Source organism: Helianthus annuus, chromosome 10 (assembly GCF_002127325.2).
Source record: "Helianthus annuus cultivar XRQ/B chromosome 10, HanXRQr2.0-SUNRISE, whole genome shotgun sequence".
NCBI classification, from domain to species: domain Eukaryota; kingdom Viridiplantae; phylum Streptophyta; class Magnoliopsida; order Asterales; family Asteraceae; genus Helianthus; species Helianthus annuus.
The window spans coordinates 156,007,168-156,079,256 of record NC_035442.2 but is presented as its reverse complement, the minus strand read 5'-3'; the positions used below and the strand labels follow the sequence as shown (position 1 = coordinate 156,079,256).

At 35.1% G+C, this 72,089-nt stretch overlaps 1 protein-coding gene across 7 annotated transcripts; it reads right to left on the bottom strand.

The window, feature by feature from the left end:
- Window positions 1-43,049: 43,049 nt before the first annotated feature.
- On the bottom strand, window positions 43,050-49,376 carry LOC110886117. 7 transcript variants are annotated; one of them, XR_004869820.1, is made up of 12 exons: window positions 49,008-49,374; window positions 48,609-48,869; window positions 48,313-48,390; window positions 47,467-47,576; window positions 47,095-47,171; window positions 46,959-47,003; window positions 46,081-46,271; window positions 45,853-45,974; window positions 45,359-45,465; window positions 44,536-44,633; window positions 43,212-44,378; window positions 43,119-43,133 (listed from the first exon to the last, which is right to left on the bottom strand). XR_004869820.1 is itself a non-coding variant. In XM_035978717.1 (7 exons), the coding sequence occupies exons 3-6, from the start codon at window positions 46,993-46,995 to the stop codon at window positions 45,429-45,431; spliced, it is 387 nt and encodes a 128-aa protein (XP_035834610.1). In that variant the 5' UTR covers window positions 46,996-47,003; window positions 47,095-47,171; window positions 47,467-47,576; the 3' UTR covers window positions 44,166-44,633; window positions 45,359-45,428. The 7 variants fall into 7 exon arrangements, 1 of the variants encoding a protein (XP_035834610.1); XR_002562631.2 differs by having other exon boundaries at window positions 43,212-44,633; XR_002562630.2 differs by having other exon boundaries at window positions 43,050-43,133; window positions 43,212-44,633; window positions 47,467-48,401; window positions 49,008-49,376.
- Between the last annotated feature and the right edge of the window lie 22,713 nt (window positions 49,377-72,089).

Sequence of the window (72,089 nt, the reverse complement as noted above, 5' to 3'; positions counted from 1 at the left end):
GAACTTTCACCAACTTCAGAAGTTGATTTATCAAATTTTTCTTTTGATTGTTTTGATTTACCAACACATTTCCTTCTCATTTCAGAGTTAGAAGAAACTTCCTGTTTTGTATAATTTGATTCATGGCAATTCCAAGCAATGTGTCCAGCTTTTTTGCACTTGAAACAAGTTCTTCTGTCAACTCTCGAAGCAAATTTCTTCACATTCTTCTTCACTTCAGCAAGAAACTCCTGGTTTGATTGTTTCCAGAACGGTTTCTTCTGTTCTTCTTCAGAACTTCCTCCTGCAACAAATATTGTTTTTGGTTTATAATTTTTCTCATTTTTATAATTTTCTGAAGAACTAAAACCTAAACCTTTCTTTTTGAAATTACTGTTATGATTTGGTTTCTTTTGAAAACTATAACCACAACCGTAACCCATTTTTCTGTTTACTCTTTGTTGAATTCTTGAAGAAGTGTATTTGTTAGATTTTCCATCAAGATTTAAATATTTTATTTCAGAAATATCAATTTCTGTTAATTTGAAAACCTGTTTGATCATTTCCGTTTTGACACTTCTAATCGGAAATTCCTCATCAGAATATAATTTGTCTGAAGCATTCAAAGTATAAGCTACTTTGATTGAACCATCATTCAAATTAGATTTTGATAACAAGAATTCCTTATTGTAAACCCTTTTAACTGGTGAACTCGGACTCTTTTATGACGAACTCGGACTTTCAGATTTAGACTCCGACTTTGACTCTTCATCCATATCCAACACCTGATCGACCACTTTCTTTAATAACTCAGACTCATGATCAGTGTCAGACGCTATGAATGTGACATCAATATTGTCTGGTAATTCATCAATGATTTCAGACTTTAGCTTGAGGTTGAGAGCCTTATTAACACGTTCCTCATTTGGATTTCTGGGAGAATAACTTTCATAGATCGGGGGCGGACATCTGTTATACTTGACACTTTGTTTCTTACCAGTATCAGTATCTTCAGTCTTTTTCTCCTTGAATGCCTCAAGACCTGCAACAGTAGGATAAACACGATCAATTAAATAATCACATGTTGTATAGCTCAACAATAATCGTTTAATCCTTTCACTCTCGATCTTCTCAAGCTCCAAATCCTGCTTCAGTTTAGCACAGTCTTCAATATACTCATTGATGACCTTCTGCTTCATCATTAATGTTGAGCTCATTTTTTCCATTGAATCTTCGATTTCTGAATTCGTCTTTTTCAGTCTATCGACTGTTTTGTTCAGCATATCGTATGACTCTTTCACATACTTCAAATCAGACAACAGATTCTCTTTCAACTCTTCCAGCTCACTAATCTTCTTGTCTTTCTCCTCACGGTGTTTGCAAGACTCTAAACACTTCAAACATGATTTTTCAACTTCAACCACTTTTTCAATTATCTTTTCAACCTCGACAATCTTTTCAACTTCAACGAGTTTCTCAACTTCAACAATTTTTTCTATTTCGACAATTTTCTCTACTTCGACAACTTTTTCGACTTCAACTATTTTCTCCATTATTTTCTCAGTTGCTGGTTCAACATTTGCTTCTCCAGCTTCTGTCTTTGCCTTTTCATCAGCAAGTAATTTTGCTGCTTCCAGCTCTCTCCTCAATCTGGCAATCTTCTTCTGATTCAGCATCTCAACTTTATCTGCAAAAAAGAAATTAAAACTGTCAGGATCTATGCCTTTTCTAGCTTTGTTAAGATATTCTTCCTCATCATCGGTATCAACATCACTTCCTAGATCTGGAAAAATCGGGATTTTTTTCTGACTAGTCTCATCTTCACCCAGAATTCTAGCAACAAGACCTGAACCTGGTGGAATATATTTATCCCAGCTGAAACCTTCTGCAACAAATTCATCATCTTGATCAATTATACCAAACAAAGCTCTTTTCTCTTCAATGGGACGTGCATGAGCGGTTTGTGGTTGTTTAATAATTTGTGGTTGTTGATCAATCTGATGAAAAATTGACTTTTGATAATAATCATTTTTTCCATCTTGTCTTCCAGTTACTTCTTTGTTTTTGCATTCTCGTTTAAAATGTCCCTTTCCTTTGCAACGAAAACAGGTAACCTTTGATTTGTCAAAACCTAACGGAGAAGTAGCCATTCCTCGAAACTCATCTCTACCAGTAATTTGCTGAAACTTTTCTGCCCTCCTACAAGCACTAGCCAAACACCACTTCACATCCATCAACTCAAGCTCCACAGCATCAATTTGGTCATAATCTTCTTTTGTAAGCATCGGATTTCCAATCTTGCCAGCAATCAAACTTTCATAAGATTCCAACATAGCAACGAGTGATGCCATGTGTTGCTTGGCTATTTCTGGAGACAAATTCTGACCATTTTGAATGTTCAAAGTAACATTGCATAGAAGATTCGCTGAGTTTTGTTTTTGAGAACTTGATGTTGTATGATTTGGATCAAAACTTGAAAAAGAAGACGAAGATCCACCACTTTGAGTTACATTACTACTCTTTGTTCCAGATGAACTGTCAGCACTGAAACCAGTTCGGATCTTTGGGCTGAGACTGGGAGTAGCCTCAAATTTGTTTCCCCTATAATACACACTGACATCTTGTTGAGCATTCGGATTTATCATAATAGCGGTTTTCTGAATATCCAACTCATGCTCCACAATTCTCTGAATAAATTGTGCCAAATTCATATCCTGAGACTTCCTCATGTGTTTCAAAATCATCAAATAAGTTCCCCACTTATTTTGTGGTAACGCTTCGGTTAATTTATCAACCCGTTCATCATCATCTTTCTTAATGTCCAATCTTCCCATTTCCAATACCAGATGACAATATCTATCAATAGTCTGCTTTGTTGTTTCATGGTCGAAAGCTGTAAACATATCAAACGATTTCTTCAATAACGCCTTTTTGTTTTTGATCATATCTGCGCTTCCTTTGAATTTCTGAATCAATGCTTCCCAAATTGACCTAGCTGTACCATTATGTTGGAGCAAAACGAAGATATCTTCTTTAATCGCTTGTTGAAGAATAATGATCATCATTTTCTCACTTGTAAATTTCAATTTGTCACTCTCTGAATAATCACAAATAGCTTTTTCAATCCCACGTTCATTCTTTGGTTTCTCATAATCTTTCAACAATGAACACCATGCGTCAAATTTGTAGGCTTGCACCCAATTCTCAAATCGATTTTTCCAACCTTGAAAATCCTCAATGTACATGAGTTTTGGCGGTTTCTGATAAGTTCCTGTCTCATTCTCATTGTACAAAGTTTCAGCAGCAGTAACTGGTGCAATCGGTGTCGCAAACGCATTGTAGAACTCCTCGTCCATGATTCGGCAAAAATTCACAAAAACTATAAGTTCAAACGAAATTCCAATTCAAGCGGAAATACTCTTCAAACGAGATTACCTGTTCAAGCGAGATTACCTGCAAAACAACTTCAAACGAGTTTAAACTTCACACGGAATTACAACTTTCAACCAGAATTAGTAATTCCACGCGGAATTACTTCACACGATATTACCCTTTGAAGCGGAATTAGTGATTTCGTTTGAAAACTTCAAACGAAATTACAGATTCAAGCGGAATTAAGTAATTTCGTGTGAACCGGCTCAAACGGAATTACACAACAGAAGTGAAATTAGAAATTTCAAGCGGAATTATGTAATTTCGTTTGAAAATAAACTGTGATTCCAAGCGGAATTAGGCTGACGTCATCTCGTTCGTTCTGAATTTGAAGCGGAATTACTGTTTTTATCAAATTTTGATTGAAATAAGGTCCAATTTTCTCAAGGATTCATTAAAACACTGTTTCGAATGTTATATGCAAAATTCAAACTGTTCTGACCGTGAAAACTAGTTCAATTTTAAAAAGAAGGTGTAGAAGTCAGAAATAAAGGCTGTTTTGGCAAGAACTCTTCTTCCTGAGCTCTGATACCACATGTAGGATCGGTTCGTGACCCAAAGGAGTCAATCAGAAGAGCTCTAATCCGTTTCAGAGGCGGAAACAGAGAAGCGGACTTGAAAAACAGCAGAAATCACTTTAAATTGCCTTGTATATTGATTTAACACAGTTTACAATCAAACGGCACGTCGCAGCACTTCGGTACCGGAATCACAGACTATTACAACTGATTTCGCTTGAAGACCTATTTATAAACGTTTAATTCCGCACGAAGTCTCAAACTGAATTAGATTCCAAACGGAATCTAATTCCGCATGGAATTACTCTGAGTCACTTTCAAGCGGAATTAAGCAGTTTCAAGCGAAATTACATAAACACCTATTTCTTGAACTACGTGCCCTGATCTAACATATTTAGAACAAGACTCGATACAAGACGAAGTCGACAGACGCATGCACCAACAGTTAACCTATAATCAAACCACCATAAACATTAGTTATGATAGTTATGATAGTTATGTAATGCATTATATCAAGTTCTCTAAGCTGAATAAACAAAACACAACAAATTTTCCAGATTTATACCCGTCGCGTGCGGCGACGGGATTAGCTCAGCTTGTCGCGTGCCGCGACGATGATTCCATTTAGCCATCGCGTGATGCAAAGCCCCCATTTCGACAGAAGGTTTCTTGTTTTGAGCCGCATCTTGCCCAGCTATAGCATTTTCTCTTGTTATATCTTAAAACTTGCATAACTTTTAATATACTCATGCGTATTACACAAATCTCGTTTCTATACGACCGTAACACGTAAGACCTATGTGATTAACACTCGGGTTTGCAACAAATCCTGCTTTATAAGCTAACGGCTTACAAATCACTTATACAATTATTCGACCCGTTTCACTTTAACACTATTTCATATTTTTTATGACAAGGATTAATCCTTTGCCACTTTTACCCGTTCCGGGCTTATAAAACTAGCCTATTTCGCTCCCATTACATGGTTTGCATACGCGTTTATGTCATGCTTGATATCTTCGATTCAAGCATACGTTCTTCTATCAAAATTCAATAAAATCTAGTTTTCTAAGTTTTGACCCAAATCCAAGGTTCATCGATCAAATTTTGGCGTATCTGATTCTCGGCTTACGCATTCAATTTACCGGTTTGTTACGTAACATTTAAGTCACTTAAAACCGCTATCTTCTAACTATTCAATTTTGACCCGTTTGGTTGTCGAGTGAATTCCATCACTTCATTGACTTACCAAACGCAACCATTTTCGCTATATCAAACATTAAACATATCTACGACTAAGCTTGTCTACATAAAAGTAATGAAACAACAAGTCGCGTACTTTAAAGCTTATCCTTCAAGCGCGCGTCCGTTAAAACTTGACCGCTTGAAGATTCACCCGCTTTGCCTATAGAGTTCAATCAACATCTTGTTTAGAACTCGTACTATCTTATATCACACGTAATTCGTCAATATAGCCAATTATGCGTTTCTTTCATAATTTCAACATATCAACATTCGTTTAGGCATTTTAACGAGCACCTTGCGGGCAATATCTTTATACATCTTTTATCTAGTACATGACTAACTTTTAACCAAGTTTTAATCATCAAAATTAAGCCCTTATGTCTAGTATTCATGAACAATATCAAGAACTTGAATCATAACATCAGTTTTCACAATTTTAACACTCAAATTCATGTGTTCATCATATTGTTATAAAAAACCCACTTCACACATATGTGGGTGATTATCAAATCCCTAGTTTTCAACACTAATTTATGAAGTTTTCATCTAGGGTTTGTTTCTAGATATGGATTCAACACAATATCACTCATACATTCTACATTCATTCCAGATTTGCCATTATGAGTGTTCATCACAATTTCAAGGTATCACCAAAAGACGAAATTTGACATATATTGTGATCCTCTAACTTGGATGATCACTAAATTCAGCTTGGTTTTGATTTAGATCCGTTTTTCTTCTTGAATTTTGTTGAATTTCGTGAATTAGGGTTCAAGGAAGAGAACCCCTTTTGTGCTCTGTGTAATCTTCGACCAGCACTAGAGGTGTACAAATCGGTTAATCGGTTATTAAAAAACCGGTTTAAAAAAAAACCGTTTTTTTTCACCCAAAATAAAAACCGTTTTTTTATAACCGGTTCTGGTTACTAACCGGTTTTTGAGGTCCAAAACAATAACCGGTATAACCGGTTGGGACCGGTTTTTAACCGGTTTTTCCCAAAAAAACCGGTTTTTTACCGGTTTTAACCGGTTTTTTAATAACCGGTTCGGTTAATAACCGGTTTTTGAAGTCAAGAATAGTAACCGATATAAAAACCGGCGGTTAAAAAAACCGGTTAAAAAAAACCGGTTATAAAAAAACCGGTTAAAAAAAAACCAGTTTCGGTTTTTTTCCGGTTTCGGTTCTAAAACCAGTTTTTTTGTACACCTCTAACCAGCACACACACATGTGTTTGTTTTGGTTTTGATTTATTTTTAATTAAAACATTCTTTCATAAATTGCCCTTTTAGTCCCTCAAGGTTTCAAGTTTATAAAAGATCAACTACTTCAAGTTTTCCTTATTGATTACTAGATATCATTAACTAGGTTAGTTAATCCTAGTCACACTATTTTTTGGTTATGACCGACATCAATAACATATATTATTCATATAAAATTTCTAATATTTTTAGGGTGTTACAAGTATGCCCAAATAGATCCTGCATATGGTTATAGTGTGGGCATCATAGTACACACATTGCAGCTCTCACAACCCTTAATAGGCGAGTATTAGAAGTATTCACAAATGGCAAATTGTTCGTGAGTACTGGTAGTACTTGCAGTTGTTAAAGTAATCACTATAGTGTAGTTGACTATTTCATATGTAAACCTTGCTCAAGTTTGACTTGATTCTCTAGGGGGTTCAGCGAAAATCATAACTACAAATTCATAATATACTTAGCTATACCGATATGTGAGTTAAAAAAACCCCGCTTTACGTTAAGATTTTAGTGGTGTGCATACTCATTAAAGTTTTCCAAGTAAAGTGTTTTATATTAAATATTATAAAGTAATAATAAAGTTTTAAAAAAAGGTTCATTTGAGAAGAAAATTAAATTAAGAAAAAAAAGAACAAAGGGTACAAATGTAAAACATTAAATAGTTTTTCTCTCAACTCATTTATTATTATCTTTGACTAATTAATTAGTCATAAACACTATCATACTCCACACTTAAACTTTTGCATACAAACATCAAAATTTATCTTTCACCTTTTGAAAATTATCCTACACATATTGAAATTTATCCTACACAGCTCGTAATTCATTCTACACACCTCGTAATTTATACTACACTTGAAATTATATATATATATATATATATATATATATATATATATATATAGTGGAGGGTTCAAATGAAAAGAAATTTCTTGTAAGAATAAAAAAGAAGAAATTTTAACCAATAAGAATGCTTCATTTTACTTCATTTAATTTTTGTATTTAATATTAGTGTAAGGGCATATTGGTAAACTTAGATAGATCATTAATTGGTAGTCTTCCTCATAAATAACTAACTACATTAAATTTGTAACTTATTTTCAAAAAAATATATTTTTTTCAAAGAAGAAAAAAATTAAATTATAGTGTAGGATAAATTACGAGGTGTGTAGGATGGTTTACGAGCTATGTAGGATAAATTTCAATAGTTGTAGGATAAATTTCAAAACGTGTAGGGTGAACTTTGATGTGTGTAGGCAAGATTTTTAGTGTGGAGGATAATAGTCTTTATGACTAATTAATTAATCAAAGATAATAATAAATGAGATAAAAGAAAAACTATTTAATGTTTTACAATTATACCCTTTGTTCTTTTTCTTCTCAATTTAATTTTCTTCTCAAATGAACCTCCCCCTATATATATATATATATATATATATATATATATATATATAGGGTAGGGCTATATAGAAAACCCTATATATATAAAAAAACCCTAGAAAATCCAACCTCCCGACATTTTTTTTTTGAAAAAAATAACACATGTAATATACATGTTTTTAAGAGTTTTGGGCCAAAAAAAATCAAAAAAGCGCCGAAGAGATGATTTAAAAAAAAAATTCAGCAATTTCTGTCTTTTGTGCCTAACACATGTTAGGCAACCGGACATTGCTGAAATTTGTTTATTTTTTTTTTAAAAATCCCTTCGCCGCTTTTTTGTTTTTTTTTTTTTTTGCCCAAAACACTTTAAAACATGTATATTACATGTGTTATTTTTTTCAAAAAAAAAATGTCGGGAGGTTGGGTAAAAATATAGGGTAATGCTAGACAAAAAACCCTAAAAATTTTAGAAAACTCTGGAAACTCAAATCTCCCCCCATTTTTACCCAACCTCCCGACATTTTTTTTTTTGAAAAAAATAACCATTGTAATATACATGTTTTAAAGTGTTTTGGGCCAAAAAAAAAAAACAAAAAAGCGCCGAAGGGATGTTTTTAAAAAAAATAAACAAATTTCAGCAATGTCCGGTTGCCTAACATGTGTTAGGCACAAAAGACAGAAACTTGCTGATTTTTTTTTTAAATCATTCCTTCGGCGCTTTTTTGATTTTTTTGGCCCAAAACTCTTAAAAACATGTATATTACAGGTGTTATTTTTTTCAAAAAAAAAATGTCGGGAGGTTGGGTTTTCTAGGGTTTTCTATATATATAGGGTTTTCTATATAGCCCTCCCCTATATATATATTTGAAAAATATGTTTTTTTAAAAATAAGTTACAAATTTAATGTAGTTAGCTATTAAAAAGGAAAACTACCAATTAATGATCCATCTAAGTTTACCAATATACCCTTACACTAATATTAAATACAAAAATTAAATGAAGTAAAATGAAGCATTCTTATTGGTTGAAATTTCTTATTTTTTATTCTTACAAAAAAATTCTTCTCATTTAAACTTTCCACTAAAGTTTTAAAGTGCTAAATGGTAAAGTATACACCCATGGCTTTATAGCCTAGTGGTATCTTGGGGGTGGGATAAGGCTTTAAGACCAATAGGTCTTGGGTTCGATTCCCACAAGGGGGGTTTTCCCATATTTATTGGGTTTCCTCTTGAATTGGTGTATAGGCATTATGCCTAGTGGAGATGGATATGATCCGGTGGTTCCGCTGGTGGCACGATGATACTCCAGTGGTCCGTCAGTGATCTAAATTTGCCGTTAAAAAAATGGTAAAGTATACAATTCTCACAGTATGCATATTGCATGGTTAAAGGCTACATGAGACTTATCGCATCTAAAGTTAACGTTGGTGTCTGAAGTTAAAACCAAAGTTTCAAACAATGTCTAAATTTATAAATACGTATAGGATCTACTATTTATATTAAAGTGTTACAATGTATGATAAAGTATTGTGTTTCTTACCTAGTGTAAAGTTATGTGATGTACGGTATGTCTTAAATACTTAAAATGTTTAATATTTGCTAAAGTTTGTAGTTACCTTGTTAAACTAAAACTTAGTTAGCCTAGCTAACTTTTAGTATGCACATCCATCAAGTTAATTTGACATGTTGATCGTTGGCTGATGGTGAAGGCTCCCGCTCGACGAATGTCATCCCAGTTATGTTAATATTTTCTTAGAGACATTTGTTTACTTTTGTGACTAAGTTTGTTTATGTTTAAGTTTCGGATGTGTAATGAAATTTTATTGTTTAAAGACTATTTGTCATAAGTAAATCTAATAATGGAGAACCCCGGGTTTGAGGCGTTTCATTTTTATTTGTCTAAACGTCCTTTAATTGCATAAATCGTTCCACGACTTTTTTATCCACATTCCTTGACACGATTGTAAAAAGTCACCTTTCACATCTAAGGTGGTAGTTATTTATTTAGTTTCATTTTTACTGCTAAATTTTTATTACAAATATTTGTTGCATTTTATGACTACCTAACGCCAGTACATAATCGAGATCTAAGTGACAATTTATAAATGTTTAAGGGGCAGTCCACTTGTGAAAATGGAAATTTTTATCGTCTAAGTCATCTATGTATATTGTTTGATTTTGTATAATTTGATTCAAATTGTGCTCTCAAAAGAAATTACGATGAATCATGAAAAAAGCTATTTGCACACTTTTTTTTTCAACCTATTTTGTTAAATTTGTGAAGTTTTTATATAATGGTATAATAGGGTGTTAAAATGCCTAGATTTATGACTTTCTCTAGATATAACCTAAACCCACAAAATCACTATGGGTGGTTGAGAGAATAAATCATCATAATTGAGCCTTTATTGATTTGCATGTTATACACTACTAGAAAAGTAGCCATTTTGCTACCAAATTTTCCTACGGAAAAAAAGTGTCACAAATTCTTACAAAATTGTGACGCATTTATGACAACAAAAAAATCCAAAATTTTGTAACAAATTTGCTACACAATAGTGACAAAAACAAAAAAATACAATAATTTTGTCACAATTTCGTTACAAATTTGTTGGATTTGTTTTGGAAATTATTGACTAATTACTTAGTTTATCACTATTAAATACTTATTACTACTTTATAACGCATTTCCTACAAAAACCTATTAACTCATGTCATTCCGTAGGAAATGCGTTACAATTCTTGACACATTTATGATAATCAACCTTCAATCCATTAGTTAGTTTTAAACCATTCAATGCCCAACTTTATTAAATTTATTAAAGAGTCCAATCCATCAAAGCCTTGCATCCATCTTAGCACATCTTAATATACACTCTCAAAACCCCAAAACCCATGATCAAATTGATAAAAAGATATTAATGTCATATATTTTTATAGTGGTATATATTTTTATACACCCAAAAGTTAAAAAAAACCTAATTTGTTAAAACGTTTGTTAGCCCACCAACATCATCTGTACGTTTTATCATTAATCATTAATTAACTAACAACAAAAAATAAACTTTTTATTAATTATTAAATATGCTATTACCATTATCATCAATTGATTTATGCAGGTCATCAATTGTATGAAAGATTCAACCAATTGTGGTTTCTTAATCATATTAAATTGTTAAGTATTATTTTTATATATTTTAAGTATATTACTATTATCATTATGGTAAATTGGTAATAAAAAATATAGTTGCATCTATACCAAACAGTATTATCTCAAACGGTACGTAGCAAAGCGCATATCATCTGTGCCCTAATTTTGAATCCATACGTATGAAACAGAGTCTATCCGTCTGCGATTGAACAACAACCAAATTCCGTCCGGCGATTGGAGCTATAAATCGATTGAATCCATCTCGATTGGAGCTAGAAGTCAATTGAATCTGTTTCGATTGGAATCATGCGATTGAAAACCTAGATTTGAACACCGAATCTCATAAGGTACGTAATGAGTTTAAACTCTATTTTTCGGATTTTATATAGATTTGAACATTCATACAGGAGGAGCTGAAATGAATCTGATTTTGTAAATTTGATCTAAACCTAGGGTTTCAGGTTAGTTATTGATTATTATTTGTAAATTTGATTACTGAATTGTTTAATTAGGTTAGTCTGTTTGGGATTGAGTCACGGAAGTTACGAAACCCTAGGTATCATTATCTCATCTCTCACTTATTAACCCTATGTTATATTCTATCAGTGTTCGTAAGTGTTTTGGTTTTGAAGTGCTATTGATTTAATCTAGGTTGTGAAGTTGTTATAGTTCGATGATCTGTTTGTGCCTTGTTGAAGAAACGAATTGATTTGTATGCTCATATTCTATTTCAGAGCATACTAGTTGGAGTGTATTAATCTGTTATCTGAAGTCTTAATTCTGTTGATTTTTTGTGAAATGTTAACTGTATGTGACGTTTGTGTTGTAATTTTGAATTAGTCTGTTGTTTATCGCATTTGAAATTGAATAATTAGTGTATATTTGTATGTTGAAAAGTTAAATCCTTCTGTAAAGTTGTAATCAGTTTGTATGATGTTCAATCATATACATCAGTTTAGTGGCACAGAGATTGATGATTTATTTTAAGTATTAGGTTATATGAAAATGATGTATTAAGTTATATGAAAATGATGTAATTGATATCCTTGTTACTTATATCTGGTATTGATTGTGTTGCAGGCGATGTGCTAAGTTTGTGTTCGGGTCTAGAGGTACAATGCGCTCTATATTACTTAGTAATACTACTGCGGTTAGCCTAGTCCGATCTTACAGGTTTGTGACTGAAAGTTAGTATTGTTTGTTTGGTAAATAGCATGAGCGACTTTGTTCTTGTGATAGATTCTTTTTATGGCATAGTGGATTCTAGTGACTTACGATACAAGTAGGTACAAGTCGCAAAACGGTTTAACTTTTTGTTTGTTCGTCACAGACTTAAACGCCATTAAACCTTCACATATCTTCTTCAAGAATGGTTGAAACAGAGCAGTGGGTGTGAACAGAGTGTTCATAGGTGCTGGATGCAATCAAATCGTTAACAATGTTTCTTGGGGCGCGTGTAGTTTAATCTCGTTCGGATCTTAAAACTCCGTTTCCGTTTTTAGTTCTCAGGTTGTTCTGTTATTGTATTTTTATAATTTTTTTCATAACCCTAATAAAGCCCTAATTGTGTTTTTATTAATTTTTACAGACTGTGAAGATAATGACTACACTACCAGGTCATAAGGCATCAGTTAATTGTACGCATTGGCTTCCAAGTAGCAAGTTTGCATTTAAAGGTACAATTTTTATAAGGTATCTACAGGTTGTAAATTGTAATTTAAGTTCATAATGTTTAAGAAATACAACTGGAGTAAGGGTTCATGTTTTAAATGTTTTTTTGGAATGGAATAAAACAGTAGTGCCATCTGAGTGTTTTAATTTATCTGTTTAAAAAGAATTTGAAAGAGTACAAATGTACAATCTGACTTTGAGGATCGAATGATTCGATTTCAGTGTTTAAATCGATAGTAGCACCAAACTGCCCAATCTGAAGCACTGTCGTCAGCCGGTCAAGTTTGGTGGTTAACAGTTCAGTATGGCGGTTTGATGGTCCTGCTTGGAACTTCGAACCGGCTGTATTGTATATATTTTATTTACATTTTTTTGTAATATTTAGTTATGTATACGTATTACAATCATGAGCCATCTTTATTGTTTTAAATATTTTAATACAAACTAATGATTTTGAATAAAAAAATAGAAAATCGTTTAAACGGCCAAACCACCAAAATTGAATTGTTAAACTGGTAAAACCAACAGGTTTGGTTAGTTGTTTTTTAAACAGTAGTTTGCAGTTCGGCCCGTAGGTCTCGTCAAAACTGGCTGAACCAGAACACCCTTAATTGCTGATAGTAACTTCTTACGAGAATCAAGTTGCATACCCCAAGTACATCAATAAAGTGATGCAGATGTTAGTTTTGCAGCTAAACACATTCTTAAACATTTTTACGTTTTTGTAGCCACTGGTCGGGAGAGGCACTATTTACTTTCTAGAGATGCTGACGGAGTCATTCTATGGGAGTTCTTTAGCCGAAAAGAAGGTATTTGCTTGAATATTTTTTGGGATAGGCTGCTTACTTATAAATGAACAATCTTTGAAGTGGGTTTGGTTATGGCTTGCTTTATTTATGGGTTTGGTGATTTACCTAAAGGAAGTCAAACCCCCGCCCAGCCCGATCCACCCATTTTGCCAGGTCTAGGCGCGAACACCACAATACCATGGGCACTAGGCGGCCTGGTGTAAAGGGGCTTGCAGGCGTGGGGGCGGATTTGATTTTTTATTTTTTATAAAATATTAAATAGTATACTTATGGGTTTTCATTATTGCAGGCATGAAGTGATCGGAAAAGTTGTTGAGGTGTAAATTTATTTTCTTGCAAATTGTTGTTTAGTTTTTCTTTTTTTTTTTTTGTTATTGTTAACTTTGAAAAAAGGTCATCTTTGACCGACATCATGCAAGTTAAATGTAAAATTTTGAAGTACGGTTAATTTAAAACAGGTATTGTAGTATTTTGGCAATTTTTTTCTGCAATTTATTAGCAAAACAAACTGAATTTTCCATATTTTTTAAATATTCCGTTGCAAATACGTCGCGTTTTTTTTTCTTTTTTAAAATATTCCGTCACAAATGCGTAGCAAAACTTTACTTATAACAAATAAAAAAAGGTGTAGGAGATGCGTCACAAATTTCTGACGCCATATTTTCGTTGGAAATTTGTTAAAAGTTGCGTAGTAAATGTGTAGTAAATAGTTTCCGACGGGGCTTTTTCCAACATCAAGGTTTTGTCACAAATCTGTAGCAAACCTGAGTTTGTAACGCATTTGTGATGGAAAAGTGCGTTAAAAATAGTCATTTTTTCTAGTAGTGATAGCCATTATAGAAATTCGCATTTGAAAGGTTGCTCACTCTACTCTTGTGGGGACGTTAGGGTGCGTGTGAAAAGTTAGAAACGGCAAAATTTTAAATGACAAAAACACTTATGTGAGGAGAATCATGGAGGAGATACTACTACTTTTATGTAGATCTAGTAAAAAGCTAGAACACAACCAATGTTACAAAGCGACAAACATTCCATTCAACGTTGGAATATTTGTCGCTTTGTAACATTGGTTGTGTTCTAGCTTTTTACTAGCCTTTACTAATAAATTTGCCGTTAAAAAAATAATAATAAACATATTCTAGTTAGATTTAACATCAAGCCTTGTTTTTATTAGTTGGTTAAAAGGACAAATTTTAACACCATAAATTAAATCTCACAATTATCAAACATATGATGAGTTTATATGAGTAATTACCTCTCTAAAATGCATACCCTTCCTGTGTTCTTTTATGTACACGATTGAAAATTAGTGTGTTTGTTTTCTCTAAAGGTTTTAGTAAGGATGGATACGATATAGATATTAATATATTATTAGACCCATTAATTGTATTCCATGTTAGTTGAATAGGATGCCAAAACTCTAGTTAAATAAAGTTTCGGTCAATTTCTAAATGCCATTTTAAAGTCTACAATAGTACCTAATACTTTTTTAACCTTGTGTTATCTTTTACAGTTTGATGTATTGTAAGTTTCATTTTAAAAACACAACTAAATCAGTCTTAAATGTCTGGTATGCTTGTTTCTAAAGTTATAAATGAAGTGATTTGTACACTTAACAAATGTACATATATACATGTACCATGTGTTTGTGATGTTGTGTATGTTAACCATGGTGTACATTGATTGTGTGCAAACCAATTGTACCGGATTACGATACGTGATAGTATCACATTAATAAACTTTTAGGTAATATAATTATTTGTATGTTGAGTTTTTCTTTTTTACTTTCGGGCTTAGTTCTGGCCTATATACATATGTCTGTCCAAATGTCCAATATCAATTTCCTAATTGACCTTATACTGTTGATAGTGCAAAAAAATGTCGTTTAAAGCAATAGTTTTGGGCCTAACTCCTTTCGTCTCTCCAATAAACAATTTTATTACAGAAAAATATTATATTAGCTAGAAAACTCGCAATGTCATATATGATAATTATAAAGTGTTAAACGAGCTTTTTTAACAAGCAAACCCTAACAAAAAATAAAGAGATTTGTTGTCTAATAGATGGTTATGTACTTTTTTTTTACAAGCCGTATCAGGAGGTTGGGTAATTTTTTTCTTTCCAAGTCTAATCACATATTTTAGAGTAAACTGGGAAAATTGTCCCTGAATCACAATTGTCAGATCCATTCAAATTTTTTTTTTCTCAACTGGACCATTGAGGTTTCAAAATCATTGCCAGATTCATCCACTTTTCTAACCATGTTAAAAACTAAGTAATCGCAGTTCAATCATACTAGGTCGTCTTCTTGCTTTTTCACGATCTGCCCCTCATTTGCTGTGCACCACTTCAATAATTGATTTTATTTTAAAATCTTTACATGGTTAACATGGTATTTTAGTACATACATAAAATAATTTAGCTATACACGCTGACACATTTTATGGGTCAAGAGTTTTTGCACTTGATACTCCATTTGCTGTATTCATGCAGAAGGACACATGTATTTAGTATATTTTTATATACTAGATATTGTTATATAATGATAATAAAACACTTATTATAGCATTTTAAATATGTATTTTGAATAATACCTGTAGAAGCCAGTAACTGAGAAGCAAGAATGAGGACCAAGATGGAGATATTTTTCATGCATAGACTCTTTGAATGACCTTCTTTAGAGAATAAATTATCAAATGAAGAGGTTATATATAGAGGGACCATGGAATTATATATACAAAGAGTTCGCAAGTGTACATATGTCATATAACATATCATATCACACGTGATATACACATTATACATTATGTGTTACAAATGACTAATTATATAACACCCTCATGGCCGGCCCTAGAGGTGGGCGGGGAGAATCACCGGCCAGGGCCCGATATTTCGAGCGACACGTTTTTTTATGGAAAAAAACCCCGATATGTATATGTAAAATATTTTTTAATAGGGTACACTCATACAAAAACCAACATAGGCCTCCTTACAAAACAATTTTATGGTTTAGATTAGTTATTAACCCCTTTGGCATTAAGTTTAGACCTTTAGTGAGCCAAATACCCAATTTCGTTAAGGCTAAGGGCACATTTTTTCGAGCTCAAACAGGGCATATTTTTTCGAGCTTGAACACCCTAATCAAGAATAGAGGTGAAATGTCACTGATACGATGATAAAAATACTAATAAAAAAATACTTATACTTAACCACATCATATTAGTATTAAATCATATTAAGATAACTAAAAGAGTAAACTGCCATTTTGGTCCCTGAGGTTTGGTCACTTTTGCCACTTTAGTCCAAAACTCAAAACTTTTAAAGCTGGGTCCCTGTGGTTTCACTTTTATTGCCATTTTGGTCCAAAAATGAAATCAGCTAATATTTGACTAATAAAATCCTGTTATTTTGTCCTTTTACTCAGGGGCAAAATGACCAAATATCAGCTGATTTCATTAATTTAATTATTAATGTGTTATAATAAAATTATATTGACTATTTTGCCCCTGAGGAAAAGGACAAAATAACAGGATTTTATTAGCAAAATATCAGTTGATTTCATTTTTGGACCAAAATGGCAATAAAAGTGAAACCACAGGGACCCAGATTTAAAAAGTTTGAGTTTTGGACTATACTGGCAAAAGTGACCAAACCTCAAGGACCAAAATGGCAGTTTACTCTAACTAAAATCGTCATTAAAAATACTAACTAGGCAGACAACGAAAATCATCATTAAATAAGCATCCTGCAAACACATATTTTATTTAACATTAGTTTTTAATAGAGTTAGAAAAGTGGATGGATCTGGCAACAATTTTTAAATCTCAGTGGTCCAATTGAGAAAAAAAGTTTTTTTTGGATGAAATTGACAATTACATCCAAACATCAGGGACAATTTTGGCAGTTTACTCCATATTTTTTTTAATCTAATTTAGAATTGTACACAAGAAAACTATTGAACATGTCTCTACTGCCCAAAGCAATCGTCAACCAAAAAGAAATGAATCTGGATTCAGTGGCAGATTTAGAAAATTGTTATAGGGGAAACGTTTTAAAAAAAAGGGTAACGAAATAAAAAAAACGTCAATTTTTTCCAAAATTTACACTACCGCCGACTGAGCGTCAAGGGGCAGCAGGGGCTACCCCTATTATAAAGCTAGGTCCGCCCCTGTCGGGATTCAAATTAGTAGAATAAATGTATTGATAAGATGTTGATGGATCGATAACAGTTTCATTTTGTATTCCACAAAACTGAAAATTGCAATTTATCATGTCATAGACGAGTCAAGCAACACACTAGCTATTTAAAATCGTATTGTTGAAACATGATTAGAACTTTAGAATCGAGGTTTAAATGAGGTCAAGCGTAAATTATTAGATCTTATTTAATTTCTATTGTATATTTTAACTGTAAACTAATTCATTCTTAAGTACTCTTATATCTCCGCAGTTACATGATTTTTGTCATTCACCTTTGAATACAGGGGAGGGATTTTCCCATTACATCATATCCCGTGTGTGACATTAGAACTCATATAATACCCAATTATTATTTTTATTTAGTATATATACATATAGTTAAAGAATTTTTTTTTTGAACGGTGAACATGCACGCTTGAAATTTACTCCTAAAATTCACATATTCCGCACCCACTTTATGGGAATTAAACCTGCACCATTGTGGTTGCCATAAACACTTGCTACAACTAAAATAAAAAATAACTACACAATATTTGGGTTGTAGTGTATGCTTGGGCTAAAGTGTGGATGTTTTTGGGAGAAGTGACTAAAAGGTAGCAAAAATATTAGGGGTTGTTTGGTAGCCTCTTAATGACTATTCAGATGCTACCTCTTAATGGTTTAAAACCTCTGAATGAATAAGAGGTAACCTCAAGTCTGAATGGTTAAGAGGTAACCTCTGAATGGTAAATCATCACATGTCACATTCTTCTACCTTCTCATTGGTAAAATTCTTAATAGTTCCATTAAGAGGTAGCCTCTTAATGACCATTCAGAGGCTACCAAACAGCCCCTTAGTCTATGTATTTTCGGCTTTTCCTGACTTTACGGAGTAATAGTACAACGGGCAAAGTAAAGCTATAACTATATTTTTCGGGTTTGTTGCTTGCTTTTTATTATACTAACCAAAAAAAGAGAAAGCTATACATGATTTTTTTTAATCCCACTTTACAAGGTGTTGGTCTTCATGTAAAGAAGTCACGAAAAAAGGTTTATTTGAAAGACTAAATTTTTGCCACAAATGGGCTTAAAGATAAAAGCTTTAAATCTTTGTGCTAAGCGGGCTGAAAATTTTGGTCTTTGTGCTAAGTGGGCTGAAAATTTTGGGTCTAAGAAATGAAAGAATTTGGTCTCATAAAGTGTTTTACTAGTGGAGTTGTTTAAGGTGGGTTGGTTATGAAAAGAATTTTAGCTAAAACAGTGTCTAAAATTGAAATGTCTCTATCACTTGTTTATTCGCATTCGGTTTTGAGTTTTTAGAATATATACACTTGTCAAGTTCTAAATTTGTAGAGAACGTTTTACTATCAAACTTATTCCCAACTGAAGGAGTATATATGTGTGTGTTTTGGAAATGCTCAATCGGCTCAAGTCTTCACATGAAAAATAGATGGGAAAGTTTTCGTATGATTTTTTTCTACAAGAAAATTTTAATTGTTTCTACTTGTTATATTTAAAAATTTCTTTTTTTTATTTACATATCAAAAACGTTTTTTGGGGTTTTTTAGCATTTAAAATGCGTTTACGATGTAAGTTTCTATACACGGATTTTATTATTTTTACAAAAAAAATAGATTTTATTTTTGTGTAAATTTTGGGAAAAAAATGGTCGTAACAAAACGGTTCCAAAAGAGTTTTGTGAATGGTTTGGTATTTTGACGCATAATCAAGTTTTTATTTATTGACTCATATTTCCCTCCCCACACTTAAAAAGTAAATTGTCCCCGATGTGCTTAACCAAATGTATATATTGTAGGAAAATATGAATAAAAAGTGTATGGAGCAATAAAAAGAACAAATACTCCCTTTTAAGAGTTGAAGAAATCCTGAGTGGCGGGTGCCCGCGAGTCGCTTTTTTCAACTGACCACCTTGTCTGACATTATTAGCCTTATTCAAAACCAACATTGCTTTACTTATCATCACTTCCTTGTTCTAAAACTTTTATTCATGTTTCAACTGACCACCCTGTCTGTCATTATTAGCCTTGTTCAAAACTAACATCGCTTTACTTATCATCACTTCCTTGTTCTAAAACTTTTATTCATGTCAAAGTAAATTATGACATAATATCCGAGTTTTGAAAATTTGGTTGGATCGTGCTAGGAGAACAATGATATGTTCGTAATTGAAAATTGCATCCATGCGACCAAATCATCTTATTTTTCACAGAAAGCTTTTATAATTTAATAAAATTAAGTAAGGTATCATAAAAGAATCTGAATCCCAATCATAGGTTGTGGTTAAAAATATTGAATTTACTTACTTTCATTATTTTCAAAAGTTATGTTTGGCTTTTATTTATCCATGGTAAGCTGCCATGGTGCCACACGCTTAAGGTCTTTGACTGCAACAAAGTGACTTATCAGGTTGTACCAAAGGGGGATGTCATACATCCCACGAGCTTGATTTTCTTGATCGCATAATCCAAGCTTGTACCAATGGCTCCTATGTACTGCAATTGGTCATCCTCTACACGCTGCCTAACTCCAAACTTCATTTATTTTTCTCTAACCCGCAATGTAAGCTTACCGTTACTCATTCCGACCGTTGCTCGTGATGTGGAAAAAAAGGGCCTTCCTAGGATGAGTAGCACTTCCTTGTCCTCCTCCATATCTAAAACTACAAAATCAGCTGGAAATACGAAATCACATACCTTGACGAGTAGATTTTCAGCAATTCCCTTGGGTATTTAATCGATTAGTCTGCTAGTTAGTTGGTCATTTTGGTTGGGAGTTGTTCCCCAATACCCAATCTTGTAAACATCGAGGTAGGAATGAGATTGATTCTTGCACCTAGGTCCGCTAGTGCATTGCGTACTACAGCCGAGCATTCTTCTCCTAACTCCACTTGATGCATTTGTTCGAAACTTTTCTTGTTAGAACATCAACAAAGGGTAGGTTTACGTGGAGTTTTTTGCGTATGTTAATGAACTTTTCAAATTGTTCTTCGGTTTTTTGTTTGATCAAACGACAAGGAAAGAAACTCGTTGTGACAAATGGCACAAATCCGGTAACTTCCGTACCATTTAATAACTATTTATTGTCTGCAATTATGTGTTTTAAACGTCAACATTTTATGTTTGCATGTCATACATTTAAATCATGCATGTTATACATTTCATTCATCGCATTGTGAAACAATTTAAGCGTTGCATGGAAACAATTAGTAAACTCACCGGTTAGATAGGCTGTGTCAGCACGACCTCAGTACTCAGCTAAATGGTAGATTTAGGACTTAGATGTAGGCCCGACATCAAAAATATATCAAATCCTAAGTGGGAAAACAAATATAATAGTTAACATTTTCCGGAAAAATTTAACGAACTTAAAAGTGTCCGTTTTGGACCATAAATGACAATTTTTCGCAGGATTCAGAATCCAACAAATTGTACAAGTTCATAAATATGTTTAGACATCAAAAACAACTTAAAAAGTATTGGAGATACTTTTAAAACACAAAAAATATAATACCTTATAAACTACATAACTTAACCTTTTAGCGAACCGACAACGAAACGAGCACCGAATAATTATCCGGACATTACTAAAACACCAAATATGGACTAGTAACATTGTTTTAACGTTGTAACACTAATACTGGCCTTATGTTACTTAGTTACACATTAAAAACACTTTCACCTTCAAGTACCTTAACTTTCAAAACTTGACACAACCCCCCCCCCATTCTCTCTTTTGGACGGTCATGGTGGGGCCTACTAGCCCCCCATTTGTCTCCCAAAAACCAACTAAGGATTGATGGATAATAAGATGTTAAGGTAAAGATGTGTGCATGAGGATATAACATGAAACCTTATCACCATTTCTCACACACCAACACCCACACTTCAAACTTCATATTCTCTCCATCCTCCCCACATACATTCGGCCAAGCACCATCAAAGAACACCTCCATCTTCTCTTAATCTTCAAGCTATTCCAAGTATACTCCAAGATGCAAGAAGGTTATCTAAGAATGTTGCAAGTGTTGGAAGCTCAAGGACCACTCAAGGGAGCTATTAACCACCATCTTCATCTTCTCACACTCTTCTTGTTCATTTTGCCACTTCCCTAGCCACTAGAGCTAGTTGTGAGTCTTCTAAACCCTTGTTTTGATGTTCATTAGTAGTGTAATGAGGATTCACAAGTTAAACCATCAAGAACACTAAACTTTAAAATATGAACAAGTAAAGAAAATGCAAGATCTAACATGAACAAGTAATTTTTAGTGTTATGTGAAGGTTGTGATGAAGTTGTTGTTTGTTTATTATGATGAAATCCATCACATGCATGCCTGTTAGAAGCATAGATCATGTTAGTAGACTTGAAGATCTTGAAAAATGAACTTGTAAGTTTGTTAAAAATGAAATGTTTAAGTTTATAAACCTTCTAACAAAGTGGATGAACAAGTTGTCAAAATAAAGTTTCAACAAAGTTTATAAAATTTAACAAGTAAGCTTTGTTTCAAGAAGATCTACATGTTTAAAGTATGAATCTAAATTATTACAAGCTTATATAAAACTTCAAGTATGTTAACATGAAAAATATGGACGATTTTGGTGATTGTTACTTGCAAAGTTGTTGTTGAATGAGTTTTGGAGTTGAAAAGAAAATAAACACATGGCTTTTAAACATGGGAAAACCTCTATTTTTAGGGGAAACTACGGCAAAAGTTTTGTAGAATTTAAATACTTAGAAAAATATATTTTTCAAGACTTCTTACAAGAAATAAATTCAAAGTGTTTAGCCATAATTTTTCCCTAATTTTTATGCAAAATATAAGTTAAGAAAATAGTGTTTTTTTAAAGATAAAAATGGATATAAATATATATAATTAGGGCAAGTTATATATATTTAGTGGTTATCCAAAAATTTATGTGTTTATGTGTATATTATGTGTAATACTTATTAGTATACAAGTAGGGCCAAAAACTATAAAATGTATACAAAGTAATACACATATAAAATACACCCAAAAATACCACAAAATACAACTAAGTATAAAAATACATATACTTGCCCAAGTGGGGACATGGACAAAAACATAAAATATGTACTTATATATATTTCCTTACCAAGAATTATAGACATTTGGACTATAGACTTCATGGACAAAAATACATATATAAAGGAACAAAATATATATATTTAACAAGTGTGATAAAAATATATATATTAAACAAGCCTTAAAAATATATTATTTTTAAGAAATATAATTCCGGAAAGTATAAAAATCTTAAGAAATGGTTTTTGACATTAAACTACATGTATACTTGCCTAAGTATACATTTGGTAAAATTACAAATATATTTATACTAAAATAATATTGAAAATACTATTTATTAAGAGTATAAATCGACGTTGACTTGGTCAAACTAATACAAAGACAAGTATACACAAATAATACAAGAATACATATACAAGGAGAAGTTAAAAATATATTATTATTACACATATCGTATACAAAAATTTAATATATATATTTATTCGAGAATATATATATATATATATATATATATATACACAAATAGAAAATACAATTTAAATTAACGATAACGTGACGAACGGGTGAGACCCGACTACATTGGGCACGAACCACACATGTCTCGGACATGCACATCTTACTTGTGCGAGGCACGAAGCCGCAAGAGAAACTAGATCCATTAACACAACTTACAAGCATACAAAACTATATATATTTGGTGAAATATATAATGAAAACTCTAGAACTTATACACCTAAGACAAAACAAATACATAAACAAGATGGATAACTTGTACATAGTAAATCATAAGCATAGGTGATTAACATATGTAGAACATTCATAGGTTACGTCGTGAACCAAAGGAAGTGCTGGTCAAGTAGTACGCATCAAGACGCAAAACAGTGAGTTCATGTCCCCTCTTTTAAACGTTTTCTAGTTTTATAAACTTTTGGGGGAAATACATGTACAATTGGTATGTCAGACTAAGGAATGATACAATAGATCATGTGCTAATAGGGTATACGTAAGCACCATTAATCTAAGTTTAGACCAAGGAACGAAAAGGGTAGATCTATTGGGTATTAGCAGCCCCACTCTTGGTCCACATTGACCCACACGGAAGAGTGCTTTTGTGTCCCAATCGAAGGGTAATCGGCACAAAAAACGCCTAGGTTTGGATGCTTCCTATGTTGTCACATATATTAATGTCCTTGCAAAACATTAACGATTTCGATTTCCAATTATGTTACATACCACTTTTCATACAAATACATCTCACATTTACAAGTATACATTTTACACAAAAACTGCATGAATTCACACCAACTTTGTTGACGTTTTTCAAACTTACATTTGTTTCAGGAAATTAGTGGAAAGCTTTGCGGGTTTTCGCTTCAAGATGTCAAGAGTCCTAACTCCATGCCTCTTTTGTTGGATTGTTGGATTCTTGCACATGATCCTAAATATTCAACGTTTCCTACACCGTAAAAACAACGTTTCCTACACCATAAAACTAATGTTATGGTGTAGGGTATAGAATGTGTTGGATCACAACACTTTAAAATAATTTTGTGAATCATAATAAAATATGTGTAGGACACAACACTTTACACCTAATAAAATCGGTGTAGGACCCAACACATTAATGGTGACGAATGAGAAAATTATGGTGGCATTAATGAGACTTGAGTAATCGTTTATAACATTTATTAGTGTTCTACATTAAATTGTCTATCCTTCCCTTATTAATTAAAGGGGTAAATTACACTTTTCGTCCTTTATGTTTGTTTCGGATTGCAGTGGATACCCTTTAACTTCAATAATTACAGTCACAATCCTTTATTTGGAATACTCATTACACCTTACGTCCTTTAACACTAACCCGGTTAAAATTTCCAGTTAAGTTAGACATGTGTCTTGCACATGAGGGTAAATTGGTATATTTACTAGTATAAAGGACAAAAACTGTAATTTATATTTATTTGTACTTATTTATAAACCAAACACATAGACATAAACCACCATCTTCTCCAAAAAGCCCTCTCTCTAGCCCTAAAACCTAAACGCCTCACCACCGTCACTCCAGCCACCGGTCACACACTATCTATACACCCGGAAGCGCGTGCGCTCTCTCTCTCTAAACACTAATGTAGGAGTCACAATTCCGGCCACAACATAAACCACCATCACTCCAGTCCTTCATCTCTGTCTCTGACCGCTAAAGTCGCCGTCGCTACACACGAACACCAGATCTGGAACCCTATCCGATCGTCGTGTTGGATCTTTGTTAATTTCCTTTTTTGTTTGTTGTTTTTTGATTTATTATTTTTAAACAAGGATTTGCCTATCAAGAACTCTAATTTGGTGAGATATGTCTGTACATCTGTAAATATTAAAAGTGAGAGTTGATGTAATTTGGTTCATGTAGGTTGGTGGCCATTGTTGGTTGTTAATAAAATTTGAACTTTCGAAAAAAAGGAACTCTAATTTTGATCCTATGGTTCATGCGTATTCTTTTAGGATTCCTTGATTTAAAATCTATGGAAAACAATATCATTTATTAATGTTTAGTGGAAGTGTTTTATAAATGAGAAATCATCATTGCCAATAGGTCTGTTTGTGTGGTGATGGCAGTGGTGATAGTGTGGGTGGCAGGTGGTGGTGGTGGCAAATGGAGAAGAAGAACAATGAGAAAAGGATAAGGTTTTATTTATAAATATATTTGAAGACTCGGGTAACGTAAAATTACCAACTTACCCTCATGTGCAAAGCACATGTCTAATTTAACTGAAAAATTTAACCATGTTAGTGCTAAAGGACATAGGGTGTAATGAGTTCTCCAAATAAAGGATTGTGACTGTAAATATTGAAGTTAAAGGGTATCCATCGCAATCCGATATAAACATAAAGGACGAAAAATGTAATTTACCCTAATTAAAGAATAGGGTAAATTACACTTTTCGTCCTTTATGTTTGTATCGAATTTCAATGGATGCCCTTTAACTTCAATAATTACAGTCACAATCATTTCTTTTATAAAAGCATTACACTCTAGGTCCTTTATCACTAACCTAGTTTATTTTAAACGTTAAATATGATCATGTGCACCTCATGTGAGGGCAATAATGTCTTTTTACCCTCTCTTTCTTCTCCACCTTATAAACCCTTCACAACCCTAACTTTTATCCCCACCTCCACCAACCAACACTGACCACCATCAACAAACCACCACCACCCAACACCTACACACTTTCTACTCGCTTTCTCTCTTTAAAAACACACAAGGTGGTTGATTCCGACGGTGGCTTAGGCGGTTTGGTCGTTTCAGGTGGCGGCTCAGGCGGTGGTCGGTTCAGGCGGCTCTGGCGGTGGGCGTTTCAGGCGGCTCAGACGGTGGTCGTTTCAAGCCATGGTGGTGGTTTTCTCCAAATGACGGTTTAATTTTTTTTCTGATTTGCTGTTGTGAATTCCACTTCTCCAAATTTGTGTTACAATTACAGCTAGTAGCAAAAATTTGATTCCTTCTGTTGATAATGCCTAATTTATCAAATTATTGAAATTTGATTTGCTACTGTGAATTCCACTTCTCCTATTTCATCTTATCGTTTTTTTTTTTTTTTTGCACAAAAATGCTTAATTCCTTATGTTGATTATGCCTAATTTATCAAATATTTGTTTTCTTACACAGATGTAAGCCGCCTCCAAGTGAAATAGCTGGAATGTCAACCAACAGACGTACTTGTTCATCAATCCAACCGAGCCCAATGTCATCAGTGTGGTGGTGGTGACGAAATTTGAGGTGGTGGTAACGAAATTTGTGGTGGTCATGGCAAGATGTGATGGTTAGGGTATTATGGTTAAGAAATTGCGGGAGATGAAGTGTGTATATGTATTTTTTTATTTTTTTATTAAACATTTAAATAAAAGATGAATTGACCAGAACACCCTTAAGTAAATAAACTTAACTGAAAATTTTAATTCGGTTAGTGTTAAAGGACGTGGAGTGTAACAGGTTTTGCAAATAAAGGATTATGATTATAATTATTGAAGTTAAAGGCTATCCGTTGCAATCCCGTACAAACATAAAGGACGAAAAGTGTAATTTACCCTGAAGATTAACTAAAAGTGGACAAAAATGATATCTTGATTCCTAACCATTGATCAAAAAAATATAAGGTCTAGATTAATTTAGTTTTTTTTTTCTTGCAAGAAGATTCTTCTCAAATGAACCTTCCCATATATATATATATATATATATATATATATATATATATAGGGTATGTATAGTGTATAAAATGTCTAAAGTGTGAGAAGTGTAAGAAGTGTTTTAAACCATTAGATCTTTGATCTAATGGTTGAGATCAATAGGGACCAAATTATAAATTGTGTTTTAATTATTTGGACTGGTTTGAAAATTGTAGGGGTAATAGTGTCTTTGTATACGTTTCAAATTAGGTAACCTCTCCTAAATTCTAGCGATTCAATTTTAAACTTATTCTAAAATCCGGGCATTCTAAAAAATCCAGAAATATGTAAATGCTACAAGAAATATATAACACTATACATCCATCATATAATACTATATAACACCATATAACATCGTATAACACTATGTAACATCATATAACACTATGTAACACTATATAACAATATATAACACCATACATCTATCATAGCCATGCTATTAGAAAAATATAACACTATAACACTATATAACTCTAAATAACAGTATTTAACACCATATAACACTATATAACACTATACATCCATCATATAACATTATATAACACCAAAAAACACTATATAACACCATATAACACTATGTAACACTATATAACACTATATAAAAGTATATAACACTATACAGTTCTGAATGGTGGTTGCAGTGTTATATATGATGTTGTAGTGTTATATAGAATTATGAAAGGGTTATATGGTGTTATATGCTATTCGTAGTGTTTTTTAGAGATTTGTAGTGTTATATAAAAACCTTCATTCTGCATCCATCACTATATAACACTCTATAAATTTTCATTTTACGATATTTAGAATTAATAATTGATGAACGAGATGACACAAATTCGTAGATTAATTCTTAATTCGTATTCCTATAATTAAGGGTGGCGGTTATGGAAGGTTATCAATTAATTAAATCAATAAGAAAATTATTTGTTTACCTATTTGAATTAATTTAGATTGAGGACACATGTCATCTCCACAATATTTCTCACACTTCTCATACTTTTGAATTAATGTACAGAATCTTCAATCTATATATATATATATATATAGGGGACCACTAAAATGAAAACCACATCCAGTTGTAAGAACCATGAGAACTTTTTGATCCGGGGCGAGTTGGACCAAAATTTTTTTCATAAACGTAGATGCGTGTATTATAAACACATTTGTAAAAAAAAAAAAAATTAAAAAAAAATGTCGTGAGTGTAGTTTTGAGCACCATAAGTTTGTTTTTACGGGTACCGTAAATTTTATTTAACATTTTCGGTACCCGTAAACACAAACTTGTGGTGCTCAAAACTACACACACGACATTTTTTTTTGATTTTTTTTACAAATGTGTTTATAATACACGCATCTACGTTTATGAAAAAAAAAATTTGGTCCAACTCGCCCCGTACGGTGTAGTTCTCATGATTCTTACAACTGGAGGTGGTTTTCATTTTAGCGGTCCCATATATATATATATATATATATATATATATATATATATATAGAGAGAGAGAGAGAGAGAGAGAGAGAGTGCGGCTAACATACATTACGCGTTATCGTACTTCACGTACGCGACGCTGTAAACCGTCGGATCAGGCAATAATCACACATGGGACACAAAATAACGCATGGGATCAGATTTTTGGTGATAATCACGCATGAGAAGTGAGCGCATGGAAAGTATAATCACGCACGTTGAGATGGTCAAAAAAATAATAACACACGTTATATATCTGGTCGCATACGTTAATGTAGGTTAAGGCGTTTTGTACATTATACTCTATATATATATATATATATTGAAGTTTTAGGCGAATTGGTTGCGTTTGATTCATTAATAAGTATTGTTTGAACAAAATTTGTATTGATATATAATCTAAGATTCTAACATGACTATATCATAACATAATACGATGTTGAAGTACTCAATGATGTGATATTAAATATAGATATAAATAGATGATAGCGGAATTTTTTTCATTGTAGAATTGAATTATAATAATTCTAATTTTGATTTGTTGATCGAGACTAATCTCAATTCAGAAAATGTTTAATGATACGTTTGATTTTAAATTCGAACCGTCGTGTGAAGGATCTACATGTAATTATTTTCCCTTTTTTAATTCAAAAAAGAAAATGTTTAACGACAGTTCTAATATTAGACATATTTTCCTTCGGCAGTCTTATACTAACTAAAAGTTACCCCAAATAGTTTTTGTTAAAATTGACTGCCGCATATGTAGTCCACATCGGCAAAACTTTGCCACTTAACCTGACCACGTTATCACAGTTTTGACCTATTTGCCATATAAGCATTCTACGTCATCAAAACGTTGACTTTTTGCCACATAGATTGTTCACGTCAAAAAAACTAAGTTAATTTTCAGTTTATGAGATCGATAAAGGAAAATATGTTCAAAGTTGTGATTGTTGGTAAATATTTTTTGCAGAGTTGGAATTAACCCGGCCAATAAGTCAAAATTAAAATTATTAAAAGAGTAAACTTCTATTTTGCTCCCTGTGATTAGGGCTGTCCAAACTGCTCGACGATCGAAGATCGCTCGACGATCGCTCGAAAAATGCTCGAAAAATGCTCGTTCGATTCCCGCTCAGTTTGTAAATGAGCCGATCGGATCGGTTCGATTCAAATTCAATCCGAGCATGAGCATAGCTCCGCTCGCTCGTCGATCGCTCGGTTTCGCTCGAATTATTTTTATTAATAATTAATATATATATTTATATTATAGATTTTATAGATAAAAACCCAAAAAAAATATAATAGCCCAAAAAAAAACTAAAAGCCCAAATAACATTCAACCCAACTTAATATTTAATATATAAATCTAAGTATCTAACCCTGAATCTATTCTTCCCTAATCAGTCGTATTCAAATTGCCGCTCGAATCTCGGTCTCACTCTCCGGTCTCCACAGTCACAGACTCACAGTCTCCGCCTCCGACCCTCAAATCTCCGACACACATATCGCCGCTGTCTATAGTCTTCAATCTTCGGACGGTCTTCAACAGTTCTTCAATATGTTGTTTTTATTAATCTGTTGTTTTTTTAATCTGCTGTTTGGTATGTTATGTTTCTGTTTGGTATGTTTGTTATAGTAGCATAGAGAAAGATGGAGATCGATGACATTCGACAGTTGGCAAAATTTTGATGTAAACATAGTTGGTGATTAGCTGTTGTTTGTCCCAGGTCCTTTATAGCTTCTTGCTAGTTGGGCCTGGTTGGTTGTATTCGCACTTTATTTTGTGTTGCTTTTGTATTCGCACTTTATTTTGTGTTTCTTATGTATTCGCACTTTATTTTATGTTGCTTTTGTATTCGCACTTTAAGTTAGAATTTGTTTTTTTTTGAACGAAGCCTTATTAATCAATTAGAATTTGTTTTTTTTGAACGAAGCCTTATTATTCAATCGAACGAAAACGATTCGCTCGTTTTTTTTAGGACTTGATAAAAACTGAGCGAAACCGAGCCGATCGGATCGGTTCGATTCAAATTCAATCCGAGCATGAGCATCACTTTTGCGATCGGTTTTACAAATTTGATCCGCTCGGATCGGATCGGTTGTAATTCAATCCGAGCATGAGCAGACCCTCGATCGGATCGGATCGGATCGTGAACACCCCTACCTGTGATTTGGTCATTTTAACTGTTTTGCTCCAGTCCTTTAAAAATAGTCATTTTACTCCTTGATGTTTCGATTTTGTCGCCAGTTTGTTCCGTGGCGCCTTAACTCCATCCATATTTTATGTTAACCTTTAGGGTATTTTCGTAATTTAAAATATAAAACTAAAGGTATTTTAGTAAAACTACAAATAAAGATTACATTATATTTAATAATAAAATATAACAAAAACCATAAACTGATCATCTCTGTCTACCCTCTCTCTACACTCTCTCTCTCTACCTTTTATTCAAGAATAAAAATCAAATTTTCAGAACTTCAACCCACATTCAAGAATAAAAATCAAATTTCCAGAACTTCAACCAAAATTCAAAAAATCAAGTATCAAAATCAAATTTCAAATTACATCTTCTAAACCAAATTGCATAAACCAAATCATATGATTACGAGAGTAGCAAGTTCTTGCAAGTTACATAAACCAAAATACCAAATCATGTTATTACGAGAGCAACAGTTTTTTTTCCATAAACAAAAGTAAACAACAAATTCCAAAAGAATATTGATACAACTATATATGAAAAAATGATTTATATATAAACCAGACTATCTAAGGGGCATGGATTAGTTTTTAAAAAATCCAGCATAAATTGAAAAACAGATATCAATATAAACTCATTTCAGAAAACATCCATTGAACCAATGAATCGAGACAATCGGGTTTTTTCTCGAACCCTAATGCGAAGTTTATTGTTTTCTTCATCGGAACTCAAACTCGATACGATACCCCAAATAGTGAATCCAGCTGCAAATCAAGACCCCAAACAACGAATCAAGTAGCGATGATGTAATCAAAGTCGAGTTCTAGGAAAATCAAACGACCTTAATTAAATCAAGGGGGAGTTCAGGGTGAGAGTCGGAAGAGGTGAGTTCCAGAAGATAAGATTGTGACAAGTTAAGGTTTTAAAACTTGGGCTTCTGATTTCGATTCAAGTGGTGGTGAGGTGGTGGCGACTAGTGGTGATGGCGGTAGTGGTTGTTGTGGATGAAGAGAGAGGGTATAGAGAGAGAAGATAGGTGGTTGTTCTGATTTCAAGGTGGTGTCTCATGGTGGTGGGAGGTCGCCGGCGGTGATGATGGGGTTGATGGTGGCTGGGTAGGGTTAAGAGAGAAGAGAGAGTGCAGAGAGGGTAGAGAGAGAGAAGAGATGATGGTTTTGTTATTTTTTATTATTATATATAATATAATCTTTTATTTGTAGTTTTACTAATATACCCTTAGTTTTATATTTAAAGTTACCAAAATATCCTTTCAGTTAATAAACAATTTGGATGGAGTTATAGGCGAGGAGTGAAATCATGAAAGGGTTCATAGATCAGGGAGTAAACTGGCTATTTTTAAAGGATTAGGGCAAAACCATTAAAGTGACCAAACCACAAGTAGGAAAACGAAAGTTTACTCTTATTAAAATTTTATTTTCATTATTCAATATTCATTAAAGGTTACTTTTTAATGAATTTAAAGCAAATCATAATTTTCATTATTCAATATTCATTAAAGGTTACTTTTAATGAATTTAAAGCAAATCAAAGTGACAGAAAACAAATTTGATACAAGCTACAAAAGGCAACTTTAAGGATTAATAGACAAGACCTTAGCAACCACACATTTAAGCCAGTTTCTTACAGTCGGTTCGCCGCATAGGTGACGTCTCTAGATTTCTATAAAAACCACCACTCTCAATCCACTCATCATCAACAAAAAAAAAAGTACTAATTCACTCTTGGATAGTTCAATCAATGACGCCATCATGGCACTCTCCGGTGCCATACCTCTTCGGTGGACTTGCTCTCATATTGGGTCTCATTGCTTTTGCTCTCTTGATCCTCGCTTGCTCGTACTGGAAACTGTCCCAGAACTCACACAACGTTTCTGACTCAAATAGAGTCCTTTAGGCCGGATCCGAAGAAGTTAAACCGCCTGTTTTCGAAGAGAAGTATCTTGTGATTATGGCCGGACAAGAGAAACCGACGTTTTTGGCAACACTAAGTTCTAGTAGAACATCATCCTTTGGTGGTAGTAATAGTTGCCGAAGCGGTTCAACGATGACGTCCGCGGAGGATTCGGGTTGTTCTGCGACACGACCGACTGAGGAAGATGAGGGCGATGGTCAAGTACAAGTAAACACCATCGGGAGCCATGAATTTGCATATCAAGTTTCTTAAAAAATTAGTGTAATTTATAGGCAAAAAGTCTCAGTGAGAGGTGGTTATCAGTGTCGGACACCCTCCTAAAAATTAGTGTAATTTAGAGGCAAAAAGGCTTAATCATTTCGCTTAAAAGTTTGATTCAGGTTCAAAAAATTAAATAATCCTAATCCGTAACTTGTGAATATGATGCATCATAAATGTGATAGGTGAAATTTTTTTAACGATAAATTTGGATCAATGATAGATCACGGAGTATTATCGTGTCACTAGTGAAACCGCTCGATCATATTCATCTCACTAGACAATACTGCTTATACACCAATTCAGGAGGAACCCAATAAATCTGAAAAAAAAAAAAAAAAAAAAAAAAACCCTCTTTTGGAAATCAAACAGAGGACCTAATTATCCGTAAATCTTATTCCACCACTAAAATACCACTAGACTATGAGTTCATGGCAAATTATACATGATAATATGGCACGCTTTTATGTTTATCCTTGTCATTTGATGAGAATCTTAATTCATCCCTCTCACCATAAAACGATGATCTCACTCTTTTTCTTTTATTTACCTATATATTTAAATGCGAAGTTAATGAACAGTAGTAAATTTTATTTAAATACTCTATATATTAAAATGCGAAGTTAATGAACAGTAGTAAATTTTATTTAAATACTAACCCGAATGATTTTCTTTAAAATTTCTATTTTTAGAAAATCTAGGAAACTTTGAATTGCTAAAAATAGGGTTTTAACCTAAAAATAATTATTAATGGAAAAATCGTTGGTGGTTGCAGTGGAATTTTCTACGGATCAAACAAAATTAGAGAAAAATGAAATTTTAATTTCTTAAATGTGTAAGGTGGTCCCATAAATGATAATTTAAGGATCAAACATAATTTCAAAATAAAAATTAAGTTTTAGAGGTCCTCTGAAATTTGTTAGTAAAGTCTTTGGGTATACTTTAACCTAACTTAATTCCACCTAAGACCGCCCGTATTGGGGCGTTTTTTTTTTTTAAATTGAAAAATCACGCTCCAAAACGCCCAAACCCCCATTACATGGGGCGTTTTTGGGCGCTATTTTAGATGAATTTTGTTGCCGGCGTGATTATTAAAACGCTTGTGTGTTGTTGACCAGCCAATCAAATGCCACAACGGCTAGTTAACGGCTATATTATTTATTTATTATTATTTTTTTAACCTTTTTCCTATATGTATATATATATATACAAACACAATCAAAACTCATTCATTTTCAACCAAAACTCTCAAAAACTCTCTAACAAAATACAACCATTTTATAAAAAAATGGATTCTCCTAGTTCTTCATCCATGATAAATTTTTACTACAACGAGTATTTTGCGGATGGCGATGGTTCGACCGATGAGGAGCTTGAGCAAGAGGCGGTTACGAGTGCATGTCAACTAGCGGTGAGATATGTCAAGCATTCTAGTCGGCCTCAAGCAGAAAAAAATAAAAGAGGTTATATTGAAAGAGACCGACGCGCGGCACACGATCGTTTGATGAAAGATTATTTTGATGAGGCGCCGACATTTTCGAACGAATTTTTTAGGCGTCGTTTCCGAATGAGCAAGCGGTTGTTTCTACGCATAGTCGACGACTTGGAAGCCAACTACGATTATTTTAAACAAAAACCGGATGCGAGAGGGGCACTTGGATTTACCGGTATCCAAAAGTGTACGTCGGCATTACGAATCCTTGCTTATGGTAACACTACCGACATCAACGACGAGTATCTAAAAATGACGGAGAAAACAACACGAGACAGCTTGGAACATTTTTGTCGCGGTACAATTCTTATACTTTACTTTTATTTTTTTTAAACGACGAGTATGCTTAGAATTTTTTTTTTTTATTTGTATAGTATGTTTGTCTATATTTTTTTATCAAGGTATAATTGATGTGTACGGTGCGCATTATCTTAGAACGCCTACATGGGAGGACCTTCAAAAGATCTACGAGGTACATAATGCCGAGCATGGTTTGCCTGGTATGATCGGGAGCATAGATTGCATGCATTGGCGTTGGGATAACTACCCGACTGCATGGCGAGGCCAACACACACGTGGTGACCAAAAAGGACCCACTATTATTCTTCAGGCGGTTGCTTCACAGGACCTTTGGGTTTGGTCGGCTTACTTTGGCATGGTCGGGTCATGCAATGATATCAATGTTTTTGAACAATCGCCGTTGTTAAAGGAGTGGATTTCTGGCAAAGCTCCAAAAGTGTCGTTTTACGCAAATGGAAACTACTACCCTCATGGATATTATTTGAGCGACGGAATTTATCCTAGGTATTCGATTTTCGTGAAGACGTTTAGTGATCCTACTGATGACAAAAGAGCATACTTTAAAAAGCTTCAAGAGTCTTCACGAAAAGACATTGAGAGATGCTTTGGGATTCTTAAACAACGCTGGCAATACTTGAGAAATCCTTGTCGTGCATGGAGCAAGCAAAAAATGAGAGATGCTATGTACGCTTGTATAATCATGCACAACATGATTTTGGAAGACGAAGGAAAGGCGATATGCCAGAATTATGTGCCAGAAGCCGTTCAAGAGGAGCATCCACAGGCGTCAATGGAAGAAAGAGTGAATAATGCCCGAGAGTTGCGTTACGAACCGTACCATTCCCAGTTAATGGTTGATTTGGTACACCACGCATGGTCAGTTCGGTATGTACCACCTGAGGGAGAGGAAGAAACGGAGGACGAGGAAGACGAAGTTGGCAAGGGTGAAGAAAGCGAAGACGAAAACTAGTGTTTTTTTTTTAATTTAATCGGATGTTTTTTTTATTTCTAGTATTGTATTTTTTTTAATTTAATGAAGTATTTAAGTTTAAAAAAAATTGAGAAATGCTTGAATGGGGGTTATTGGCATAATGCCCCACTACGCCACTTTTGCTATAATGCCCCATTGCTGACTAGGACGCCACGTGTCGGATAATGCCCCATGGTGGGGGCATTATAACCCCACTACCACTACACATGGTCTAAGTGATATATCAACTTTTTTTCCTCATTTCACTTGTCTTGCTCTAAGGGAATGGTTTAACATGTTAACACATAACTCATTTAATGCACGTTAACATTGGGTTTTTGTCTAAAAAAAAATAATAATTAATTTAATCTCTTAACATTGGGTTAACATGTTAACACATAACTCATTTAATGCACTTTAACACAAGGAGTGAGTGGTTTGCAATGTTAGTTAACATGTCATGTCATTGTTAACACTCTAGATGTTAGAGTACACCCAATGACCTAATTGTCCACAGATCGTCTGAAATACATTTTTAATGCTCGCTGCTGATTTTCTACGGTCTCAGATGGATGATGGATGAAACAAAATCCCAAGAAAGATCGTTGATGATTTTGTATTTGCTCATTGATAAATCAAGTTCAATGACGAAATTAATACATGTATGTATATAGGGGATAGATGTATCGAAAACCACCTAAGTTGCGATAACATGTGTGAATCATATTCAAGTTAAAAAATAGTACAAAAAGTATTTTCCATTCTTTTAGTTGTAAAAATATTCTTAAGGGCGAAGGGGTGCACCCTTTGTGAGATTGAGGAAATTTTCACCCACCCAATCGTGATGTGTCATGTAAATTTCCCTCTCATACATTCATTCTTGTTCAAAAAGGATAAGGGGTGGTTTCACCCAAACCATTTAAAAATAAAGAAAAAGAAAAATGGATGATTGGTTGAAAGAGAGTGGGGCCCACCACCAGGGCCGGTCCAAAGGGCTTCAGACCCTAGGCCCAGGCCTAGGGCCACCCAATTTAAAAGGCCTCCAAAATTTGGTGTGCTTTCTTTATACCAGGCTCAGTTATTACAAGATAATACACTGTATAGCCCACTAAAAAGGCTTGCAATTGAAATAGCTCATTAGTCCATTACCCAAATTGAAAGGCCTACAATCATTAACTATTATATCAATCGATAAAAAGTTTTTTTAGAATAACTTGATTACGATAATTTCATCAAACAATTTGCCTCCATTAAAGTTAGAAAATAATTTTTTTGAACATATACTATATGTATAAAAACATGTAACTTTACACTTTTTTAACTACGCCAATTATAATTTTTTTTGTTTTTAATTGTCTGTCCCAAGTCTTGGTAAAGAAGATGGGTTTAGTTACTAAATATGTTGAAAAGGATAATTTTGCAAAAGGACTTTCACTTTGTAGTTCGCTTAGGGCCTCCGAAAACGTAGGAACGGCCCTGCCCACCACTACCCCCTCTCCCTCCTCTTCCCCGCATGCGATAACAAGCCTTTGCACATCTTCTTCACCGGACGGCATTTCCTTGTTGGCGGCACATTCACAGCCCGGCAAATAACCACCCTGCACATCACCCCGCTTCCACCCCTCTTACCCTAAAAGCTTTTCTGATAAAAAAACATGGGGAATTGGTTAGATTAAAGGGATAACCACTAAAAACTTAAAACCGAGAAAACTATTATCAACCAATTAATTTTTTTTATTTTTCATTTTTTTTTAATTATAAGATTGGCCTTATTAAAAACAAATAAAAATAATAAATAAATATATATGTGTTGATTGACGAGCTGGGGGGGGGGATTTCTAAAAGAATAGGAAATGTAACATACATATATTTAAATATTTTTATAAAAGAAAACAAAAAGCGCCGAGTAGTTTATTTTTAAAAAATGTTAAAAATTTCATGTTACATAATATATATGTCCAAAAAAAACGTAACATGCAAATTTTGAACATTTTTATTAAAAAAACTAGTAGGCGCTTTTTACATTTTTTTTAAATGTTCATTTACATTTATGTTACATTCTCTGTTTTTTTTTAGAAAATAAAAATAAAAATATTAGATATGGTTTTCTTTAGTTTTTTCAACTCAAGTGGGTTTTCGTTTTATATTTCACCTTGACGAGCTACATATATGAATCTTAGGAAATTACACATATGATGTATATGTATATATATTTCACGAGCTATATATCTACATATATTTTTTTTATTTCACTGAAATTAGTAACATATTAAAAGAATGAAAATATATATAAAACCTTCTTTACAAGTAGTTTTAACATATATATATATATATACATATATATATAGGGGGACCGCTAAAATGAAAACCACCTCCAGTTGTAAGAACCATGAGAACTTTTTGATCCGGGGCGAGTTGGACCAAAAATTTTTTTCATAAACGTAGATGCGTGTATTATAAACACATTTGTAAATAAAAATTCAAAAAAAAAAAAATGTTGTGAGTGTAGTTTTGAGCACCACAAGTTTGTTTTTACGATTTAAAATTTACGGTACCCGTAAACACAAACTTGTGGTGCTCAAAACTACACACACGACATTTTTTTTGAATTATTTTTTACAAATGTGTTTATAATACACGCATCTACGCTTATTGTAGGATCGTTTGTCGACCTGTTTGAGTCGTTCAGAGAAGTTCGCGTCCAAATTAAGAGGCGGAAACTAATAATTCGGTGCTATTGAAGCTGTATACACTTTAAACTTGCTGTTGTATTGATATCTTGAAAGATTACACGATCAGACAGCACTTCGGCAGAGTACCGGAACAATACACCATCAACTCTATGTTTTGGATCGCTCTACCAACCTATATATAGAGTATCTGGGTCGCTTATATGGCATGTACATAAAAGCGGTCCACATAGTGCCATATAAGCGATCCTAAACTAGCACACATGAGCGATCCTGACTAAACTTGACATAAAAGCGGTCCTAGAACATGTATCTAAAAGCGATCCATATACAAACAAGCTATTTCTAGGTATCTGTGTCATTTCCGATCTGTTCAATCATCAAGACTTGATGGAAGACGTAGTCAGCAGACGTAGGTGCACTAACACTTATGAAAAAAAAATTTGGTCCAACTCGCCCCGTACGGTGTAGTTCTCATGGTTCTTACAACTGGAGGTGGTTTTCATTTTAGTGGTCCCCTATATATATATATATATATATATATATATATATATATATATATATATATATATATATATATATATATATATATATATATATATATATATATATAGGGGAAGGTTAATTTGAGAAGAAAATTTTATTGAGAAGAAAAAGAATAAAAGGGTATAATGTAAAACATTAAATAGTTTTTTTCTCATCTCATTTATTATTATGTTTGACTAATTAATTAGTCATTAAGACTATAATCCTCCACACTAAATATTTTTGCCTACACACATCAAAAGTTATCCTACACATTTCGAAATTTATCCTACACATATTGAAATTTTCTTACACAACTCGTAATTTATCCTACACGCCTCGTATTTATCCTACACTATAAATGAATTTTTATTTTTATTATTTGTGAAAAATATATATTTTAAAAATAAGTTAAAAATTTAATATAGTTAGTTATTAAAGATGAAACTACCAATTAATGATGTATGTAAGTTTACTAATATACCCTTATAGTTACATTAAGTACAAATATTAAATGAAGTCTAATGAAGCATTTCTATTGGTTGAAATTTCTTCTTTTTTCTTCTTACAAAGAATTTCTTCTCATTTGAACCCTCCACTATATATATATAGGGTTAGGGTAAAATGAGAACATATATGAGTTTTAAGAACTTAGAAAACTCGGTCTTACGAAAAGGTGTTTTCAAAAAAAATTTACCAAAAATCCTAAAAAAATCAACTTTTTCAAAAAAATAAAAATAAAAAATAAACCGTTTTTTTTTTTCATTTACAGCAGCTGTTGTAAGGGGCCGAAAAACAACAATTCAATTGTTTTTATTACGACAATCCTTTTAAACATTTTAATCTAGGGGTGTGAAAAAAATGGGGGCAAAACTCACACGGTAAGACCGAGTTCTCTAAATTTTCACAACTCGATGGGGGTTTCCCTTAATCATATATATATATAAGAGGTAAAAATGAAAATTTATATATATATCGTGAGAACCATGAGAACTTGGTCAAACACCATTAAAATACCAAATTCTTTTTTACACTTATTACTAGAGTTAATTACATAGATAGACCCTGTGGTTTTTAGCCCGTTTCACCTTTGGGTACTAACTTTTTTTTTTAATATGTTTAGGTTTTATGGTTTCAATTTTGTAATATCTTTGGGTACTAACACCATAATTATCAATATAATGACTAAAATACCCTTCCATTTTTTTAATTTTATCAATGTAACACCTTTGGGTACTAACACGAATTTTATTTAAGTTTAAATCAATTTTCCAAAAACTATTTTTTTTATTTTCATCTTTTTATTGTATCTCTTAATTAACATAAAATCTATTTATTTTTTATTTTATTTTTTATAAGTAGATATTTACATATAACTTTTTAAGAAATGATAAATAATTTAGCACGATAGAAGTTGCTCAAAATCTTAAATAATTAAAAAAATTCAATAGGTATAATAATAGTTGGTAATGTGCAAATAAATTATTGTTAAGATTTTAGGTTAAAACTCCGAGTATTACGCGTGTTTAAAGTATAAAACTTAGATTTAATTTTTGTAATTTTAAATATATGGGATTAAATAATATAAAACCAATAACAATAATAATAAAAGACAGTATCTCATTGGAACTAAAGTGTTTTCTAAGCACATAGATACACAAATAAAATAGAGACGTCATGGTTTAATCAAACCGTCTCAAAATGTGCCAAGTAATTGATCGTAACAAACAAATCAGATTAGATTATACATTTTTACGATTTCACTACAAACTATATTAAATTAGTTGTAGTTATTTTTAAACAGTTTTTCTCGATTATGCTACATATCTTGATATATTAAGTTAACTAATTTTCAGATATTATATTCGTGTGTTTTCAAGATTGCTATGGATTTTAATAGATACTTATTATATCATTTGTTTCATTATTTAATTTATATTTTAAAGAGTTTTTATATATTCATAATATTAGTCAGATATTTATCTAGTATTATTTAGTAAAGTTATTAATAAATAAAAAATGGAGCAAACGTTTTCTGACTTTTTTTAATTTATATTTATAATAGAAAAATAAAAAATAAATAGATTTTATGTTAATTAAGAGATATAATAAAAATATGAAAATAAAAAAATAGATTTTGTAAAATTGATTTAAACTTAAATAAAATTAGGTGTTAATACCCAAAGGTGTTACATTGATAAATTTAAAAAGAATGTAAGAGTATTTTAGTCATTATATTGATAATTTTGGTGTTAGTACCCAAAGGTGTTACAAAATTGAAACCATAAAACCTAAACCTGTTTAAAAAAAAGTTAGTACCCAAAGGTGAAACTAGCTATAAACCACAGGGTCCATCTGTGTAATTAACTCTTATCATTATTATAAAAATACAATATTAAAAAATACACGTTTAAATTTACATGTGTACATTTACACATGTGTAGAAAATTATTAAGTATTATTGTATACTATCTGAAAGGAAAAAGCCGGTGGCAAAGGCCACCGACAACACACCTAAAATTACAATTCTCTCCTTGATGTAATTTCCCTTTTGACACCCTCAGTATTTTCCATTTTGGCTCCCTCATTTTTTAACTAATTTGTTTTTCTCCTAAAACTTACACAGTAACAAATCTGTCATCTAAATTTCTAACTTTTCACTTTTACTTCCTTAGTTTTTCTTTTTTTTTTCTTTTTTTCCCTTTGTGTTTTTAGTTTATATCACATTTACATGTTGCTAAAAATTCGAAATGGGTAGTTGGTTCGTCACAACTTAATACATTTCGTCTAATCGTACCGTATCTTTATACGTTTCTTTTGTGTTCTTAAACACGTTAATGTCGCCGTGCCAACGTGCTTAAGGAACGATAATATGCCCTTAAATGTCACGCCACAACGCACGCACACCTTATTTTCATTCTTTAACATAAAAAAATTATTTCCTCACGTGCTTATTTTTATGGACATTTCGGAACATATTCATGTATCGGCATTGGACGTAAACAGTACACATTTACGTTTCGACCTAAAGTTTTCCTATAAATGAGTCGAGTTTAATATAATACGTTTTCATGCCTATTTTTATGTATGCTTTAAGTTGTTATACGTTTTGATGTAAACACTTTATTTTCTCACATGCTCATTTTTATATGTATATGTCAATAAACATGGTCAAATATAATACGTTTTCGTGTTTATCTTTATGTATGTTTTTAGTTGGTTTATGATTTGACATACGAGTCACTATGCGCATTGATGCCACTAAGTCTTAATGAAAATGTAAGGGTTATGTAGTAATTAGGTGGAACCCCACTAAATGAACCAACCCGATTTGGATTTTGTTATTTGATTTAAATTCTTATATAAGTTACATTGATTTATATCGGATACGTCAAAACACACGTTTTTATATGGTTTACACATTACATAACGCTCGCGCTAATCTATTTGATGATTGCGATGTACCCACGCCGCAACGCGCGTGGCCTTATTACTAGTTTTAAAAGGAAAGATAAATTCATTGGAGAGTAAAATTTTTCTTTAATATGAATTTTACCAATAGTAGTAGTAGTATAAAAAATTGAACTTTAATTAGTTTTTATGAGCTCTCACGGTTCTCATACTATTTAAAGTTCTTAAAATAACCCTCCTTAATATATATATATATATACTAGTCGTTTACCCGCGCGATGCGGCGGGAAACATATCAATTAGGTTGGTGAGTTTAGGGCTATGTACGCGGGGGGGGGGGGGGGGGGGTTTGGATCATAACTAAAATCTAAATTTTCGGTTAAGGTACTCTCAAAATCCAATATGTTACACTATAAAATAAAACTTACAACACGTATTCGTTTTCTATTAGTTTATTAATAATATCTTGATATATTGTATAGCACTTAAGTTAGTTTCCTTGTTCGTATAATATTTTATAAAAGTTTATATATGATATGTTATGTGTGAATTTAGACAAACTCTACCTAGATGGTTTACAACTCAAATAAAAATATATAAAGCAATATGCCTTTTTGTTGTTCGGGAATTTCAAAGTAAGATGTAATGTTTAAAAATATACAAGTTAATGGTTATAAAATAACTTTTCATCAACAAACAAAATTGCTGCAGTGCGTTTAGAAACCAAGAGATGCACCTGAGTTAACGCTATTTGTGATTTGTGATGGGAAAATGTCACAATTCTTCAAAGTCATTGTGACATCAAACCAGCCATGAACGGGAAAAAGTTAAAATAAATACTTAAAAATCAACCATCACATATAGACATATAGTGCAGTTCCAGACTTTCAATTAAAATTTGTTCCCCCTACAAAGATACAATGTACTTCATGAAGTGATCTTATATGGGTGGCCACATTAAGATATACGCGTGCAGTGTTCAACCTGAAATGATACAATGAAGATGTCTTAAACCGGTAAGAGAGCTCAAGTATAGAAAACAATCCGATAAGTCTTTATTACCTTCTTTCCACGGATAACAGCTCCAGGCTCTCTTTGGAGTACCATATATTTTGCAACCGTGATAAACATACCTGTTGGAGCAAGAGTACCAGCCTAGTCGAATTCCATAATGATGCCTTTCATCTCCTCGGGTTTAAACTGAAAAAAAAGAAGCAGAAGAAAGAAACAGTGACAAAAGTGAATTAACCTTGAGCAAACTATCATAACCTGATGAGATTCATGAATCGTTCATCCAATAAGGTCGTAGATGGATCTACTAATCATGTAACATAGATCTTGTAATCATTCAGATCATGTGACTTAACATATTTGGGTTCTTATGTTCAAGCTATCATTACACTATCAAATACAGGTAAACCGCTATTCAGCAGACAAAAATGGTGACATCAATCTCGATTTTAGATCTTGTGATTTGTAGTAGGGGTGGCAATCGTGTCGGGTTGATGGGTTGGCGGGTTGACGGGTTGAAATGTTCAACCCTAAACCGACCCATATTCGGGTTAACCCGAAGCCAACCCGTTTAACCCATATTTTTAAATGGGTGATTTAAGTTGACGATTTATGAACGAGTTGTTCGGTTTTAATCGGGTTATCGATAACATGTTTAATGATGAGTATGAGTGTGATAAACACATAATACAATGTGTCAAAATTAACATTATTATAACTAAATGCAGCCTTGGTTTCAAAATCCCCAAACATTATTTTTTTTGTTATCAATGGGATTTGAACCCTCGTCATATGAAAAGGCAAAGTCCCTATGAGCAAATTGCACATTTAGTTCTGCCGTTCTTGCCTCAATGCACTGGGCCTTCGTAATCTGTGTACCTCTAAATCTCTGAACTCTATAATTACATGGATTAGGATTAAAAGCCCAATAAAACCCACCCGAACCTATCACATAATAACCACCTAGTACAGGATCTGGAGCCCGATTTTAGCAAACAAAAAAAGTATATGAATACTGGTGCCTGATTAAGCTTGATAGCAGAAAGAATTAAAAGTCACTCATAAATTAGTCTGAATTTAGCAAAGCTTCTAATTGTTACTACACCATAATTAAATCTCTCGCATATAAATACAAGACTTGCGGTAAAACATGTCATCTTGAGATTCTTTGAAACCAACTTCAATAGGTTTGGATCTTCAGAAGTGAGCTCGCCAAACCTGCAACAGAAAATTAGCCTTCCAACAGATGGATTTTGTCTTCAGTAATCTCAGGGACAAGAAAACTGAAAAAACACTCAACAAAAGATGCAAGAAAAGACCATTTGGTGCAGTATAAAAGTTAAGATGATTTGTCAAAATATGAAACTGTAGTTACCTCGGCGAAGCTATTGGTCGTGGCTGTTGTGGACGGTTGCGTGGCTGCAACAGAAACAAGTTTACAACTCCTCGTTTCCAAAAAGAGTCAAATATAGTCTGATAGTCATAAAAAAGATCAAGTCACTTCAAAGTTCTATTCCATAAATCAATAAAATGAATTGAGAACATATGGTAGAGAAAATACACTTTAACTAAACCGACTGGTTTGTGTGGACAGGCCAAAATGGTTTAGTTAGCGCAAGTGAAACTTCACTAACGCCTAGGTCCAACGAGCACCTTGGTCCATCCAGGCACAAAAAAACAATCTGAACCACCAAAACCAGTTTCAAATGGCCTGGATCAGCCAAAAACCGCCTGGACAAGACTAAATCAAAGCTGAACCAGCGATTTCCTTTGCCAAATTTATTTACATCATTAGAAAATAAATAAATTTTTTAAAATTCGCTATTTTTAACCAAAACCTAAAATCCAGCTATTTTTAATCGCTATGTATATTTAAGAAAAAACTGAAATCCCGTTATTTATCGCTACATTCCGTGTAGCGACCTTCGACCTAAACACACTACGCTATTCACTATAGCAACCATAGCGACCGCTATTAACAACTATGGTAAAGATAAAAAAAATATCAATTTTTTTAGTGTTTGAAACATAAAATCTTCAAAGAGAATCTCATTACTGAAAAATAAATCATCTGTCTCATGATAACTTCAAATTTTGACCAGATGGAGGTGTTTGACTATTTCTGTACAAGTCAAATACCATAAATATCTATCATTAATTAAAAAAAATTAGAACTTTTCAAAATTAGAAAACATTACCTCACGGTACATATCCCTCTATTGGTGGCAAAGATTACATTTGGGGATAATGAGCTTTCCAAAGCACGGTTTAGGTACGAAAAACACTCCATATCCAGCATATGTACCTGCAAAACAAGTTAGATTAGTAAAATAACTAATTAATTATAAGAGTTAATTACTATTTTCGTCCCTGTGGTTTGTCAAAAATCACTATTTCAGTCCATTAGTTTAAAAATTGCGATTTCAGTCCCTGTGGTTTCACTTTCGTAACCATTTCAGTCCTTGTGGTTTCACTTTCGTAACCATTTCAATCCATTATTTTGTTAAGTACGGGGACTGAAATGGTTACGAGGTGGACTGAAACGGTTACGAAAGTGAAACCATAGGGACTGAAATAGCAATTTTTAAACTAATGGACTGAAATAGTGATTTTTGACAAACCACAGGGACGAAAACAGTAATTAACTCTTAATTATAATAACCCATGTTAAAAAAGATATAAAAAGGAATACCTCGTCAGTAAATAAGACACCGGTGACAAGCTCTGCCACCCTTTGAAATTCTCCATCAAAACCTCGGTTTTCTTTACTTCCGATGAGTAGACTTCTGATCCAAGCATGGGACAAAATGGGACCTGCATATAATTATTTATAACAAGTATACTTTATCCCTCACATATATAATGATTGTGATTTCGGATAAACGCGAATAGGGTGTGTATGTTGTATAATATGACATACCTTAGTGCCAAGTTCTAGAGAGATACCAAGGGCAAGGGCAGTTTTACCCGTACCCGGTGGTCCAGCATGTAGAAGTGCCCTTCCAGCCATCTTTTTTTCTGGCGGATCATATCGACTACAAGACCACCAGCCTCTCTTGCAGCCACCAGTATGACAAATCCAACAGTTAAAGGTATTGCTTTTCCAGTAGCCTACACAAAATTATAGGTACCCGTATCATTATATGTCCATCATGAAGTAAAGGCTGACATTATTAGAACACCAGTTACCCACACTATCCAGACATCATTGACATGCCATACACTCATACGGGCCATATCATGTCCTACGGGTCATAAACTCTATCCAGACATCATTGACATGCAAGTTCGCCAAATTTATAGGGCTTGTATGAATTGTTTGATTGTCACATTAATTACTGATGTTTATCTTATCATATTACAAACCCTTGTGTTTATTCATACATACAGATTAAAGCATCCAGAGTTTACAACAGATGAATATTGTATAACCATTACAAATATTTTTTTTTTACTTTTTAGTTATACACCACAAAAAAAAAAAGCAGTTTCACATTCACATTCAAGAACCTCTTGTCAACAATCAACACACAGGTTCAATTTCCACACCTCAAGCTGATTAGCGAATTTTCTCAAGCTCTGCATCAATCTTCATTTTATTTGTCAAAAGGTTGAGCCACAACAATAGTTCAACGATATAAGCTTATGTTGGCCCTTTTGTCTGTATATCTAACAGATTAACAGAATCTATGTTGTCCAGTTTGATACGCTTATCATAGTTTCAGATTTTGACTTGACCTGTTACCCAAGCCGTATAATTTCCAGTGGTAAAGAGATACTGAAAAATTTGTGACTCACCTGGTGTCCGCCCACTCGCCAACCCAACCAAATCCATGATGAGCCCTATTGAAAAAACAAGATACACAAAGAAAAGCTAAAACTGATTAGTTTGCCAGCTGAAATGGAAAGGGTAAAGCGGGTCAACTTTGCTTACTTTGCTGTGGTTACGGCTATTGGGAAAACCAACATAGCGCTTCTTTCAATTTTGGCTTTAATAGCAGGAACATCGAGCTGCAGAAACAAATAATATAAATTTCTATAACATAATCAAGGGTTTGGGTCGAAATGGTACATTTTAATATCACTTTGGGCCCATTTTCAAGACCTTTTTTTTGTAAATATACAATGCAATTTAGGAGGTTGTACGTCTTTGAATACACTTTGACCTGTTAACCATTTCGACCAATTTCACTTGTTTCCTAATTAGTTATATTTTCTAGTTTTGGCCTGTTAAAAATATAACCTAAATCGACCCGTTCGTAAGCAAATAAGGTTCAGCTAAAGACAAGGTTAACATTTAGCGTACCTCTTTATCTACATGAAATAAAGCTAGTCTGGACCGATAATATAATTCTATATCAGGAGGTAGGCTCTGGTATAATGTGCTTCTTGCAATGGAAGTCTCCAAGTTGTTAACTGAATGCTTGCATATTTCTCCAATTTAGTTGAAAAAAGTAAGCAAATAACTTATGTGTACTCTTCCTACTAAATACCTAGTATTAAATCATAAGAAAAGGGGATTTCATACCCCTGTCATGGCATATCAATGAGGCAGTAAGCCCTTGTCTTTTAGGGGATTAGGGCCATATGACCAGGCGAAAATGGTTATACAGGCATAATCACTTTGTCAGTGGTCACGTCAATGTACCCATCATACGGTCCGTGTATTTTGGTGAATTCCAACTCATATGTGTGTATAAGACATTAAGGTCCATACGATGTGCCAGTCTAACACACTATACAACCCCTCCTGACCATTTTCGCCATGTCATACAGCCTCTATGACAGTTAGGGGTGGCAAAATGAGTGGGTTGGGCATGTTTGGGTAATGGGTTAGGATGGGTATGGGTTAGGATGGGTATGGGTTAAGATGGGTTTGGGTTAGGATGGGTTTATTAAGAAATGGGTTAGGATAGGTTTAGGTCAAGATGGATTTGGGCATGACAGGCTAAAACTATAAATAAATAAAAAACAAAAAAAATCCAAAAAAAAGTAAAAAAAAAAAATCAAAAAATCAAAAAAAAAAAATCAAAAAAAATTAAAAAAAATCAAAAAACAAAAGGCCATCCTGTGACAATCAAATGTTACACCACATTAACGCGGTATTTTTTTCAAGATTTCTCACAAAGAACTTGATTATCCAGATTGTTACCATCTTCGCGCATTCTTCAGCAAGACCAGGCACAGCTGCATCATGCAAACCAGGGCTGGAGTGTGCTTTATCCATGTTCTGTAATAAGACTTTGACAACATAAGCCAAACCCGTAGGCATAACCACTTCCTAAATCAATCTTATTTCGAATACAAATCAATAAAACTGCAACTTCTTTTATTATAATTACTTTAAACAAATACAAAATGACTTCTAAACATAAATCACATGGTGTTACTATCTTGAACACTCTTATCATCCTATATGTACGTAAGAATTAACCAATAACTGCTCACCTCATTTGTAGAGTTGACAACAGCATCAACTTCCAGATTCCAGGGGTTACCTCTCCACAAAAAAATCTTGGAGTTTATTTCAACATCAACTGGAAATCTAGAAACCATACCATTCCCACTGCTCTCAGTCTCAAAATATACAGTTAACGGGTCCGGAAAGTGTAATCTTCAGTCTTCTTCGGATTCATATGAACATCTTAAATCTACATGACTCCATCGAGGAACTTGGTCCAGAGTCACAACAACATCCATGGTAGGTAGCTTTCAAAACAAATGGAAACATAATTATATTCTGATTGATTAAACTACTGGAAGTGAAATTGAAAAGATATGATTATCTTGGTAAGGTTGCATCATAAGTATATACAAAATAACATAATAGATTAAAAGGTTACTCACATCGCCATAACCTCCTCCGACAAGAGATCTGTACTATCTGTCACATGGGGTGCGGCAATTGACCCTAGTGAACCATAACAGTCGTTCATCCGCACTTCAGCTCATCACCTCAGCCTCCTTAGGTCGCTACCGGAGAAGCAACCTTAACCGCCGTCATCGGGATTAGACGTGAAACCCTAGCCGTCATCTGTTCTGCTTCGGTGACATAAACCCGGCTCTCCTTCTCCATCGCCTCTCTCTCTATTTCTCGTTCTCTCTTTGTCTCCCTCTCTTCTCTTTTCATTTGGGAATTCAAAATTTGAAAATGCAGAGAGAGGAATTTGACAATCTGGGGGAAATGTTTTGGAAGCTTTTGAAAATGAGATCTGCCAGTAAGGGATCATGATCCGTGTGAAGAGTAATGGACGGTAGGATCATGATTCATATGAAGATGGATGGTAGGATCAGGATTTGTTTGTTTTCATAAGGGTATTATTGGAAAGTGATGATATAATTGTGTTAGTTGTGCTTAAAAGACTTGTACAACATGTTTGAAAGGTTGGTAAGATACCGAGGTTGTCCAAGGACACAAGAGCTTTTAGTACCGGTTTATCCTCAACGTCTAATCAAATCAAAAAGTTAGAGAAAGGTTTTTAAACTAGAAAAATAAAAAACTAACTAAATGCTGAAAAATAAAAATAAAATAAAAACAGATAGACAAGATGAATCACTTGGATCCGACTCGTGTATTAGTATAACCTTTGATTATTTTCGCACTTTTGCACTTGTTTAAGAGATTATCTTAGTTATTGTAGTAGGCCCCTCTTTTGAAGGCGACGTTACCCTCAACCCAGTAGTTTGAGTCAGCAAGGATACAATCCTAAAGGGTTGGATTATTGGAAGATAATGAATTAAGTTATTAATGCAAATTGTGGCAGGCCCCGCTTTTGGCGGTGACGTTACCCTCGGCTAAGTAGTCTGAGTCAGCAGGGATACAGTCCTAAATAGCCGGGTTATAGTATTAATAGTAGTTAACTTATGAGGGGGTTAAAGAGTTTGGATCCCCGCCATCCAATACCTATGGGCATTGAAGGAGATCCTACTAAATTTGACCCAGGTCCCTTGCAGGACCTCTAAACGCTGAACAAGGGCAAGACCCTTACCAAACCGTTCCCTTAACCCCCGACCAGGTAGCCAACATACCTCCATATAGACCGTGGAGATATGAATGGTGAAAATCTTTTATTTTATATAGACAGCAAAATAATGCCAAGACACCACGGATAAACGATAAGGAAAGATCACCTTCAACATAAGCAACTAGTTATTAAAGTCATTAATACAAAACCAAATAAAAAGTGCAAAAGATTAAAAATAAAAAGTATTATACTAAACACTTGTCTTCACCAAGTGATGTAAGAGACTTAGGCAAACATGGCCTTGATTGTCAAGAACTCTTACGATCAATCTTGGATCCCGAGACGACTCACACACTCTACGATGGACAATGGATGATGGTGGTGGATGATGGTGTTATGGTGGTGGTGGGTGGTGGATGAAGTGTGAGAGAGGTGGTGTGCCAAGGGATGAGTTGGAATGAAACCAAACACTCCTATTTATAGGCTGAACAGAAGGCTGGGCACGGCCCCATGTCCGCTGGACACGGCCCCGTGCCCGTCTGACACTCTCTCTCTTCATTAATTGTAATTCGCAATTACAATTAATGCGCCTGCTGTACTTTCGCCACGCCCCCGTGCTCACTGGACACGGCTCCGTGGTGGGCAATAGAAGCTTCTACAGGTTTGTCTTTTCTGCTGCTTCTTGGGCACGGCCCCGTGCTGGCTGAGCACGGGGCGTGTTCAGGCTTCTGTTTTCTCTTCTTTGCTTGGGAGGATGCCGTTGAGGGTTCGGGCAGTCTACTTTTGTTCCTTTTCTTGTATTTATGTTAGAATTAGCTGTCTTTTTGCTTCTTTTGTGAATTTGAGCTCATTTAATCCTGAAAATACAAAAGGAAGACAAAAATACTCTTTTTCCAACATTAGTACTTAAAAAGGGTTAGTTTTATGCCTCATTTGATGTAATTTATATGTTGCATTTTACACACATCAAATACCCCCACACTTGAACTTTTGCTTGTCCTCAAGCAAAACTCTTTAAATGTGGCTTACACTCCCAAATGGAATGGGTAGAAGAGAAGGTTTTTGGCTTGTCATAGAGTGTCGGGAATCCAAGATCTTTTTGGGTTTTATTTTTATTTATTTACAATCCTATTCGTTATGATTTATTTAGAACGTTTCATAAGATAAATTACTTATTTGGGCATAACATGCCTTTTTAAAATTTCATTTATATACAAGTTCACATACCTCACGGGAGAAATCACTCAACACTCGGCCGAAGGTGTATTTTTTAGTGAATCACGCGAGAGCGGCATGGAACTTACGCCTACCATAGGCTTGCCAAGCAATCAATCCTCCTCCTTTTTAACTTTATTCCTTTGTAAATATCAAGAGGACTTTTTGGGTGAAGGGTTAGGTTTGGGCTAAAGGTGGGTGGTTGGGTTAGTAGTTAGTAAAAGGGCGAAAAGCGTAAAAAGCGTCGGTTTTCGTAAAACACTTTGTTTTTAGTGACTTTTTATTTTGAAATATTTCTCCAAACAAGCTTTTGTTTGCATAGCTTTGTTTGTTTTTAACTTCATCATTTTTTTTTTCATCACATAAAAGAACGAGCTTGCGAAAAACCGAGCTTGTTACTAAAATAAAGGGTGAAAAATAAAAAGGGTTTTTGGTGGGTAAAAAGGGTTTAGGGTAAAGAAACGAAAGGTTTAGGCTCAAAGGGGTTAACTAAGGGGATTTTGGGTAGGTGGTAAAAAAAATGAAAAATAATGGTGTGGAAAGAAAAATGGTTAGTCCTAATGCCTCCATCATTTACTTACTTGGGTTTAAGTTGGTAAGGACCGGGAATGAATCGTCGTGGCAAGTTCTAGAGTTGTAAGAACCAAGCGGCTATTCACACAAGAAACGAAAAATGAGCATTTAGTCTAAGGATGTAAATTTGTATGCTCAATAAAGGCTCAAAACTCACTTTTGTGGGAATGGGTTTTTAATGTGATCAAGTATATATAATCAAATTTTAACTAGACTTGTTATGCCGTTTCATAATTTTCTTATGTTGGTTCTTGTTATCACGACGCTCTCGGTTGTAAAATTTATAAAAATATAACCTTATTAATCTTAGGATTTCTAACTTAAACTTTAGACAAGTAAAAAAAATGAAAATTTTTGAAAAAAAATTTGGGGTGTTTAGCGGTTCCAATAGAGTTTTGTGTAAGGCTTGTTGTTAGGACTTGCAAAATTTCAAGGTGTTAGCTCCCCCCCCCCCACACTTAAATTACACATTGTCCTCAATGTGTCCCAAAAATAAATTTTTAGGTTGATTGGATGTGTAATGTGGTGTTAAAAAGCAAAGATTTATGTTACTGGCAGTCTGGACACGGCCCCGTGTTCAGGTGCCAGTAACAGAAATTAAAGAAATGAGACAGAAGCCTGGACACGGGGGCGTGTCTGGTGAACACGGCCCGTGTCCAGTTACCTGAACTGGGCGTTTTTCTGCAGGTGGCTCAGCACGGGGCCGTGTTGGTTGAGCACGGCCCGTGTTGAGCCTTCTGTAATGGAGATTTGTGTCGGGTCGCTTCGTTCTTGTGCATGGGGCCATTTTTCTAGTTCCCTTTTTCATCCTTTACCACCACGACTGTGTTTTATTTATTATAAACCATCAAACTTTTGAAACCATCATTTCATTGCAAACATAGAGAGATACATATAGTTTCTAAACAAAATAAAATAAAAACTTAACTAAATAGGTAAGGAGATACACGAGGTTATCATAAAGGGTTCTACTTCTTCAAGAAAATTTCGGGAATAGTTTCCCGACGTAGTAAGACCTTTAGCCGATGGTTCTTCGGATGTTGTTCAAAGCCACTCTTCTATCTCCCTTGGAAGGAAGAAAGCGGCTTCATTTTCCTCAGTGGCTTGAGGAGGAACATTCACCGGGACTCCTTGCACCACCCTTTGCGGAGGCTCTTGGTGCATGGCATACCATTCGACCGGAATGATGACCTCGGGTACTACATTCCACGCTCTTTGGGTTATTATGGGAACCAAAGGCGGGGAAGCGAGAAGGTTTAACCTCTGGTGCAAGAGGTTTACTTCTCTGAGACAGCCCTCCAACCCCACCGTCAGATGGTTAATACGGTCCACTAACGCTTCCTCCACTCCCGTCATTTCGTCTATGGCCTCCCTCAAGGCGTAAACGTAGTTCACCAGGGAGTCTTCTGCTGTGGACGACCTTCTCCCATTTCGGTTACCTCTTGAAGATGATCCGCTTGTTCTGTTGGCCATTTTCTGTGAAAGAAACCGAAGAAAGCTAAATTTTTGCAAAACAGTACCTCGAACACGGCCCCGTGCTCGCTGAGCACGGCCCCGTGTTCAGTTGTCTGCAGGATTTTTGGCTAAGGATTCTTGGGGTTTTAAATTATTTTCGTGATTTTTAACTGTGGTTTAAGCTTAGATAATTTAAAACAAAGTTATACAACTAACCTTAAACAAGAATCCGTAGCAAATAATCTTACAAACTCCACATAGAAGGCTGGAATCATGGAGTTTCCAAGCTTCCATGGAGGAGATGTTGAAAAATTTTGAAAGAAGGGGAAATGAACAAAAGTGGAAGGGACAAGATGGTCCTTGGGAACCTTCTTTTAGCACTTACCTAGGATGGTATAGGTGAAGATCCCAGGAATCTCTGTCTTGTGAAGTGGTAAAAAATGAGCAGGAATCAGGCTGCATTTAAAGAAAACGACAGCGCGCTGGACACGGCCACGTGTCCGCTGGACACGGCCCCGTGTGCAGAGAAAATCCTGACACATTTTGTCCGTATTCTGACAAAATCAGTAGAGAATCTTATAGGTGAGCACGGGGGCGTGTTGACCGGACACGGCCCCGTGTCTGGAGGCTGTCTTATGGAGTTTTGTTGTCCCTAAGGATCTTATTGATATCGGGTGGTTCTTTACTGGATGGAACAACCCCAAAGTGCCTAAGATACCTTAATTGTCCTAGACTAAGGCGAGAATGCAAGAGGTTGTCGGTGAGGGTAATTCCTATTTTCATTCTAGGTGGACAAGTCCAACCCTCTCCCGGGCTCTCGTTAAAGAAGGTGTATGCCGAATCGCTCAGGTCTATGTATGCACCGAACGAAGTCGATGGAGAGTCCTTCACGGCACAATCGGCATAGGGACGACTATCGTCCAAGTCTTTTCTAGGTATGAAGGTATTTTTGGTAGCAACGAGATTGTCGGAATGCGGTTCCAACATTTCTTCATGGTCATCGTCTTGGGGCGGATCAATAAAATCCTTCCTAAGTTCTTTTGACCAATTTAGAATTAGTTCTTCTAGTTGAAATAACTCGTCAAGGAGCATTTCCCCTAGAATATATGGCTGGGCGCATTCAAGGGAGAGATAGTGCTTATTTTTACTTTCGCCCCTCTTAAGGTTACAAGGAATTGGTGGGTCTATATAGTGGGGCCTATAATTTAGAAAGTAACATTTTAGTTCTTCATGTTCGCCTCCACATAATTGACACCACATACCATAAGAGTGCCGATAGGCAAAAGAATTACTATCACTCATGTTTATGTCAGAAATTACCAACCGCCGGGATCTAACGGTTATGTTTTAAGTAAGAGAATCTTGGGCACGGGGGCGTGTTGAGTGAGCACGGCCCCGAGTTCAGCTTACTGTCTGACTTAAAACAGGATTGCCAGTTCCAATGATTGAGCACGGGGGCGTGTTCAGCGGGCACGGCCCGTGCTGAGCTCTGCAGAAGCTGAAAAATTACAAAAAATCCTAAAAATTTAAAAGAAAAATAAAAATATGATTAGGCCGTTGATTCCTAACTTTCTTAAAATCCTTGTGTCCCCGGCAGCGACGCCAAAAACTTGATGTGCGTGAAGTGTGTTATATTTTTGATGTATATTTTAAGCCCTTTTACACTTTTAGCCAAGTTTTAAATTTATAAAACACGATATTTACTAACACTAAACACACATATGGGCAAGTGCACCCATCGTGGACGTAGTATAGTGTTGGTAAGATACCGAGGTCGTCCAAGGACACAAGAGCTTTTAGTACCGGTTTATCCTCAACGTCTAATCAAATCAAAAAGTTAGAAAAAGGTTTTTAAACTAGAAAAATAAAAACTAACTAAATGCTGAAAAATAAAAATAAAATAAAAACAGATAGACAAGATGAATCACTTGGATCCGACTCGTGTATTAGTATAACTGTAACACCTCGAAAATTTACGTCCAATAATGTATTGACACGTGTCATAGGCTTTGCATATGCGAAAACAAACTTTAGAGGGACTAAAGTTGACAAACGGTGAAAACTATGGAACGTAAGGGTCCAAAGTGTCAACAATGGATAAATAGACTCTATGATAACCCTACATAATGTTTATAACCTTACACGGATGGTTCATGGATCATACGACGCGGAAATTACAAAAAAGTGAGGAATTCCAAACTATAGGGGCCAAAAGTGTCAACATGTTGAATTTATACCTCTGAGTGAACTTTTGGCAGACCCGAAGCATTGTAATGCTAAAATATACTCACTAGAATATGTGATAAAAATTTCGTGAAGTTTCGATAACGTATGAGAAAGTTATGGCCAAAACCGTACTTGAGGGACTAAAAGCGTCAACGTCGAATTTCATGGCTTTTCGGTTGGGCGCAAAGTTATCCGAGGACATTTCCATGTTGGTAAATGTCCTAAGGTTCTTAAAAACCAAGTTTGGGGGTTTACGAGTCAAAATAAGAAGCCGAAACATCGCGTGCAAGTTCAGGGACCAAATCTGCCAAGTTTGAAACTTGTTTGACAGCAGCAGGGGTCAGGCGACCCGCCTGGACATGCCCAGGCGGGCCGCGTGGGACTACCAGTAACAGAAATCGCGAAAATGACCATTTTGGGTCCGAATTTGAAGTTGTAAACAGTTGTTATCACCTCTCTTTTGATCCAATGAAAGTCCTTGCATGCCTAGGCTACTAAGAACATGCTACTACCTCTGATTTCATCCATAAAACAGATCAAAAGCTCATTTCTTTGAGCTCATACATTGTGATCAAGAACATCCAACTTGTAAAACTCTCACGACAACTTCCTGGAGCATTTCTGAACGTCAAGGCAACATCCTAGTGATAACTAAGCATCAATAGGACCTTTGTAAGCTCCTAATTCAGTCTCTAATTCGTTCTTGCATCGATTAATTGCTAAAAGTCAAACTATTGTTCTTATGCTTTGACTTTCTGATTAAGCGAGTTTTACTCAGTCATTTCTCAAATTGAAACCACACTTATGTTGGTAATTATGTGGGAAACAAACCCTCAAAAGGGTGCTCTCTGATTCCCACTATATGCATGTTAATTGTCGAGTCAAACTTGTTCTAAAAAGTCAACAGAAGTTGTTTTTGGCAAAATAAGCTTAAATGGTAATGTAGATGACATGCAATCTGTTTGATCATTGAAAATAACCTATAATGGATACAAGAATGTGTTTTATATTCATCAACTCGACAATCTTTGATATAAATACGAATCGGAACCGAAAGTCTTGTAGAACGACTATTTCGTAGACTATCGATTCGGATTCGTACATGCATGTTTGAGATCTGTACTGGAGAGTACTTTTGACCATTTTTATTTTAGTATAACTTTCTGGAATTTTTGTTGTTTGAGTCTATGCTTAGCCGATTCATTTGCATGTTTCCGATTTATGCTTAAAGTTGACTAATTTGCCCTTTTTGATATAAAACGTGATTTTTGGAAAAGTGAAAGAGTAGAAATCTTTATTTCTAATATATAAACTTGCACCGAAAATTTCGGATCAGTTGGTGGTCCAGATTTTGAGTTATGACCATTAGCGTAAAACTATGTCCTTAAGTTACATAAACGGCCCTTTTCGCGTATAACCTATTTCTGGCCACGTTTTGATACAAAACTTTTTACCCACTGATGTTATATAATATTTTGGGATTTTTGATGATTTTTATTTAATTTTTGGCTGATCGTATCTTAGATCGCTAAGTTATTTCGGTATATGTCGGTTTTGACCGTTTAAGCCATAAAATGAGTTTTACACATCCTTTTGACCCGAAACCTTTTTCTACTGATTTTATATGTTAAATAAATTATTTTAAGTATTCTGGAAATATAGAAATCTCAGCTCTCCTTTGAAAACCCGGAAACGCCTTTAAATCGCATTTTTAGCGTTTTTAACGCATAGTAAGCGTTATGCTTATTTTTAACATATAAGACTTTTACCTACTGATGTAATTAGTATATTTTCATATAAAAACAGTAAGTATAAGTATATGAACTCAGATTTCCAGTTTTGGCTTTTTCAGCCCTTGCGAAATTACTAAATTACCCCTACGGTGCATAGTTTGATTTTAAATGTTAAGTTTGGTATATGGGTCATACCCTACTGTTATAATATATTAAATGAAGTATATTTTATGTATGAACCAGACCCGCAACTCAGATTTCTAATTTGACTCTTTTACAATCTTTTAAATGACCAAAATGCCCTCCTAAGGCATAAATTGAGATTAAAATTATTCCGGGCAGTATAGAACATAACTTACTGATATTATATCATATTAAAGCATATTATCTCAGGGAACTTGCATTTGACTCGTTTGGCTACCCGTAACGCCCTTTTTGCGTTCGGTTCGGTTTACGTAACTAGTTTGCGTAAATTGACCGGAACGGGTCAAACGTTATCATTTTTGTCTCAAAATCCAGAATGTATTTAGTATACCCATATTATACAAGTATTCAAGCTTGTCGGGTCTAAATCACGTTCTATCCGGTCTTCGCTTAATCGTGCGCTTGAACCGTATAATTCCTTAAAACTAACCGGTCTAAGCTTAAACTTAATTAAAGACCCGTTAGTATTCTAATTGGTTATTTATATCATCGTTCCAGACTAGAGCCTTCCAGTAAATTGTACCTACGCTTACTTAAGTGAATACGGCTGAGTTATTATAATTCTTGCTATTTAAGACAGGAGCTAGCTCAGGTAAATACTCTTAACTTATTTTCCCTATTACGGGCTTGGGATACGGTAATATAAATACCGCATGGTCAGGTATGGGATTCGAAGACCAATGTGTCGGGAAATCCAAATAACCTGTTTTAATTCGTATTGCTTGACTGAAACATTGGGGGTTAATGCGACCGTGTCCTGGATATCCTTGACTCATTAATTGCAAATGGCCACGACCTAAGCACGGGGTGTAGGCATACACCTGACAGATGCTTTATGCTTATTATTTGATTATACCCAATATGGGATTCCCAATAGGGGAATAGTGGTGTGTCGGTTAATCTTGAACCGGCATAGGACCGGGCCCCGTATGTAGAGCAAGTTATGTAAAACTGATAACATGAGATATAGTTTGTCCCAAGTATAAAAGATTAATCTTGCCTTGTGCATTTTAATCAAGTGTCAAAATAGTTTTGTGCCTTGTGCGCCTAAACCAATTTTCATAAACTCTTTCCAAATGAGTCAGTTGAGTGTATTTACCAGTGAAAACTGACGTATTTTCCAAAGTCTAAGTGACAGGTACAAGTACGTAATAGGCTGGAAGCTGCTCAGGGCGTTAATAAGGAATCTTGCAAGTTCTAGGCGCCTAAAGTCTGTTGAACAATATTTAAGTTTTATGATCCGCCTGTGGACCCCCTACTTTCCGTTGTAATACTTGATATTACGTTATATTCGGATTGTAATATATTTATCTTTTGCTTCCGCTGTGCATTTTTAAATTGTGTTGTTTGACTATGATGTTATCAACTACGTCACGATACCCCACACCGGGCCCACCGGTGACACGTGGAGATCGGGGTGTGACAGGTTGGTATCAGAGCCAACGCTGAGTGAATTAAACATTATCCTAATGTGTTTAATCTCAGTGACACAATTGCACATACTTGAGTCTAGACTTAACATAGGAATACCCTCATCTCTATTCGGAGAATTTTTGTTTTCAATTCTATATATTCTTGATATCTCGTCAAGCAAAGAAGCTATGATGGAAATTCTCCCCATAAGAAGCCTAGAGAAGGCTGAGCTTCGTACCGCGACCAGGATTAACGTATGACCAAGGAGAGGACATGCAGGACAAAAATGAAGAGGAGACTCCTTTTACTGAAGATCGTTTCCTTAAAGTCTTTATAGCGATATTTATCTTTTGGTCCCTTTGAGGACAACATCATTTCTTTTAAGTCCCTTTTTGGGCAATTCTATACCTCTTTTAAAATCATTGGGATGTTTTATTTAGATTCATTTATATCATTATGTATGAATATAATATATGAAGTAAATTAAAATAACAATTCTGTTATAAGATCTACCAATATATTAAGATGGCAAAATCTAAAAAGGGACAAGACCTAGCTCAGGTGTCATTTAGGACAGAGCCAAGATGGTATCCCCATAATTAGATTCAGATCCATAATTAACGTCTCAACTTAGGATTGATCTGCGTTATGTTAAAAAGAGAATCTTAGGGGTGAAACCTAGCCACGTGTCGTCGCAGACATGGCCAAGATGGTAGAACCTGTCAAAAAGATTCCAAATTCATGTAACAGCTGAAAGTATGTTAACATACTGGGAAAATTGTGATGCAGTATAAATCACACAGGCCAAATTTGAAAATTGGGATTTATTTAAAATTCCCTGCAAGTAAAACAGCCATCCATTAAGGATGAAGTGCCTATGGGTAATAAATTTGAAAATTTGGATTTATTTAAAATTCCTTGTAAGTAAAATAATCATGCCTTAAGGATGAAGTGCCACGAGCTATAATACACTGTCCGATTGCGACATCGACAGTTGTGAATCTTTTGAGATTCCCTGTCCTAAGGGGGTGAGCTATGCTCAAAAGCCCTCTAGACAATAATCTGGTCGTCATGTCATTATTATGACCGCTGAATGACATTTGATTTAAATTAAGTACTAATCCTGCCGTCATGTCATCATTATGACCACTGAACGACAGTTGATTAAATTAATGACACTGATCATGGCGTCATGTTATTACTGTGACCGCTGAACGTATCATCAGTGCAATGACTATATGTCTTAACATCTTACGAAATGTTAATTGATAGGCCCACGGGCCAGAAATTTTAATAAAGACAGTCGTAACATATGACTCCCTGTCAGAAAAAGGTAATGAACTAGGTTCAAACCTCAAGGCTTTGATTCTCTGAAATCCTAGCTTATAATTTATAAATGTCCTTGTGACTGGGCCTTGGTGCCACCCCAATATCCGTAATGTTTTATAACTAGGATAAATTGTAATGCCTCGATTCTCAGAAATCATGGGTTATAAATTAAACTTGTCTACGTGACTAGGCTTTTATGCCAAAGTTATATTTTCAATAAATTTGGGATAATTATAATCCTGAATAAAATAAATATCATTCCTTTCCTGCCTGCAATTATATTAAAAAGAGTCTCAAAAGGTATAACCTAGCTTGAATGTCGTTAGGGACCTAGCTACGATGGTAAGACCTGCTTAAAGAGACTCAGGTCCTTGTTAAACACCTGAAAACGTGATTAACACTCCTGACAATGGGTGATGCGATGAAATCACACTTGTCATCCTTATATTAGAAATCTTTCTAACCTTTCTTTTAGCCTAAATGATCAATAAGAATCTTGGCTAATAAACGTCGAACATGATGTACACATCTAAACATCCACCTGGGATGTATACCTACGGGCAAAGATGCATGCATGAAAACGATAGTTATATTTCATAACTTCTTGTCAAGACAATGAATTATGAAATTTTCCGATCCAGAGGAATCATTGATTATGTATTAAAATTTCCCTAGTGACAAGGCATCTGTGCCATCGAAAAGTCCTATGGAACAAGCCGTTGTGCTATATAAGATGTCGCTATGACATTGACAGTCGTGACTTATGTCCCCTGTCTAGTAAGTATAAAGGATTTATTCCATTTAAACGCCAAAGATGGTTTATTTAAAAATCTAGGCAAAACATGATCAAATAAACTAAATACTATCTATTGGCCTATATGGTTTGTTTGCACCATGGCTATTTAAATTATCAAGTTCGACAGTTCCCTATAATTAAGTAAGCTATGACTTCATGGTTAGTTAGCCTTCAAAGCTTCACCATGGCTGACTCCTCTGGGGCTCACAATCATCTAGTTAGTCAGAATGATGTACATTAACTAGCCTTTGTGGCAAAATAAATTATCTTCCACAAGATGACGGTTGTAGTCTTTGACTCTCTGTCCAAAGGTGAAGAACTATGTTCGAACCTTAAGATCTCTGATCCAATAAGATTGCAGCTTATATATTAATTCCTTAAGTGCCATATTTTGTATGTCCTTTGTGACAAGGCCTTCGGGCCTATAATTATTAATGTCCTTCATGGCAAGCCTTCCAACTATCTAAAGATTGTCGTTATGACAAGGACAGTTGTGACATTGTGATCCCCAGTCAAAAGGTAATGGACTCGGTCCGAACCATAAACAAAATTGATGGTCCTTTTTGACCTAGTCTAGATATAATTGACATACTTTCTAGTAGCATACTATAAGGAAGTTATAAACCAAACAGCCATTATGGTTTAGTAATACCATGACCTTATAAATCATCTATTACGATGATTCCATAATAACTTGCATCTAAGCATATGTTATTTTTGGTGTTAGTACCAAAGCTCCAGAATGGAGGTTTCCGACGAAGCGCACAGCAATGCAGCGGCTAAAAACAAGGATGCAAATATAAATATAAATGTTAATGGCACTACTCTTCAGGCCTTGATTAGCGCAGCAATTAGTGAAGTTGTGGATAAGGTACTTGAGAACAAAAAGGAACCGAGTATCACTCACTCAAAGATCCATACGGAAACGCATACATCAGCTCGAAAGGAGAGCTCCGTTCACTCTTCAGATGAAAAGAGCGAACCTCAGGAGTTAGTACTCTATGATAAGCCCCGTTCAACTGAGGGCGGGTGCACCTACAAATATTTCGTCTCATGCAAACCCAGAGATTTCAATGGCGAAAAAGGAGCAATTGATGCTATGGAATGGCTTGAGGAAATGGAAACGGTTGTGGACATCAGCGATTGTGCTGATAAGGACGTAGTAAAATTTGTTTCACAATCTTTTAAAGGAGAGGCTCTTGTATGGTGGAAGGCCATGATGCAGTCCACGGGGAAAATTCCCCTATACCTTATGGGATGGTCCAAGTTTGCGGACCTTATCAAAGAGAACTACTGTCCACAGCACGAAGTGGAAAAGGTGGAGACAGATTTTCTGAACCTCACAATGAAAAACCTAAATTGTCAGCAATATGTTACCGACTTCAACTCCCTATCTAGACTAGTACCCTATTTAATCACCCCAGAACCAACACGCATTGCGCGTTTCATCGGTGGTTTGGCACCAGAAATAAAAGGGGATGTTAAGGCTTCAAGGCCCACCAACTACAGATCAGCTGTAGATCTATCCTTGTCTCTCACTCTAGATGTAGTGAGACAAAAGTCGTTCATGAATGAAACTAATGACAAAAGACAAAGGGAGGAGGATAACTCTCAGAATCCTAAGAAGAGCAAATCCAAGCTCAACAATAACCAACAGGATTCCAACAAAAAGCCTACATGCAAAACCTGCAAAAGAAGACATTGGGGGCAGTGTTGATTAAGCCAAAAGATAAAGCAATGTGGCGTCTGTAAAAGAACTGGCCACCAGTCCCACGAATGTAGGGACATGAAGGATGCAAACTGTTTCAGCTGTGGTGAAAAGGGGCACATCAGTACTAATTGCCCTAAGACTGCCAAGAAAGGAGCAACTAGGTCGGGAAAGGATAAGAAAGGAACCGCCTAGACTACCGGTTGAATACCTGAGACAGTGCACATCGATAATAGCAATAGGTACGTCCTTTACCGTTTAGCATTGATAGTGACTGACAAGTATTTTTACATTGATGCAAGGGATAATAAACCTTTAGCAAACCATAAGCTTAGCAAACTATGGATTACACTCATAAGGACTCCATGTATTAAATATGAGGTATAAGTTACCAATGGAATCTTTAATGACCTCTCTCCCATCCTCGGAGAAAATCCTTTCATAAGAATCTGGAGTACTCTTCCCCAGAAAGAGTACGACAATATATATTATTTATTTTATTTTATTAATTTTTCTCATTGTTTTCTATCGTCTGCGAATGCCAAACTATGTTTGATAAGAGTACCATATGAGGATTGGCGTATCCTAGTGTGTCCCATAGATTGCTTCCATGCCTGATCAGTATGGAGGTTTAATGCATGGGATCCCCGAAGATATCCCAATTGTCATATTGTACTAAAGTCGACTAGTAGTATTCAAAGGAGATATCCAATATAAAAATGTCCTTATAAGTATCTTTGATTAGGGCATCTTTGCAATGGTAAAGGGAATATGTCATTTATCTGACACCGAAAGCGATAAATAAGCTAAAGCCTGAGAATGCGTAAATCTCTGACATCTCTATGTATCATAATTAGCTTCCTTATAAGAATTACCATGGTTACCTTCTGAGAGGCAAGAGGATGTTAGGACAAACATCCCGCTTAGGGCTGCAGTTATTGTAAGAATCTTATATCTGTTATTACCAACGAAATAGGAAGAACTAAGAGCCAAATAAATAAGTTTTGGATAAGGTTTCGTAAAGCCAAAATTCAAGGTTCTAAGAACTCCGATTTTTTTTAAATAAGAAAGACGGTTCATCTTGCTTATGCATTGATTACCGCAACCCTATTTAGGCAATAACTAGAAATCCCCAAATTGCTGCCAGGATCGTCGATTTATTCGACTAGCTGTAAGGAACAACTATTCTTTGAGATTAGTCAAGCAGTGATTGGAATAACCATATCGCCTTAAGATAAGCTTTTCGGTAATAGTTGTTGTATAAGTATCAACGCTGCTCCTTTGGGAGACCTTGTATAGATAAGATGTTAAACATCTATTGCTAGACAGAAAATTGGTAAGTCCAATTATCGGGATCTAAAAGTTTCCTTGGAAACAACGAATAAGATCAAGCAAATCCATAACCATCTATAAGTTGCCAGTATTCGGCAGAGAATCAAGGATTCATGGAAATAGCAAACCTCCTAAGTTCTTGTTAAGAAATAAGGTTCAACAAAAGATATCACCCTGGAAAGGTGTGCCAAGCTGTTAATTGTCAGGCTAGTAGGCTCTGAATATATGAAACCATTCGAAGTAAACGAATATATCGAGATCAAATAACTTATGAGCTAAAACCTATTTAAGGAGCTTGGTGGAGCTCGCAATGTATTACACCCTAAGGATTTAAGGATATGTTTCACCAATGAGTCATGAAGCACTATCACATAGCGGTTGGAAGACTTGTGATATAATGATAAACCCGTATCGAATGCGGATCCAAGGCGCAAAGATTTTCACTTCGAAGTAGGTGATGAAGTGTTACTTGAAGTATCGCCCTGGAAGGGGGTGATGCGATTTGGTAAGAAAGGCAAGCTAAGCCCGAGATACATAGGACCTTTCGAGATCATTGAACGTGTCGGGTCAGTCGCTTATAAGTTAAACTTGCCTGAAGAACTTAGCGCTATACATAATGTGTTCCGCATCTGTAATCTGAAGAAGTGTTTCGCTGACGAATCACTGGTTATACCGCATACAGATATACACATAGATGAAAGTTTAAGATTTGTGGAATAACCATTGTCCATTGAGGATCGACAGGTGAAGAAGCTTCGGAGGAAGCATGTACCTATTGTTAAGGTCAAAAGGGATGCCCGTAGAGGTCCCGAATACACATGGGAAGTGGAATCCACGATGAAAGAGAAATACCCTCATTTGTTTCAGTAAATCTCGAGGACGAGATTTCTTTTAAGGGGGTGAGGATGTAACACCTCGAAAATTTACGTCCAATAATGTATTGACACGTGTCATAGGCTTTGCATATGCGAAAACAAACTTTAGAGGGACTAAAGTTGACAAACGGTGAAAACTATGGAACGTAAGGGTCCAAAGTGTCAACAATGGATAAATAGACTCTATGATAACCCTACATAATGTTTATAACCTTACACGGATGGTTCATGGATCATACGACGCGGAAATTACAAAAAAGTGAGGAATTGCAAACTATAGGGGCCAAAAGTGTCAACATGTTGAATTTATACCTCTGAGTGAACTTTTGGCAGACCCGAAGCATTGTAATGCTAAAATATACTCACTAGAATATGTGGTAAAAATTCCGTGAAGTTTCCATAACGTATGAGAAAGTTATGGCCAAAACCGTACTTGAGGGACTAAAAGCGTCAACGTCGAATTTCATGGCTTTTCGGTTGGGCGCAAAGTTATCCGAGGACATTTCCATGTTGGTAAATGTCCTAAGGTTCTTAAAAACCAAGTTTGGGGGTTTACGAGTCAAAATAAGAAGCCGAAACATCGCGTGCAAGTTCAGGGACCAAATCTGCCAAGTTTGAAACTTGTTTGACAGCAGCAGGGGTCAGGCGACCCGCCTGGACATGCCCAGGCGGGCCGCGTGGGACTACCAGTAACAGAAATCGCGAAAATGACCATTTTGGGTCCGAATTTGAAGTTGTAAACAGCTGTTATCACCTCTCTTTTGATCCAATGAAAGTCCTTGCATGCCTAGGCTACTAAGAACATGCTACTACCTCTGATTTCATCCATAAAACAGATCAAAAGCTCATTTCTTTGAGCTCATACATTGTGATCAAGAACATCCAACTTGTAAAACTCTCACGACAACTTCCTGGAGCATTTCTGAACGTCAAGGCAACATCCTAGTGATAACTAAGCATCAATAGGACCTTTGTAAGCTCCTAATTCAGTCTCTAATTCGTTCTTGCATCGATTAATTGCTAAAAGTCAAACTATTGTTCTTATGCTTTGACTTTCTGATTAAGCGAGTTTTACTCAGTCATTTCTCAAATTGAAACCACACTTATGTTGGTAATTATGTGGGAAACAAACCCTCAAAAGGGTGTTCTCTGATTCCCACTATATGCATGTTAATTGTCGAGTCAAACTTGTTCTAAAAAGTCAACAGAAGTTGTTTTTGGCAAAATAAGCTTAAATGGTAATGTAGATGACATGCAATCTGTTTGATCATTGAAAATAACCTATAATGGATACAAGAATGTGTTTTATATTCATCAACTCGACAATCTTTGATATAAATACGAATCGGAACCGAAAGTCTTGTAAAACGACTATTTCGTAGACTATCGATTCGGATTCGTACATGCATGTTTGAGATCTGTACTGGAGAGTACTTTTGACCATTTTTATTTTAGTATAACTTTCTGGAATTTTTGTTGTTTGAGTCTATGCTTAGCCGATTCATTTGCATGTTTCCGATTTATGCTTAAAGTTGACTAATTTGCCCTTTTTGATATAAAACGTGATTTTTGGAAAAGTGAAAGAGTAGAAATCTTTATTTCTAATATATAAACTTGCACCGAAAATTTCGGATCAGTTGGTGGTCCAGATTTTGAGTTATGACCATTAGCGTAAAACTATGTCCTTAAGTTACATAAACGGCCCTTTTCGCGTATAACCTATTTCTGGCCACGTTTTGATACAAAACTTTTTACCCACTGATGTTATATAATATTTTGGGATTTTTGATGATTTTTATTTAATTTTTGGCTGATCGTATCTTAGATCGCTAAGTTATTTCGGTATATGTCGGTTTTGACCGTTTAAGCCATAAAATGAGTTTTACACATCCTTTTGACCCGAAACCTTTTTCTACTGATTTTATATGTTAAATAAATTATTTTAAGTATTCTGGAAATATAAAAATCTCAGCTCTCCTTTGAAAACCCGGAAACGCCTTTAAATCGCATTTTTAGCGTTTTTAACGCATAGTAAGCGTTATGCTTATTTTTAACATATAAGACTTTTACCTACTGATGTAATTAGTATATTTTCATATAAAAACAGTAAGTATAAGTATATGAACTCAGATTTCCAGTTTTGGCATTTTCAGCCCTTGTGAAATTACTAAATTACCCCTACGGTGCATAGTTTGATTTTAAATGTTAAGTTTGGTATATGGGTCATACCCTACTGTTATAATATATTAAATGAAGTATATTTTCTGTATGAACCAGACCCGCAACTCAGATTTCTAATTTGACTCTTTTACAATCTTTTAAATGACCAAAATGCCCTCCTAAGGCATAAATTGAGTTTAAAATTATTCCGGGCAGTATAGAACATAACTTACTGATATTATATCATATTAAAGCATATTATCTCAGGGAACTTGCATTTGACTCGTTTGGCTACCCGTAACGCCCTTTTTGCGTTCGGTTCGGTTTACGTAACTAGTTTGCGTAAATTGATCGGAACGGGTCAAACGTTATCATTTTTGTCTCAAAATCCAGAATGTATTTAGTATACCCATATTATACAAGTATTCAAGCTTGTCGGGTCTAAATCACGTTCTATCCGGTCTTCGCTTAATCGTGCGCTTGAACCGTATAATTCCTTAAAACTAACCGGTCTAAGCTTAAACTTAATTAAAGACCCGTTAGTATTCTAATTGGTTATTTATACCATCGTTCCAGACTAGAGCCTTCCAGTAAATTGTACCTACGCTTACTTAAGTGAATACGGCTGAGTTATTATAATTCTTGCTATTTAAGACAGGAGCTAGCTCAGGTAAATACTCTTAACTTATTTTCCCTATTACGGGCTTGGGATACGGTAATATAAATACCGCATGGTCAGGTATGGGATTCGAAGACCAATGTGTCGGGAAATCCAAATAACCTGTTTTAATTCGTATTGCTTGACTGAAACATTGGGGGTTAATGCGACCGTGTCCTGGATATCCTTGACTCATTAATTGCAAATGGCCACGACCTAAGCACGAGGTGTAGGCATACACCTGACAGATGCTTTATGCTTATTATTTGATTATACCCAATATGGGATTCCCAATAGGGGAATAGTGGTGTGTCGGTTAATCTTGAACCGGCATAGGACCGGGCCCCGTATGTAGAGCAAGTTATGTAAAACTGATAACATGAGATATAGTTTGTCCCAAGTATAAAAGATTAATCTTGCCTTGTGCATTTTAATCAAGTGTCAAAATAGTTTTGTGCCTTGTGCGCCTAAACCAATTTTCATAAACTCTTTCCAAATGAGTCAGTTGAGTGTATTTACCAGTGAAAACTGACGTATTTTCCAAAGTCTAAGTGACAGGTACAAGTACGTAATAGGCTGGAAGCTGCTCAGGGCGTTAATAAGGAATCTTGCAAGTTCTAGGCGCCTAAAGTCTGTTGAACAATATTTAAGTTTTATGATCCGCCTGTGGACCCCCTACTTTCCGTTGTAATACTTGATATTACGTTATATTCGGATTGTAATATATTTATCTTTTGCTTCCGCTGTGCATTTTTAAATTGTGTTGTTTGACTATGATGTTATCAACTACGTCACGATACCCCACACCGGGCCCACCGGTGACACGTGGAGATCGGGGTGTGACAATAACCTTTGATTATTTTCGCACTTTTGCACTTGTTTAAGAGATTATCTTAGTTATTGTAGTAGGCCCCTCTTTTGAAGGCGACGTTACCCTCAACCCAGTAGTTTGAGTCAGCAAGGATACAATCCTAAAGGGTTGGATTATTGGAAGATAATGAATTAAGTTATTAATGCAAATTGTGGTAGGCCCCGCTTTTGGCGGTGACGTTACCCTCGGCTAAGTAGTCTGAGTCAGCAAGGATACAGTCATAAATAGTCGGGTTATAGTATTAATAGTAGTTAACTTATGAGGGGGTCAAAGAGTTTGGATCCCCGCCATCCAATACCTATGGGCATTGAAGGAGATCCTACTAAATTTGACCCAGGTCCCTTGCAGGACCTCTAAACGCTGAACAAGGGCAAGACCCTTACCAAACCGTTCCCTTAACCCCCGACCAGGTAGCCAACATACCTCCATATAGACCGTGGAGATATGAATGGTGAAAATCTTTTATTTTATATAGACAACAAAATAATGCCAAGACACCACGGACAAACGATAAGGAAAGATCACCTTCAACATAAGCAACTAGTTATTAAAGTCATTAATACAAAACCAAATAAAAAGTGCAAAAGATTAAAAATAAAAAGTATTATACTAAACACTTGTCTTCACCAAGTGATGTAAGAGACTTAGGCAAACATGGCCTTGATTGTCAAGAACTCTTACGATCAATCTTGGATCCCGAGACGACTCACACACTCTACGATGGACAATGGATGATGGTGTTATGGTGGTGGTGGGTGGTGGATGAAGTGTGAGAGAGGTGGTGTGCCAAGGGATGAGTTGGAATGAAACCAAGCACTCCTATTTATAGGCTGAACAGAAGGCTGGGCACGGCCCCGTGTCCGCTGGACACGGCCCCGTGCCCGTTTGACACTCTCTCTCTTCATTAATTGTAATTCGCAATTACAATTAATGCGCCTGCTGTACTTTCGCCACGCCCCCGTGCTCACTGGACATGGCCCCGTGGTGGGCAATAGAAGCTTCTACAGGTTTGTCTTTTCTGCTGCTTCTTGGGCACGGCCCCGTGCTGGCTGAGCACGGGGCGTGTTCAGGCTTCTGTTTTCTCTTCTTTGCTTGGGAGGATGCCGTTGAGGGTTCGGGCAGTCTATTTTTGTTCCTTTTCTTGTATTTATGTTAGAATTAGCTGTCTTTTTGCTTCTTTTGTGAATTTGAGCTCATTTAATCCTGAAAATACAAAAGGAAGACAAAAACACTCTTTTTCCAACATTAGTACTTAAAAAGGGTTAGTTTTATGCCTCATTTGATGTAATTTATATGTTGCATTTTACACACATCAACACGTAGCAATATTTAGTACAATCATCAATAAACGTGATGAAGTACTTATTTCCTCCACGCGCGGGAACCGCTTTTAAATCACACACATCGGTATGAATTAAATCAAGGGGTTCGGTTATTCGTTCAACCGATTTAAACGATGATCTCGTAAGTTTGGATTCAACACATATCTCGCATTTGTGATTGGACTCGATATGGAATGTTGGTATCAAGTTTAATTTAATTAAACGTCGTAATGAATTAAAATTTACATGTCCTAGTCTACCATGCCAAACATTAGAAGACTCAATCATGTAAGTAGAAGTAGAACTTTCATTCAAACTTTTGTTTTGGTTTACAACCATTACATTCATTTTAAACATACCATTAAGGGCATAGCCCTTTCCAACAAACATTCCACGTCTAGACAAGACAAAATTGTCCGATGCAAACACTAGACGAAATCCAAACTTGTTGAGCATCCATCCCGACACGAGATTCTTCCGTATCTCTGGGACATAAAGCACATTTGTCAAGGTAAGCTCCTTGCCCGTAGTTATCTTCAAGACGACTGTGCCTTCCCCCTTGATGCTTGCGGTAGCTTTATTTCCCATATAAAGCTTTTCTTCACCCGAAGCTTCCTTGAATGTAGAGAAAAGAGCCTTGTCTCCACAAACATGGCGGGTTGCACCTGTGTCAACGAACCATCCTTTTGGGTTTTCACCCATTGTGTTGACTTCTTCAATCATAGCCGCTTCCTCGGTTATCATTGCGATTAGAGGCATACAATCCTCATCAACCATGTGCGCACGCTCACGCTTAGGTTTCTTGCATTGGTTAGCACGGTGCCCCGTCTCTTACAATTGTAACAAGTACCTTGGAAAGGCGCAGGCTTCTTTTTCACAGCCCCCTTTTTCGGTCCAAGGTTGTTAACCTTTGCTTTCCCCTTGTTGTTGTTTTTACCCTTGCCCTTCTTGCCCTTTGAGGACTCCCCAACTTCCACCATGTTTGCTTTAGCCAAAGCTTGCAAAATGGTGCCTTTTTGGGCCACCCTGTTGTCCTCTTCTATACGAAGACGGACGGCAAGTTCCTCAATCGTCATTTCCTTCCGCTTGTGTTTAAGATAATTCTTAAAATCCAACCAAGCAGGAGGTAATTTCTCAATCATGGCTGCCACTTGAAACGTCTCGCTGAGTACCATACCCTCAGCGTGGATGTCATGAAGTATAATCTGTAACTCTTGGACTTGGTTCATAACAGTCTTGTTATCAACCATTTTGAAGTCCAAGAAACTGGCGACAACAAATTTCTTTGTTCCCGCATCCTCCGTTTTGTACTTTTTATCCAAGGACTCCCATAATTCTTTGGAAGTCTTGATATTATAGTACACCTTATACAATGCATCCAAGAGACCGTTGAGAACATAGCCTTGACATATAAAGTCCGAGTGCTTCCACGCCTCTATCGCGCTCAGAGCCTGAGCATCGGTCTCCCCTTCCGCAGGTTGGGGAACGGTCTCCGTCAAGAACCTCGCAAGGTTCATGGTGGTCAAGTAGAAGAACATCTTCTGTTGCCACCTCTTGAAGTGGAGACCCGAGAACTTCTCGGGTCGTTCAGCATGATTTGCCACTGTGGACGCTCCCACAGTGTTGGTAGGGGTTCCAACGACAACATTAGTGTTGTTGGTATTCACGTTTTCAGTCGACATTCTGAAAAGTTTCAAGAAAACAAGTTAATAAAACTTTTTTCAAAATAATAAATGTGCTAATTTATTATTTTATGAGTGCGCCAACCCAGCCGTGTAGCTTCTAAGTCCAACTTTGAAGACTACAACAATAGGTTTTTAGAACTCAGTTAAAGAAGGAGTAGAAGAACAGAGTTCTGTTTTGACAAAGTCGCTACTTTGAATAAAAAAAGAGAAAGAAAATCTGTTTTTTAAAACACACCTGTATGAGTTCAAAACTGGTTCGAATTCACAGCAGAATATGTTTGAGATTCTACACGAACGGTGTTTTAAAAAATTTGTTTTAAGATTGTAGGAATCCGTTCGTGTAAAATAAATAAAAATTCCTTTATTAACTTGAATTACAAGAAATGAATACAATACTATTACAACTGAA

Coding starts and splice junctions, on each gene's coding strand:
- LOC110886117 (XM_035978717.1), bottom strand. CDS start 46,995: ATGGATTTGGTTGGGTTGGCGAGTGGGCGGACACCAG. Junction 45,975..46,080: donor CTCTAGAACTTGGCACTAAG/GTATGTCATATT, acceptor AATTATATGCAG/GTCCCATTTTGTCCCATGCT. Junction 45,466..45,852: donor GTGTCTTATTTACTGACGAG/GTATTCCTTTTT, acceptor CTTGTTTTGCAG/GTACATATGCTGGATATGGA.